Source organism: Triticum aestivum, chromosome 3B (assembly GCF_018294505.1).
Source record: "Triticum aestivum cultivar Chinese Spring chromosome 3B, IWGSC CS RefSeq v2.1, whole genome shotgun sequence".
In the NCBI taxonomy this organism is placed as follows: domain Eukaryota; kingdom Viridiplantae; phylum Streptophyta; class Magnoliopsida; order Poales; family Poaceae; genus Triticum; species Triticum aestivum.
This window is the reverse complement of record NC_057801.1, coordinates 79,185,771-79,257,859: the sequence shown is the minus strand read 5'-3', so window position 1 is coordinate 79,257,859 and position 72,089 is coordinate 79,185,771. Positions and strand designations below refer to the sequence as shown.

Here is a 72,089-nt window from a genome sequence, read left to right as displayed (position 1 = left end):
ATCGTGACTAGTTCCCGCGGCCTGCAGCAACGCATCAAGAAAGTAGAGATCAGCGAGCCAGATCCTTGTCTTCCTTCTTCTTTTGCCCTTGTGTATTTCGGGCGTAGCCGCATGTGGCTTTTTTAATTATCTTTCTAATTATGTAAGACAATTAATCGTCCTTATCTTTCTGTGGAAGATCAATGTTGCGAGGCTGGAATGAAGAAAACTCTTGCTATGGCGACCCTGGCGTTGTTGTTCTTCTAGTTGCTGCTGGGCTTCCTTCAGTTTCCTGGTTTCTTTTGATGTAATAATCGGTTTAGGATGTGGATTGTGTCGTCGGTTGTGAAATGTTGGGTTCTAGCACGGATGTTTGGCCTTTGTTGGCCTCTTGGGATGTTGCGATTTCAATCTGGTAGCTTTTAGTCCTTCGTGTTAGGCTGGAGTTGTGCTGAACTTCTTGTGAATTGTGGTGGTTTTCAGTAATGAAAATCGGAAGGGGCAAGCCCTTCTTTGATCAAAAAAAATTAATCGTCCTTATATATTCATCAGTCTTGCTATAAGTCGCAGTAGATGCTATATAGGTCCGTCGGATCTTACATCAAGATCCGTGCTTTCAGATTTTCTTTTTTCTCTCTTAAATCTCAGTCGAGTGAGACATAGCCACGCCATTAAACAGAGGCTCGGGCGCCATTAATGGAGACCTTGGGAGAGAGGTGGACGGCAGATGGAGGTCAAAGGGCTCTCCTCCCGATAAGCACGCGCAGGGGTCTGATCGCACGCCTCTCGTACTCAAATAGCTACCCTGCACGGCGCCTCCTAGCTAATAAAAAATGGGGACGCGTGGCGGCACGTAAATGGTACTAGTAAGTAGAACGCCCACGGTTTCAATAATACTTGTGTTTCCGATTGTAACGTGACAGCACTTGTTCCAAAATGACTTTGTTGATTGTTAATGTGTGCGCCTTCGCAAATCGGACTGCAAATTTACCACAGCATGTTGGTGCCATGTCATGGCACCAAGCCAAGTTTCATTATTTTCATGCGTGTTTTGGATTTACAGGAATTAAAAAACTAAGTTTCTCAATGTTTCCAACCCAGCCACGACGCCCAGAATTTTGAATTTCATTCCCATTTCTTGCATGGAACCTAGAAATTTACCCGAGGACACACATGTGATTTTTCAACCAACTTTGGTGCACTGGAACATGTGCTTGTATTTCAAATTTGAATTATGCACACAAAGGTGACACGTTCCCTCCCAGAACCACGAGCCTTCTTGAGAGAAGCTCCGATTTGCAAGAAGCTTATACCAAAATTTGTTCCTATTCGGCCAATTTTTTTACCTCGGCATGGTACTACCATGACATGACACCATGCCAAGTTTCATGATTTTAAAACCAAGTTTCTCAATGTTCTCGACCGAGCCACGATGCCCAGATGTTTGAATATTATTCTCATTTTTTGCATGGGACCTACTCCCTCCTTGCATCTATATAGGGCCTAATGTGTTTTTCAAGACAGCCTTTGACTATTGACAAGATTAATAGCACATGAGATGTATACTATGAAAATTATATTATTGGAAGCTCCTTTGACATACAAATTTGAAGGTATGCTTTGTGTAAGTTGCATGTCATATATTATTGCTCTAACGTTTGGTCAAAGTTAGCCTCGAAAAACGCATTAGGACCTATATAGATGGAAGGAGGGAGTAGAAATTCACCCGAGGACACAAATGTGATTTTTCAACCAACTTTGGTGCACGGGAGCATGTGCTTGTAGTTCAAATTTGAATTATGCACATTAAATGACCAAAAACTCAATTAATGTGTAAATAAGGCCAAACGAAGCCGGAATAATTCCAAAATTTAACAGGGCACTCATGTAGTTCTATGTTGCCTTTGTAAATAAACTCAAGGGGGACAATGTATATCGTTTCGCACTCAAAGGTGGCACGTTCCCTCTCAGAACCACGAGCCTTCTTGAGAGAAGCTTCGATTTGCAAGAAGCTTATACCAAAATATGTTCTTATTCGGCCATTTTTTTACCACAACATGGTAGTACCATGACATGACATCTATGCCAAGTTTCATGATTTTTAGACGTGTTTTGGATTTACAAGAATTTTAAAACCAAAGTTTCTCAATGTTCTTGGCCGAGCCACAATGCCCAGATGTTTTAATTTTATTCTCATTTCTTGCATGGGACCTAGAAATTCACCCGAGGACACAAATGTGATTTTTCAACCAACTTTGGTGCACGAGAGCATGTGCTTGTATTTCAAATTTGACTTATGCACATTAAATGACCAGAAACTCAATTAATGTATAAAAACGACAAACGAACCCGGAATAATTCCAGAATTTAACAGGACACTAATGTAGTTCTATGTTGCCTTTGTTAAGAAACTCAAGGGGGGCAGCGTATATCGTTTCACACTCAAAGGTGGCACGTTCCCTCTTAGAACCACGAGCTTCCAAATCGGCCCAATTTTTTACCACAACATGTTAGTGCCATGACATGACACCATGCCAAGTTTCATGATTTCCAGCCGAGTTTTGGATTTACATGAATTTAAAATCTAAGTTTCTCGATGTTCTCGGCAGAGTCATGAAGCCCAGATGTTTGAATTTCATTCTCATTTCTTCCATGGGACCTAGAAATTCAACCAAGGACACACATGTGATTTTTCAACCCACTTTGGTGCACCGGAGCATGTGCATGCAATTCATATTTAGATTATTCACATTAAAAGTCCAGAAACTCAATTAATGTATAAAAAGGCCAAATGAACCCGAAATAATTCCAAAATTTAACAGGGCACTCATATAGTTCTATGTTGCCTCTGTAAATAAAATCAGGGGGAGGCAGCGTATATCGTTTCGCACACAAAGGTGACACGTTCCCTCTCGGAACCACGAGGCTTGTTGAGAGAATCTCCGGTTTTGCAAGAGGCTTATACCAAAACTTGTCCCAATTCAGCCAAAAATTATACGTATGAAAACAGGGTTTAGATTATCCCGAACATCTCGCTACCTAGACCAATAATGTACTATGATTTGAATTCAACATAAAATGGATACAAATATTTGAATTGGAGAGCGTATGGTACATGTAGTTCATAGTGAAATATGATTACTGCTATATGCATGTCTTTTTGTTATCAAGATAATATTTAAATTATTGTATAACTTGACAACAATCGTATTCAAATAAGGAAAATTGATTCAAATTTAGTCCATATGGTAGACGACAATATATATGTTCACATGGTGGAGTAAAATGTTCATATATGATGGAACATCAAAATGTACGACTACATAAATTATAAACCGCAAGGTCACCTAATGATATGTTCGAATTCAACATAACGTGGATTCAAAAATTGAAATTCGAGATCATGGCATATTTAATCATATAAAAAAGGGACATTACTCTTTCTTTGGTGGGAATTGATTTGTTTTCTGTTGTTGTTGAGGGAAGTGCGAATCGATTTGGTACTATGCAGGGTAATCTTGTTCTCCCAAAAAAATTTACATTTTTCTTGTAGTTTTTTCAATGGCATCTATAGCAATATAGTAAAAGGGGACATGACTCTCTTGTGTCTTGTATGAATTGTTTTTTACACGTTAAGTTTGTTCTGCCGAACAAGGAATCTGCACCTTGTTATCCCGAAATTTTCAAGCTCGAGTATCTTTTGTCTCACCTGCTTTGAAACTCCTGCTTCTTCAACCCGCGCCGTGCCTTGTTATCCCGAAATTTGGATGCGCGCGAGAACTCCCTCCTCATCTGAAATCGCTCCCGCAGCCCAGACACGCGAAATCCCCTTCTACCCCTCAGCCGAAAATGAAGCTCCACGTCACGGTGTCAAAACCAGTGGGGGTACGCTGGTAACTTACCATACATTTCGGACAAGCGCATCCCTAAGCTTGGCCCCCCCCTCCCCCTTCCCCCCCCCCCCCCATTCATACACCGAGGCCGCCAAAACCTGCGAAACCCCATGCTCCTCCATCGGCCTCCCAACCGCCGCCCAGCCGGAGACTCTTCCCCGACTACGTAGTCCACTGCAACAGCTCACCATCCCTCATCCACCGCACCGGATGAGGATCCATTGTTGATCTCGTCGTCCCACCGGATCAGCCGCCCCGTCCTCCACCTCCAAGGAGTTGCCCCGATGTTCGCCTCGTCTATCGCGCCACCTCAATCCCCACAGCGCCGTCTTGACCTACCCCACCGGAACCGCAGCACCCTCACCAATTCCTCCGATGAAGCCGAGGCCAACTCAGCGCCACCAAGGAGGTTCTGCACTCACCGCTGCATTTTATCTTTTATTCGATCTCACGGGGCTGCTGGTGCTCGATACCGAGCAGATATGGTGTCTCCATCAACGGCGACGTCGCCGGCCACATCATCCACGGCGTCTCTCCCCCATGTCGTTGCTTCCTCGGCAGTGACTTCCACAACAGCACTAGCTGCAGCTGCTCCGGCTCTCGCTCGCGCTGCGGCTCTGATCTTGTTGTCGGTCGCGCTGCTGCACTGCTCCTGCTTTTGTTCGTGTTGCTGCTTTGCTCTTGCTCTCGCTTGCGCTGCTGCTGCTACTGCACGACCTCCGACAGCTATAGGAGTTGCTGCTTTAGCACTCGCTCATGGTGCTACTGCATGACTTGCTCTCTGCTAGTGTGTTCCCTACTCGAGTGTCTGCTGATTTAGATCACTGCGTCTCTACTACTAGTGTTTGAACGCCCTAAACATCTATTGCAATGCTCTGATACTAGTTCAATCAGTTTTGACAGTAAAATTCAATTTCGACTATGAAGTTCATTTTCTTCACTTAAGTTCAGAGTGAACAGTACTTACAGCATCTGTCGGAGCGGCCGTGGTGTGGCTGATCCGTTTTACATCTAGCATTTTTTGGTGATGTATTTTACATCATCTATTGCAGATGATATTAGGGTCCCACTTCAGATTAACGTTGGTTGTCTTGTCATGCTTCAGCCTCGTCGCCATACACCTTAGCGGAGCTGCTCTAACGACGGAACCGTCCATCACAGTGGAGCAGTACCCTCGGCACCATTTCCAGAGGCCTCGGATCTTCTTCCCCGCCTCCGACAGTCACACCAGCATCATCACCATCCTCCATGTCCAACCCAATGATGATGAGGTCCACAAGGCTATGCCAAAGAGGTTGTACACTCGTCGCATCACTTTGTTTCTCCATTCCTCTGTTCTTCCAATTCATGTGAGCCAAACACCCAGGTTGACTGAAATCCTATGTTTCCAAATGCTCTGTTTTGCACGTGCATTCCTATCCTATTCCTGTGTTCTTCCTGTCCCTGTGTTTATAGAATCCTCCAATTCCAAGGAGCCCTTACATATTTACTTCATTTTCAGATTGGCGTCAAAGAAAACTCTGTGTGTTATGTCCTGCTCCTGCCGTGCCGTCATCCACCCCACCTGAGGTGCACCATCGACAGAAGCGTTCACTACAGCAGAGATCCCCCATGCAGACTTTCTTTCGCCGCCTCAGATCATCTTCCCTGTTGCTGGCAGCCACGCTAACTGCATTACCATCATCAACTGAGCAGATGAACCTGAGGACTACACAGTTCCGGAAGAGAGGTCGCAGCCTTTCATGTTTGCTTACGTTATACATCGGTTATTATTACCTGCTACTTTATCATTCAATCTTAAGTTCTGAATTGCCCATGGGTCTCATATCGAGCCAGCAAAGAATAGTATATGTCTACTATCTGGTTCATCTGGGGTCTTCTATGTGGTTCATGTTGGGTGGGCAACAAATAATAGATGATCCATTGTCTATCTTTTTAAACTGAAGCTATAATCTACCTGCTATCATTAGTTTTGGATCCATCCACTCATTTGCTACCATCAGTCTTGATTTTTGCATGCACCCCTTAGGCCTTACAAAATCTAACTTCTTTTTATTATGCATGTCAGATGTTGTACACAATCGTACTGAACATGTAGAGAAAAAGAGAAGACCATTGCGTGCGAATATAATGTCATGCAGACGCCGCTCCATGGTGGGCGAAGTGCCCCCCCCCCCTCTCTCTTGCATTTCCAGATTGTATTCCAGAGGAAGATAACTGTTCAGATGGAGATTCAGAAGGAGCCGACCACGCCTGTTTACCACCTGAGGTGTTTGCTCTAACCTGACATGCTGATGTTGGTCATATCATGCATATGGCGCCTTGCATTGCTTACATTATACATCTTATATGTCATCAGCTTAGTTTAGATTTGCTTTGTGTGAATGCCACCTGTTTGGTTTCTATATCATACTCCCACCATTTCTAAATATTTGTCTTTTTAGAGATTTCAACAAGTGACTACATACGGAACAAAATGAGTGAATCTACACTCTAAAATATGTCTATATACATCCGTATGTGGTAGTCCATTTGAAATCTCTAAAAAGACAAATATTTAGGAACGGAGGGAGTATATGGGAATTATGCAATGCCATCTCCTTAAGCTAGGCATCATATACATGAATCATGCAATGCCATCCTGTTTAGCCAGTCATCGTATATGTGAATTGTATCGTGCCATATTTTTTCCATAATGTATTTCATTTGTCAACAATGTTTATACATTCATCTACTCTTCTTGTGCATCAGCCATTTGAGTTGGTCATGGGAAAATCTAGAGTGAAAACAAGGTCTTCTGAGCAGTCAGTGCTACCCGTCGATGCAGATTTCTTGATGGTTACAGATAGCTCCTCAGAGGAGGATTCAGAGAGAGATGACTAGTCGTATCCCCCCCCCCCCCGAGGTGCATGCTCTAACTTGGCTAGGTTATATTGATCATATCATGCATATGGTGTCTTGCATTGCCATGCCATCTGCTTAGATTAGACATGCTTTGTGTGAATGCCTCCTGTTTGCTTTCTATATCAGATATGTGAATTATGCAATGCCATGTTTTTCAGCCAGTTATCATATATGTGAATTATGCACCGCCATGGAGCCAGGAATCATATATGTGAATTACCTTATGCCATCTTTCTTTTTTTTCATTACGTATTCCATTTGTCGACAATCTGTGTATATTGAACTACTCTTCATGTGTATCAGCCATTTCAGCCGGTTATGGAAAAATCTGGAGTGAAAACAAGGTCTGCAGAGCAGGCAATGGTACCTGTTGAAGCATATATCTTGATGGTTACAGGGAGCTCCTCAAAGGAGGATTCAGAGACAGATGGCCAGTCCTATATCCAACCTGAGGTGTATGCTCTAAGTTGTAATGTTTATATTTCTCATATGATGCATATGGTGTCTTGCATTGCTTAGTTTAGACATCATATGCACAATATTGAATTCTATCTGCTTAGTTTAGAGATCATACATGCGAGTGCCAGCTGCTTAGTATATGAATCAATTATGTCAATTATACCATGCCATCCTGTATACTTAGACAACATGTATGTGAATTATTTCATCCCAACCTATTTTAGAAAGACATCATATAATTTTGTCATGTCATCCTGTTTAGGTACTCATCATATGTTGAATTATGCCATTATATCCTGTTAAGTTATCCATCATATATCTGAAACTGTGTCGTGCTATCCTGTTTAGTTAGGCATCATATATGTGAAATTGTGTCATGTTGTCCTGTTTGGTTAGACAACATATATGTGAATTACCACATCTGTCTATCATACAATGTATGTACCTTCAATTTCTTTTCTTGTTTATCAGCCATTTGAATTGGAGGGGGTGATGGCAGTATCTAAGGGAGCAAAAACCCATTCTTCACAAAAGACAGTGCTACCCATCGATGCAGATAGAACCATGGTTGTACTGGCCCACAAACTAGCCCACCACACATAATCGAGACTCTTCCAGATTGCACACTTACACCATTGGGCAGAGAACCAGCTACAACCCATCTAACCGCAACCCCAGCGGATAGTAACCCACTTATAGTTGACAAAGCACCATGTCCACCACAGAGTACCCCCACACAAGCAGTTTGTAAAGCTACTACAGTGCCCAAAGCACGAAGACCACCACAACTAACCCAAACTCCATGTTTAAAGCAGAAGAGCAACTGTTCACAGGTCAGATTCCGTAGCTATGGTCCATACTCCTTTGCTGTTGCATCACTGTATTTACTCATACCAACTACTTTCGAATTTGAAGGATCCAATTGAAACTCCAACGGTGCAACAGGTATGTTTTAAACCTATTTCTTTAACTGGATTGATGTTCTAACTTCTTGCTCTATGTTGATTTCAGTTTAAGTTGTATAAACAGTTATGTTCTCATGTGATGCACATTACAAGTGATGCCAATGTTGTGTAGTTTCTCACACTTATATTCTGTCTATGCTGTTGTATCTTAAAAATATATGAGTTGAACTGTGTCTCTATCTTGATTAGGGAACATAAACTAGAATGATATGGACAATACAGTGACCATAGTACATAGATATATGTTTGTTTCATGTTGTTATCCTGTCCACCTTACTACTGAACCGGTTTACCAAAATGAGTTTCATATACTACAAGCTAAACCTGTGATGTGTCTGCTTGTTTCTCTTGTAGTATGCAAACAGAATATTGAAGAAGAGCACCCCACTATGCAATGGTAGAGAAAGTAATGCAGATAAGGTTCAAGATAGTGAGATAACCCTGTTGGTCTCCAAGAAAGGTGATAAAAACGATCTTGTAGACAGTGAGAAAACCCCCACAGTCCTGCGTTGATGTAGTGTTCGAGTTACTGGCCAGTATCGCTGGCACAAGCTCTTTGAACTTGTTGCCTGAATCACTTCGGCTTCTTCAGTCTCAGCTACAAGCTGAAAGGCATCAGTCAGTTGTGTTGTTGCAAGAAGCCAAAGGACTGAGGAAGTCCCTGCAAAATTCAGATGCGTACTTTCTTGTGCAACAACAAGTGTTGGAGGATTTAAGCGCCAAACAAGAGAAAGTTAATAAGCTTTCTAAGCATCTTGCCAGCATTATGGGTACCCAGGATATTGTTTATTGAACTCTTCTGAAGTGGTTTCAGTTCTGGACTTGTTTTGTTGCGGCGTTTATATGCTGCTTTGTTCCCTATATTTGCAATGGTGGCGAACTTTGATGCCCAGTGGATGTAATATGTGTAATAGCCGTGATAGCCTAGCATAAGTTGCTTGCTTATTTATTTCCTTGTTGTCTTATTTATTTGTTTGCTTGTAGTCAGTGCAGTTCTTTTTCCGCGGTTTGCTAGTGGCTCCAATAACCTATTTTTTTTAAAACTAGGCCACAATAACCATGGGCTAATATTTACTGTAGTGACACTGGGCCTCCTATGGGCCGTATAAATAGTGGGCCTTCTACGGGCCGTAGAAACACTAGGCCTTCTACGGGCCGTAGAAACAATGGGCCTTTTACAGGTCGTATCATCAATGGGACTTATATGGGCCGTATGATCGATTTCCCAAACATGGGCCAATAACAGGCCGCATTATGGCCGTAAACGGTCTAGAAAACGGCCCAACGTATTAACGGACCACAAACGGGCCGACTGTAACCACGGGCTGAATTTGGCCCACAAGCAGAAAATGACAGTAATGGGCCGTAAGTAAACGAATGCTGGAAATGAGCCCAAGAATAAATGGGCTCTGAGAAGGCCGAAAGATAACATGGGCTGGAAACGGTCCAACTGAATAACGGGCCCTTAATGGGTATAAAGTGATACATTGTTCATTACGGGCCAGTTTCACCACGGGCCGTTAATGGGTGTAAAGTGATACACTGTTCATTGCAGGCTAGTTTCACCACGGGCCGTTAATAGGCCAAGAGTTACATAGGGCCTCATATGGGCCGAAAGACGTCATGGGCCATACATGGGCCAGAACTGAAAATGGGCTGGAATCATATTGGATGGCCCAGATGACGCTACTGGGCCTAATTCGGATAGGGCGTAACGGGCCTTGGGTTAGCGGGCTATAAATGAGCTATATGCGACCAGGCCATTAACAGGCTTTCCATGGGCCGGCCCACCACCTTTTGACCAAGTCAAACGGGCCAGCCTTTTCACAGGAATGGGCCTCTGTTGGGCTGTGCCATGTGTCGACGTATCATAGGCGCCTTCTGTCCAATGAGTGGATGACATCTGTCCCAACGATGAGCCGACTCGTGTTTCCTCCAGCCAATGATGATTTTACACGTGGAAAATCCCCATTGGTCGGGGCTGTTAACGGGTTATCGGATCCAAAACCCGACCCGATAGCTTAATGGTGTTCCGTTACGGTGGATGCCACGTGTCGGTCACCCTTGACGAAAGCACTTCTGTGACGCGCGATTTATCGTCATGGAAGTGGACACTTCCGTGATAATAATTTTGGTAATGTCATGGAACACTTCTACGACAGCACAGGTATGAATATCTTGATTCTATCATAAAATTGTCATGGATGTACATGCATGACAAAAAACGCGACCTACTGTGACAAACACGTATCATCACGGAAGTGTATTTTTTTTGTAGTGCACGCTCGTGCGTACGAGAGAAACGTGCATCGCTCAGCCCCCGACCACCCACGTAACCGAGAACTCCCCCGATATTTTCCTCGCCCTCGCTTCTACCACGGTTTTCTCCATCATGGACGGCCCAAAGAATGTCATGCAGCTGCGTCTCCGGCCCGCCCAGGACGAAAAGCCATTTTCTGTCATGATTTTTTGTCATAGAAGTAGGATCCCACCACATCTATGATGATACCGGGTTTTGTCACAATTATCATCATAGAAGTGTCATAAGCATGAGAGAGAGAAAATTCGTTCGGCCCAAAATGTCACGAATGTGTCTTTTTTTGTACTGAGAGTTGAATTTCTTTCTCGGGTTCGAAGTCAAGCAAAGAAGAGAAGGAACCTTCATCAATCAAGCCAAGTACACTCAAGACATGCTCAAGAGATTCAAGATAAGTGATGTCAAGCTGGCTTCCACTCCAATGCCCGTCAAATGCCAACTTGACATTGATCCCAATGGTAAAGCGGTGGATCAGAAGGTATATTGCTCCATGATTGGCTCCTTGCTTTACCTTTGTGCATCTAGACCGAATATCATGTTGAGTGTGGGAATTTGTGCATGGTTTCAAGCCGCACCTAAGGAAAGCCACTTTGTGGCGGTCAAGCTAGTCTTTCGATATTTGGCTCATACCCCAAACTTTGGCTTATGGTACCCCAGAGGAGCAAACTTCAACCTTGTGGGCTTTTCGGACTCGGATTGGCGGGAGACAAAGTGGATAGGAAGTCAACTTCTGGAGGGTGCCAATTTCTTGGTTGCTCTTTGTTGAGTTGGTCTTCTAAGAAGAAAAGTTGTGTGTCTCTCTCGTCCACCGAAGCGGAGTATGTGGCCACCAGTAGTTGTTGTGCACAACTCCTATGGATGAGGCAAACTTTAAAGGATTACGGTGTCATTTGTGACAAAGTGCCTCTTTGGTGTGACAATGAAAGTGCCATCAAAATTTCTCTCAACCCGATGCAACACTTCAAGACGAAGCATATTGAGATTCGGTATCATTTCATCCAGGATCACATTAGGCGAGGGGAGATCAAGCTCAACTATGTCAACAGTCATGATAACCTTGCAGATATCTTCACAAAGCCCTTGGATGAAGCAGGATTTCGCGAGTTAAGGCATGAGCTAAATATCATTGATTCGAGCAATGTGGCTTGAACCTTTGCACACCCCACCATACTCATCGTGATGTCTTGTTTAGGTGTAGGTATGGACATAAGGGGAGTGTTATTCTCTAAATGAACTCTCCCTCCCCCCATTATGCATATATTGATCACGTCTTTCACATTAGCCATTCTTGATGGTACTTGTGCTTCAAAGATGATTTTTGGTCATGGGCCCAAGGTTAAAATCTTCGTGGTGCCATACCACTTGACTCAAACATAGGCGGCCTCGACCACCCCCATCTCTTTGAGAGTTGTGTGTTTCTTGTCCTCTCGTGGGTGTTGTTCTGCTTTTTTGGTTGCTTCTTCTCCATGTCGTTGCGTCTTCTTGTTGCTCGAGCTTAGCCTTCTTTGTCTAGTCTTCGAGTCTTGGCTGGGCGGTACTACCGCTGGGGGTGCGCGGTACTACCGCTTGTGAGTAACAAGCAGTACTAACGCCCGCCTGAGCAGAACTACCACTACGGGGTGGAACTAGGGGGTTATGTTGGGGTAGGGGGAGTTTCCTTTCTCCCCCACACCCATTCGCACAACCCACTTGTCCTCCTTGTTTCGCCAGCACCGACTCACTGCGGGAGGGCTCCGGTGGGCCGCCATCTCCGGGCCGTCCCTCTCCATTTCCTTCGGTGGAATCGATCCCCACCCCGTCCTCTTGCCATGGATGTCGGTATTGCCCCTGTTCCCCTTCTCTTTTGTGCCTAGGTTTCAGATCTAGTCTTTAGGGGCAATAGTTGGTGCATCTCTCAATTTTTGGCTAAATCAAGGCTTGAGTAGGTTGGGGAAGGCATCTAGACTGTTTGGATTGATATTTGGTAGGATTATTTTTGAATTTGGCATCCCGGTAGTGCCGAATTTGGCCATGGCAGTAGGGAACCCCCGTTCCCCCACCTGGAGCGGTACTACCGCTCCCCTGGAGCAGTGCTACCGCTAGGGTGATACTGCCGCTTCCTGATCGCCGTACTACCGCCGAATGCCCACTTCCATCATACTCATACCAAATTTCGATCCGTGTTGTTTTGTTTGGTGGCTTATGCTCATTCTTTCTTGTTGTTTCTTGTGTTCGTGTGTCTGGTTCCAGGTGATGGCCCTTCTAAGCAACATGTCCGCCGTGTCAATCTCGGGCATTCAACTTCAAAGCGCTATCGCACCTTTGAGACAGCGGCTGCCTCATCGAGTGTTCCTCCTCCTCCTCAGCCGAAGAAGATGATTGCGTCCAAGCCCAAGACTAGGACCAAGTCTATGACAGAGATGTCTGCAAAGGAGTTTTGTGAAAAGCGTCGGCGGAACCCATATATGGAAGATCAAGAACCCACTTTGGTCAACCGTCCCTTCTGGAACCGCTTTCAGTGGGGCATCTACTTTGATGTGATCAAAGCAAAGAAGAATCTATATATTGATGTTCGCACCATCGACACTAACTATATGGAGAAGGATCTTGCGTACTTTGGCAAAGTCCTTCAGATGTGTTCTCAGCTGAACATTCTCAGGATCATGTAGTTCAACACGGACTTTGATGCTGATTTGGTGGCTCAGTTTTATGCCACGGTCCATCTTGGAACAGATGAGGAAAGAACTCTGACATGGATGACAAATGGCAAGCTGCTTTATGTCAAGTGGAAGGCTTTCATGGAGTTACTTGGAGTTGAAGATCACGGACTTGGGAACCCAGTTGGCTTTCGCCCTCACCGCAATACAACTTCCACTCACAAGCAATCTCTCTGGCCATACTATACTTTGAAGATTCACCCCAAGACTCAGAAGGAGACCTATGAGCTGCCTGCCTATCTAGACATATTTCATTGCATCTTCAGAGAGACCCTCTTTCCTCGCATTGGGAACTTGGATATGGTTCACTCTTTTCTCGTGGACATGTTTCTTTTCTGCCAGCATGAGAAGGAAGAGAACACTGGAGATTCCTTGGATATCTCTCATGGCATGTGGTATGAACTAGTCTCCGCTATCTCTGAGTGCAAGTGCCCTATTTATGATCTGTTTATCATGTTGCTTATTGAGAAGGCCTGGGCGCGCGTTTATCATAATGTGGTGCTGGAGAGTGGCGAGTTAATCACTCATGAGATCAAGCGTCTGAGGAAGAAGGGGAACTGGGGCACCTCGGCTCCGAGGTCTGGGATTCCATCTGGAGCTGCTAACATGGAGACAAAGGCTGATGCTGATGATGACGATGACTATGAGCCCTCTGGAGCGAAGCCCTCATGGGCAAAGAAGCTCAAGCGCAAAATGAAGAAACTCTTCTGCATGGAGTCTCATGGACAGTACATGGCTCATGTGTCTGCGAAGAAGGCCAGGAGCCGTCACAAGGAGCTCATGCGTCAGTTGGGTGCGACTGTTGCCAGTGGATCTGAGGGCAAGATCACCGATGAGGAGGAGTGGGTTCAGCAGCACTGCTCGTGGACCGATTCAGACTCCAAGCAGTTTCCTACTGATGATGGCAGTGTAGACGATCCCGCTGGGATGTGATGATGGACATCCTTAGTTTGCTATCACCTAGAGCCGTAGCAGCACTCTTTGCCTTTTTGGTGTCTCGATGCCAAGGGGGGGGGGGTAGGGATTTGCCATTGTCGAGTTGCGAGCGTGTGTTTGTGTGGCTTGTTTGCCTTGCCTTTCTTTCTCGCAAACTCTTTTCTCGTCATTTGCTTTTGTTTGGTTTGTGCTTGTGAGACCTAGTACCCTTACATATGGTGTGAGACATATGCTACCTTATCCTTTTATTATCTATGTTTGTTGAGTACTTTGGTAGTATGTGAGTTGCATGCTTATCATGTTAGATACTTTGCTCACTCCTACTCTACTACATCCAAGCTATATGTGTACCATTATTTGTTGCAAATATTGTTAGACTATAAAATATAGGGGAATGCTGATCCTAATGTGTGTGCCTTGCATTCCAAAGGCACCTCTAATTAGGTGCACACAATCAGGGTGAGCCCGTCTATAGTTTGTTGTTTTGGGATTCGTTTACTTTCATGTCTTACATTTGTGCAAATCTCGTGTTGTCATCAATCCACCAAAAGGGGGAAGATTGTTAATGCATGTCTCTCTCTAAGTAGTTTTGGTGATTGATGACAATGCTTTTGCGGACTAATCATGTGCGTTGAGTATTTCAGAGAGTCATTCTTTGGCACGAGACGATTCCTTCCCCTCGAAGTTTCAAGTGAAGACGGTGTAGCTCTTTCATTTCAGTTGTGGTGGACTTGTTTCGTAGGAGTCACCGTACTATCAAGAAGGGGTCCGCATTGGAAAGGCTAGGGTGGAATCAACACGTACACATCTTCTTTGCACCCATTGAGCCTTCCAGCTTCAATGGAGGATCTTTCATTGCTTCTTGTATGAGCTTGTTATGGTCCCAGCTGTACTACCGCAGACGCCGGCGAAAGTATCGCTCAAGAGCCACAGGCGGCAGTACCGTTGCCCAACGGTACCAGCGCCTGGGGGCTCTTAGCCGTAGTGCCGCTGTTGTGTTGTGCCACTACCGCCTCGACTCGGGAGTGTCGCCTCTCGTGTCGGATTTTGCGGCACTGCCAGCGGCAGTAGAGGCGGTAGTACCGCCCCTACCACTGCTGCTAGTACCACCCTGGTTCCAGATCTTGCTCCGCCTCTGGTCTCCCTCTGTTTACACTGTAGTACCACGTGGGGGAGCGGTAGTATCGCGACACCCAGCAGTAGTACCGCTACCCCCAGTGGTAGTACCGCTCTGTGCGGGGCTGAATGAGGGGTAACAGTTGGATTGGTTCCCCCCTTATAAAAGGAGGTCTTCTTCTCCAAGTTGACCTACCTCTTTTCTCCCAAGCTCCATTGTTGCTCCAAAGCTCATTTTCACCCGATCTCTCTCCCTAGCCAATCAAACTTGTTGATTCTTTAGGGATTGCTTGAGAAGGCCCAGATCTACACTTTCACCAAGAGAAATTTGATTCCCCCCACTAATCCCTTGTGGATCTTGTTACTCTTGGGTGTTTGAGCATCCTAGACGGTTGAGGTCACCTCGGAGCCACATTCCATTGTGGTGAAGCTCTGTGGTATCGTTGGTAGCCTCCAATTGAGTTGTGGAGAGAGCCCCAACCTTGTTTGTAAAGGTTCGGTCGCCGCCTTCAAGGGCACCAATAGTGGAATCACGGCATCTCGCATTGTGTGAGGGCGTGAGGAGAATACGGTGGCCCTAGTGGCTTCTTGGGGAGCACTGTGCCTCCACACCGCTCCAACGGAGACGTACTTCCCCTCAAAGGGAAGGAACTTCGGTAACACATCCTCGTCTCCACCGGCTCCGCTATTGGTTATCTCTCACCTTTACTTGTGCAAGCTCATATTGTGTTGTATTCTTTGCTTGCTTGTGTGCTTGTTGTTGTTGCATCATATAGGTTGCTCACCTAGTTACATATCTAGACAACATATTTTGATGCAAAGTTTAATTTAGTAAAGAAAAGTTAAAAAGTGTTAGTTGCCTATTCACCCCCCCCCCCCTCTAGTCAACTATATCGATCCTTTCATATGCTATAGTGTAATTAGTGTGTGATCTACAACATTTATTACATAATTTACATCCTAGTACATATATTAGTACTTCTTTTGTGAAGTGAAACCATTGTTGTAATACATATAAGGCACATCAAATGCATTAACATTGCTAATACACCGCCCAAAATAATCATGGACATCATGAGCATAGAAACCATTGTTGTAATACATATAAGTATGAGAAATATTCAGATCTCTACAGACTGTTCTATTTTTTGACAGATTCTGTTTTCGTTGCATTGTGTGCTTATTTTGATCTCTACAGACTGTTCTGTTTTTGACAGACTGTATCTCCCAACCTCAGGTACATCACCGGGCCGTGCTTCTTGGCCAGGTCATGGAGGGCGACATGCGGCAGTGGCATGAGGAGGTGCTGTAGGCTTCCGATGAACAGGAGACTCCATGGACCAGGAGGCCTTGCTGCTTTGGATTTATTACGACCAAGTAATAAGGACGACAAAAGGATCAAAGGCAACGAGATGAGCAGGAGGGTGGCTATGGTTAGCTCCATCAGCGTGGATTTCACAAAGCTCGATGTTTTACTTGGGAAGAAGAGCGAGAGAGCCCATCTTATAAGCCTTGTGATGGAGGCTGCAGCAGAGACATTGCCTGTTTGAAATTGGACTGAAAAGTGGAGGAAGTCCACGGACATGCAGTGCAACGCAGCCTTGTTGGTGGCAGCTAGTCTTACATAGCTGAGAAAACCAGAGTCTCCAAACTGCAACAATATTCTTAGTTAGCTGAGAAAAGCAGAGGAGTATTTTCACTGCCATGTTTTTCAGTAGTTAGTGTGCATTATGATCACAACTGATCAATTGACGCAAGGGATTTGTTTCATGTAAACTCACTGGATCTGATGTATGCCACCAGATCTCTTTCTGTGTTTTCATCTCTTGTATGTTCCCTCCTAATAACATTTACTTTCTTTCATGAATGTTAACTTCCGTGCTTGAACAACTATTCCAGAAGGCCGCTATTCTCGTGGAGAAGAAGAGATGTGTGTGCTCCATCTAGAAAAGCAGGGTTGTAAGCAGGCACTGACAAACGGTGACGCACTGGTGTGTCTTGCATTTTGTTTCGGAATAAGGACACATTTTTTGCAGCCACCACCCTACGCTAAAGTTTTTGTTTTCTTACAAATAAGGACAAAATTTTGACAAGTCGGGTGAATTTTCGTTAGAAATTTCGGCAGCATAATGCATGAGAAATAATTGCAAGCGCCTAATGCAGCTCTACGCCCATCACTCCCTTACAACCACTCATTTCTCATCACCCAAACAGCTCAGTGCCAGATAAAACTACTACCATCTTCCCAAGTTATGAATTTTGGATCGACAAGCTTGGGAAAGCGCTTTGCTTCCGTCGTGCCACCGTTAGGATGGATGTACCTCGTGTTCAGCATCCATTGTCCACTGTCGTGCGCATACCCATCACCAATGTCCCTCGCTCAGATTCACCAAACATGATACCTTCTGTCTTCCTTCGTGTGCTATCTTATCTATATGAATGAAAATCACAGCCACCACCACGTACGGGAATGAGAGCTTGTGTTGAGCAGTGCAATAACATTAGAGATTCTGGAAAGGAACAGAAACAAAATGTAGGGTCAAACTTACTTGAAGGAAAACGGATAGCGGCAATGCGACTATCCATATTGTCCACACCATCCAGGTTCATGTTCAAGTTCAAAGCATAAGGGCTCACAGATCTACATGTTGCCCACGGGTTTGGCGATGAAATGCAGCTCCAGATATCTTTCCTCAGCTGGATCAAACTTGGATGCCCGCATCTGCATCTCAAAGGACAAACAGAAGACCATTATATCGAGGTAGAATTTGATTAGCCACCAGTGACTATGATCTAGCATAGTGCTTGATGTACATTATTTTTGTTGTCAGCTACAACAGTGGGTAAGGAGTTACAGAGTTGTTGAACTCGGTGTCTCCTGATTTTAGGTAACTTTTCAATCATTATCATTTTGTGAGACTAGCTTGAGCTACTGGTTTGTGATGCAGCATGTAAAAGTAACTAAGAGATAACAGCTTCCAGAGCAGTTGTTCAGTAAGCTGGAGGCGTTGATTATCTAGTTTCAGACCAATTATGTTTAGGTCCCCAAGAAGGTAGCCACAACAGGTTCTAGGATTATCTACTAATTTACTGTACTCTTAATATTATCTGATACTCAATAAAAACAAGCTCCCATTCAAAATCCACTCAATAGAGAATCTACCAACTCTTAATTTTTGATGGAGAAGCCTTACATCCTTGTATGCCATGCTCTCCTTCAATAATTTGAAGTCATCAACTACAGGAGACAAGCAAAAGTTGTAGTAGTCAGCCCTGGTGATTAGTGAATATCTCCATCATCTATCTTTGCTCTACATCTAGATGGTTTAGGGATTTTGAAAAGGAACAAAAACAAAATGTAGGGGAAAACTTACTTGGTGGAAAACGGATAATTGGCAGCGTGACTAAAACATTGTCCACACAGTACAGACAACAACCTGATTTGAAATATAACATTAGGATTGATTCTTTCAGAACTACAAGGAGGATTCCACATGTCAATGCATATACAATTTTTTCCACTAACCTTTGCTTGAATTGATGCAGATGTCACATCGTCCCCGACGGGAACATATAATACTTCCTAGTGCCCAGGTTTTTGTTGTGCTTTTGTTAGTCCGCACCTCACTCTTCCTTGTCAATAGATGCATCACCAGGTCGAAAAATAAATAATAAATAAAGGGCATCAGGCTGAGTGCCAAGATTAACTGGTTTCCTTCAAGATGGAGATTAGATGGAGAAAGCATGGCGCGGTCTAGCTTACATAGAACAGAGAGGGCGGAACAAACAGGCAAGCCGGACGGAGATGCATCATGGTAGGGGCAGGTCGATGATGTTATACATGAGCGCGCAAAGTGTTGGCCTGAGGAGAAAAGAGGAGAAGCAATTATGGGCGGGGCGGAGACGATTAGTAAATAGAGAGAGGAAACAGGGGGTGCCAGCCACCATATCATGGAGAGGAGAGGAGATTGAGCGGGCGAGCAATACAGGGAGGCGTACGATGAGGGGGTCGATCCGTGTGATGTGATGGATCGAAGCATGTGGAAACGAGAGGGAGGCGGCGTGGGTTTGCGTTGGTTTGGGAGACGATTCAAGGGGCGCCTGGTTTCGAGAGAGAATTAAAGGGAGGGATTCCATCCACCGGGAGAATGATTGGTATCTGGAATTAGACTGATATATGACGCACAAGTTGTTAGCGCTCCTGCGAACCAACCTCCTGGTTTCGAGAGAGAATTAAAGGGAGGGACCCCTTCCACCGGGAGAATGATTGGTATCTGGAATTAGACTGATATATGACACACAAGTTGTTAGCGCTCGCATTTACTCTTGGATTTATTTCAGAATTTCCGGCGATTACAAAGCTTGTGTCTGAACTGATGTTCAAAAAAAAAGTTGTTAACACTCCCTCAAATAAAGCATGTAGGAAATCAATTACAACGTGCAGGAGAATTGAAGGGTCCATCCATTCATCCATCGGGAGTACCTGGGATGGTATTTTCACCCCAATTATATTTTATTTCCTAATTACTTTACTGTTTATGGTCAGCATCCAACTTATATTTACCCACAAAAAAAGAATCCAACTTATGTTCTTTTTTTGTTTTTGCAAAGAACCTGTTAATTTTATTAGAACACACAGAACCATGAAGAACAAGTACAGATGTCCTACAAAAGGCAAACGTTCCCACGCAAAGAAGAGACAACTAAATTCATTGCGGGCAACGCCGCCAAGAGCTCGCACGATTCTCAGTAACTACTCCCCTGATAAAAAAATCAAAACTGAATGTAGATAGCAGTAAGTTTGTTTGTTTGTTTCTACTCACATTTCCGGACGGAGGGAGTGGTTATTATTTCACAAGTGACGAATAATGAGTATGATTAACAATCAGACATACACAAATCTAAATAAGTGAGATATGAAATAATATAATGTATTTATATATAACCAACTTGACTTATTCCCCCCACTGAATGAGAGTGATGAACAATAATGAGCATGTTTAACCAATATATAACAGGAAGAATTTTCTCTCTTTTCTTTCTAAAATCAAGCCACTGCTCTATCTCATTTAAATACATACATACATACACGGTACTGTTGGTCATTGATACATGTATGATCCATCTCATCAGGCTAAAACAATAAGTATTCTCTCGATCCACGAGGCAAGAAATTTGAGAAGAATAGCAATTTATATAAACTTGATATCACATATGAGAGCAGAAATACAATAAGTAATTTGCAAACCTGTGTGCTTTGCCTCCTCATACGCCTGCACTACCATACCAGGATGATTTCTAAGAGCATCCACAGTGTGTGATATTTCCGCCTCTAAGCCCGCCTCCAAGCATGTAGCAGCTGCCTCTATGCACTGCACGTTGCTGCCTCTAAGCTAAAAACACTAGCATCGACGCTAGCGTAAGAGGCTGCCTCCAAGCTCAAAAGCAATGGTCCAGACCCACCGGTCAGCTGGTGCTGCATGTGCTGCTCATCAGCCAAACAAGTAAAAACTATTGTTTTTAATTGAAAAGGTGGGCTCCATGTTAGAGGCAACAGACGCTAAGATTAGAGGCTCATATGTGGGACCCAGCTTAGAGGCTGGGCTGCCTCTACACACTGCTGATGCCCTAAGAGCAGCTGCTACAATGCATCCTACCAAACAGTATTGTGAGCAACATGTTCCACTAAAAAAATCAACACAGCAAGCAAGCGATCATCCGTTTGTTATTCCCAACTCTGAAAAAAATAAGACAAACTAACTAATCTCGACGAGAATGGCTTCATCCCTCGCGATGGCTTCGGGCTTCACCATGACGAGGTCCGTCCTTCTTCAGTCACACAAGCTAAGAGCCAGCAGCACTTGTGAATGCAAAACGAGCTAAGGCGGCAACACTAGAACCCATCAATCAAGCCCGGGCTGGAACTGATGATCCACACCACACCACACCATCCATCGGTCTTCTCGCCCTCCTGTGGCTGTAGGTCCATGCCACTGCCTGAGCAGAGAGAGAGAGAGAGAGAGAGAGAGAGAGCAAGATTAATTAGTGGCCAAGTTACAGGTTCCCATGACAATAAAGAATGTACAAACTGTGCACAGACACTCATTAGGATTACTCCTACACACTAGTGATCACATGTTTCCAAATACGGCACATATGTCAATTACAGTGAATAAGGCATGCATCGTATCCATGTAGTTTGCACAAAACAGATCTACATGCATGCTAGCTTCATCAACATGGAAAGCACTACACGGGGTAGCTACTTTGCTACAACTAGCACGTGTTAATGACATGAAAAAGGAGTTAATATTGTTAGACCTTTCAGCCTGAGCATTGATAGATGTGGATGACACTAGGAGAGTTGGGACAATTTTCGTTGGTTTATTTCTCACACAATGCCATGCCAACCTGAGGGGTTGGGGATACATATTTATAGGCTGCTAGCCAGCCAAGGCATATGCTAAGATGCTGCTAAGATGCCAGTCTAAGATGCTACTCTAAGATGCTAGTCTAAGATGCTAACTGACAGTCCTTGATGGTCAAGAACAGAACTCTATCCTAACAGCCAGTCCTTGATGGTCCAGGACTTTATCTTCCTAACTGCCACAAGGACCATGTGCTGCAGCCCCACAAGGACCCTAGTACACAGACTTATCCATCATTCTCCCCCTAAGTCTTGTACGTCGTCTTGTGGGAGAGTTGAATCATCCCAATCCTGAAGCAAAGTTCGAGGAACTTGACCCTCCCAAGGGGCTTGGTGAGCAGGTCTGCGAGCTGATCCTTGGTGTTGATGTAGCTCGCCTCGATGCTCCCTTCTTCCACACAGCTGCGGATGAAGTGATACCTCAGTCGGATGTGCTTGCTCCGTTCGTGGAACACGGGGTTCTTTGCCAGGGCCAGGGCGGACTTGCTGTCCACCAGGAGCTGCACCGTTCTGGTGTCTTGAACGAGAAGATCACCAAGCAGTCGAGCAAGCCAGAGCGCCTGAGTACAGGCGGTGGAGGCCGCTATGTACTCAGCCTCACAGCTGGACAGGGCCACCACCTGCTGCTTGACTGATTGCCAGCTCACGAGACACTTGCCGAGGAAGAGGAGGATCCCGCTCGTGCTCTTGCTGGTGTCGATGTCGCCGGCGTGGTCGCTGTCGCTGTACCCGACGAAGTGTGCCGCCCCAGGGCACCTAGGGTAATGGAGGCCGTGGTCGAGGGTCCCTGCTATGTAGCGGACGATCCTCTTCACTGCCTGCTGGTGTTCCGACGTTGGTCGCTCCATGAACCGACTGACATAGCCGACGGAGAATGCCAAGTCCGGCCGTGTGTGAGTGAGGTAGCGAAGGCTCCCCACAAGGCGTCGGTACTGCGTAGCATCCACTTCCTCCGTCGCGCTGTCGCGACTTAGTTTCAGCCTCTCCTCCATCGGAGTGAGAGCTGGATGGCAGTCGGTGAGCCCAGCTAGCTCAACGATGCGCTTGGCGTAGGCGGACTGTCGAAGCGCGATCCCGGAGTGGTCCTGGTGCACCTCAATCCCTAGATAGAAGGAGAGGAGCCCCAGGTCACTCATCTGGAACGTGGCCTTCATGTCTTCCTTGAACGCCGCCACCTCTGCATCTTTGGTGCCGGTGATCACCAGGTCGTCAACGTAGACGCCCACCAGCAGGGCATTTCCTCCACTCCCCCGTCGGTAGACGGCAGCCTCATGCGGGCTCTGCTTGAAACCCATCTTCTTCAGCGTGGAGTCCAGCTTGGCGTTCCACGCCCTGGGTGCCTGCCGCAGGCCATAGAGAGCCTTGCGCAGGCGGAGCACCTTGCCCTCCTGGCCGGGAATCGTAAACCCCGGTGGCTGATGCACGTAGACTTCCTCCTTCAAGTCGCCGTTGAGGAATGCCGACTTAACGTCCATGTGGTGGACACGCCAGCCCTCCTGGGCAGCCAGCGCAAGGAGAAGTCGCACGGACTCCATCCGTGACACGGGAGCGAAAGCGTCGTCGAAGTCGACTCCTTCCTGCTGCAAGAAGCCTCGGGCCACCAAACGAGCCTTGTGCTTGATGATGGCGCCCGCTCCATCCCTCTTCAGCTTGAACACCCACTTAAGGGTGATTGCGCGGTGACCTCGAGGGAGATCAGCAAGCTCCCAGGTGCGGTTTTGCTCGACCGCATCCATCTCCAACTTCATCGCGGCGCGCCATGCCGCGTCTCTCTCGGCCTCTGCAAAGGACCGTGGTTCGCCGTCTTCACACACGAGCTGTAGCTGCGCCTCCAGGTCACGTGGCACCGGTCCTGGCACCGGCTGGTCGCCGAGCACATTATCCATCGTACGGTACCGCAGCGGTTCGCCTCCATACCATGCGTCGACCCGCTCCTCGTCGTGAGTGAGCGGGGAAGCGAACTTCATCGGGTTGTGCTCTGCGTGAGCTGGTGCTGATGAAGACGAGCCCGGAGTGGCGACCGCCGGGGCTGGAGTATGCGGCGTCGCCGGTTGTGGTGTCGTCGATGTAGCAGGCGCCGGAGTCGATGTAGTTTTGGGGGCCGGGGTAGACGTGCCCGGTGAAGAGGAGCTGCTTGCTCCCCCAGCTTCCTTGAAGTGAGCGTACTCGACAATGAAGTCGTCATACGTCGGCGTCGAGCCGTCGTCCACCGCCTTGTCCCATTGCCACCCTCGCCCTTCGTTGAACACGACGTCTCGCGCTGTGCGCACACGTTGTGTCTTTGGGTCGAGGATGCGGTAGGCCTTTGAGCCCTCCGCGTAGCCGATGAAGACTCCCGGAGTGCTCCTGTCGTCGAGCTTGCCGATGTGGCCGAGCTCCTTGGCGAACGCAAGGCAGCCAAAGACCCGCAAATGAGAGACCGCCGGCTTCCGCCCATGCCAGGCCTCGTACGGAGTTCTGCCGTCGAGTGCCTTAGTAGGAGAGCGGTTGAGGATGTAGACGGCCGTTAGCACCGCCTCTCCCCAGAAGACAGCCGGCATCCCTCTCTGCTTGAGGAGAGCCCGAGCCATCCCCACAACCGTCTGGTTGCGCCGCTCGACGACGCCGTTTTGTTGCGGGTTGTACGGCACGGAGTAGTGGCGCTGGATGCCCTCATCGGCGCAGTACGACGCGAATTCAGCCGCCGTGAACTCGCCGCCGTTGTCAGTGCGCAACACGCGCAATTTGCGGCCGCTCTCCGCCTCCACACCAACCTGCGCGCGCCTGATGGCGTCCGCCGCTTCTCCCTTACTGCCGAGGATCATCACCCACATGTAGCGGGAGAGATCGTCGACGAGCAGCAGGAAGTAGCGTCGACCTCCTGGTGTGGCTGGCGTCACCGGGCCGCACAGGTCTCCGTGCACGAGCTCTAGCTTCTCCTTAGCCCGAAAACTCGCCTGTTGGGGAAAGGGGAGTCGTCTCTGCTTTGTCAGTACGCAGATGTCGCAGAACTGCTCCACATGGTCGAGGCATGGCAGGCCTCGCACCATCTCCTTGGCACTTAGACGCTTCAGGGCCTCAAAGTGAAGGTGCCCAAAGCGCTCATGCCACTGCCACGCCTCGTCGTCTCGACGGACAGCGAGACAGACCGGTTGTGCCACCTGCACATCAAGGACGTAGAGTCGATTTTCACCTCTGGGCACCTTGGCGAGAAGGCGACGCTGGCGATCCCAGATGCGTAGGACCCCATGCTCAATCAGCACGCGTGAGCCGTTCTCATCCAGCTGTCCCAAGCTGATGATGGAATTCCTTAGCGCGGGGATGTAGTAGACACCGGTGAGCAGCCGGTGCTCTCCCATCTTGGTGGTGAAGATGACGGAGCCGACGCCCTTTATCTCCACAGCGGAGGCATCCCCGAACTTGACGGAGCCTCGCGCATCGGAGTCGAGTTCGGTGAAGAATTCCCTTTGACCGGTCATGTGGTGGGTGGCGCCGGTGTCGAGGCACCACCCCGTAGCCTTGTCCCTCCCGGAGCCATCGCCGAGAAGAGCGTGTGCTTTTGGCTCATCGAGGTGGATGAAAGCCTTTGCGACTGGAGTCGCCGAGGGTAGCTCAATGCTTGCATGCGCCATGAACAGAGCCGTCTCCTCCTCCTTCGCCTGTGCGACGTGAGCCTGGCCTTGTCGTGGTTGCCGACACTCATTGGCCCAATGGCCAAACCGGCCACAGTTGTGGCAACTGTTGTCTTGTGCCGGCCTGGGCTTGCCAGCGGCGCCGTCCTTGGCGCCTCCGCGGGCGTCACCTTCGGCACCTTTGGCTCATCGAGGTGGATGAAAGCCTTTGCGACTGGAGTCGCCGAGGGTAGCTCAATGCTTGCATGCGCCATGAACAGAGCCGTCTCCTCCTCCTTCGCCTGTGCGACGTGAGCCTGGCCTTGTCGTGGTTGCCGACACTCATTGGCCCAATGGCCAAACCGGCCACAGTTGTGGCAACTGTTGTCTTGTGCCGGCCTGGGCTTGCCAGCGGCGCCGTCCTTGGCGCCTCCGCGGGCGTCACCTTCGGCACGTCCTTGTGCCCTGCCCGGGGGGCCTCTTCGCGCCTTACGCTGCTTGCCACGCTTGCGGCCGCCCGTCGAGGAGGAAGGCTCCCCCTTCTTCTTGTCACCAAGGCTGGGATCCCACTGCTCCCGAGTTAGGAGCAGCTTCCCGCCGGTGGTGACGGGCCCCGAGGGGGGCTATGGCTCGTCGGTGTCGACGACCTTGAGTCGACCTATCGCCTCCTCGATCATCATCGTGGAGAGGTCCAGCAACGACTCGATCGAGCGAGCCATCTGCTTGTACTTCTCGGGAATGCACCGAAAAAGCTTCTCGACAGTTCTCTCCTCGGTGTAGGTGGCATCGCCAAACTTCACCATCTTCTGCAGCAGAGTGTTGAGACGGAGAGCAAAGTCATCAACGTCCTCACCTGGCTTGAAGCCCAGGTTCTCCCACTCCTTACGAAGTGCCTGCAGGGTGGACTTGCGAGCACGGTCGCTGCCGATGCGTGCTGCGGCGATGGCGTCCCAAGCCTCCTTGGCAGTCCGCTTGTTGGAAAGCGAGAACTGCATCTCGGGCGGGACTGCGGCGATGAGGGCGTCCAGCGCCCGTCGATCCTCTAGGTGGTCGACGTTGCTGTCCTGGACTGCCTCCCACATGCGCCGCACCTGGAGCCTGACCTTCATGATCCCGGCCCACTCGACGTAGTTGGTTTTAGTGAGGGTAGGCCACCCAACACTGGAACCAACATCCCTGACCACAGTCCGGACCTCGTAGAGGCCGCGGTCCTGGTCGTTGCAGCCGCCGTCGCGGTGCGCGCCTCCACCTGGAGCGCGGGCGTGCTCGGCTGCCCACTGCGCCGTCCGCTCCTGCGCCACTTTGGCGCGATCTGCGTCGGCACCGTCGTCCGCAGGCACGGAGCTGCTGGAGCTGCCGGGGCTGCCGCGGAGTGCCTTGGCATCCGCCGTAGCCTCACGGGCTGCTTCTGCTGCTGCTGCTGCTTCTACCTCCGCCCTGGCTGCTTCTACCTCCGCTCTGGCTGCTGCCAGCTCCGCTGCAGCCAGCCTCGACACTCTTGCCGCCGCAGCAGCCGCTGCTACAGCCGCTCGCTCACGCTCCTCTGCCACGGCGCGCTCGGCCTCTTGCCGGCGCCGCATGCTCGAGGTAGCCGTGTGCTGAGAGCGACCTGCAGACATGGCTCGCTGCAGGGGGGCTGTTGCGTGAAGAGGCTGATGAAGACGAGCTGCTGCTCGACAGTCCGGAGGGAGGAAGGTAACCAGAGGCAGACGGAGCAGCTGCTGCTACCGACTTGGGCTGCTCACAGGAAATGCTCAGGGTGCAGGTTAACGAGGCTCTGATACCACTTGTTAGACCTTTCAGCCTGAGCATTGATAGATGTGGATGACACTAGGAGAGTTGGGACAATTTTCGTTGGTTTATTTCTCACACAATGCCATGCCAACCTGAGGGGTTGGGGATACATATTTATAGGCTGCTAGCCAGCCAAGGCATATGCTAAGATGCTGCTAAGATGCCAGTCTAAGATGCTAGTCTAAGATGCTAACTGACAGTCCTTGATGGTCAAGAACAGAACTCTATCCTAACAGCCAGTCCTTGATGGTCCAGGACTTTATCCTCCTAACTGCCACAAGGACCATGTGCTGCAGCCCCACAAGGACCCTAGTACACAGACTTATCCATCAAATATGCTCTTTGGCAAGTTACAATCAGATGACAGACTGCGAACATCTAATATTCAAGCAGACATATTGATGTTATTGCCCATTACTTCTCTGGACTCTATTATTTAGCTGTAGGTATCTCGAACCCAGATCCTGATATTGTAATGGTTTGTTGTCGACCCCATGTAACATATCCACCATTAGCGATATCCCGTCGGAAATCATGATGTTCCAGAGTTGTTAAGCTTTGATGAAGGCATGCGATCATGGTATGATATTCCATCTACTGCAGAATCACATCTAGCTGATGAAGAATTGAAAATTACAGTTGGCTGAACATTCAATCGTTTATCACTTCTGGCTAGGGTAGGTTCTGTTGGAAGTTTATGGTCAAGCTAAAGATGAGTACTACTGCTGGACACTGTACTTGACATGGAAGATGGGTAGATTCTACTGGGTGGAAAGAGAAAATGGATGTTATATTTGATATGGAAGCCGGGAGCATATTCTGAACTTCTGCAGATGTTCGTGTTAGTTTCGCAAGCATGCTTGACAAATTTCATGCTAAACGGAGCAGCAGTGTTTCGTTGGTGGAAAAAACAAATTTCGGGTGACATTTGGTCTTCAATTTGATTTTTTTTTTTTTTTGCACAGGCCAAAATGTCAAGTGTCATGGGTAGTACTGCTGGTGGGACATTAGGAAAAGGAGAAACAAACATTCGAACTGCTCCTATGCAGGAGCAGATTTTGGCAGATGCTCTCAGGATCGTCTCACGGGACTTTTTGCTTTTTGGCCTACAAGGCTACTGCACAGACACTGCAGACATGGAACTTAATACTCTAAAATGCAGAGCTTTGTTGGAAACCATCTTTCCAAGGGATAGGGAACTTACAGAATGGTTGTATGCAATCGTCGCGGTCACCAAGGCTGCTGGAACAGTCAAGTGCTGCTCGTAGCAGCAAATGTAGTTGGGCCCCATGAGCAGGTCGCAGAACACAACCTCCGTCCTCTTCCGGACAACAAAGTAGAGCATCTGCAGCAACAGCAAATTGCCGTTCAAACAATCTGCTGCTGCTCGAAGCTCCTCTCAGCCTGCCACCGCATCATTTTGTACGGGCCTGTCATTGCACGCCTCCGAACCCACCAGGTGCAAGTTCCCTGGCCTACAACAACCACGACTTCCAGTTTCCCCCCCTTTAGCAATGATCTCCTGTAATATTCAAAGAAGCAGGTCAGGTGTTTCTCTAATGAGCACAACACAAGACAGAAAAAAGACGATGATAGAATAAGTAAGAAGAGATTCATGGATCTTCGTATTGTACATCAGTCTAGAAAGGACCAAAAAACTTCTACAACGACCTACAAAAATCAAGTTCAGTTGAAACATTGACAATTTTCTCTCAACTAAATGAGACCTATGCACAAACTTCGCTAAAATAGTAGATTGCTCAAAGATAGATCTCACTTCATACAAGCAAACCAACATAAAATTCATCAAACAACGCCGATACAGGGCGACCGTCTAGCATGCACAGAGAAACTAAATAAACACTGCCTCAGAAAAAGGCATGACTCTATGCACCATACAAAGTTAGCACCTCGTTTAAAACAGCAGCACATACACAAAACACAAGGTTTTCACTACATCTAAAGTACCAAAGCACAAACACCTGAAAAGATCATATACATTCAATGGACTCAAATACTCCCTCTGTCCCATAATATAAGACGTTCAACTATAATTTTTTTACTTTTTTCTAAGCCTTTGGCGATCATGAATTCATCCTATTTGTGACAGAAACAACAAAGATTCAGAAATGTGTGACCTCTTTCATGGAGGCAGAAAGGAATAACATATTTCATCTAATATGTAGGTCTCAGAACACAAATAGCAAAGGAATTCGATATGTAGGGTTGTGGACCATCTTAGGGGCACAGCGGGAGAGAGAGGAGACCGCTGACTAACCTAAACCGATGCACCTCTCCTGCAGAGGAGTAGCCAACACTTGTGTTGAACACAAAACGAGCTAAGACAACCAGGCACTTGCTGGATCAGCTTGACAACCAACTAAAAGTGGCGTGAACCAATTTCCCACCTTAGCCACCATCTCCAGTATCCCACCAGCAATGCCAGCAGCAGGCTTCTTTCGCTTTGATAAACACAGATGCTGCGGAGAACAAAAGGATTCGACAACTCAGCATGACCTTTCAAAATAAAGTCCTACCATAAATTATTTAAGCATCTTTTCCTCTCATTTTTACTCATCGTGCAAAGGAAAGATCTTCAATGGTTTTTATTGTATAACCGTTCAGCACCTTATGTGTGTATGCATCACTTACAGTATTTTGGTACTTCGTTTCCCAAGGCACTTTTAGATGGTAAATGACATTGTGTGTTCTCCTTGGAAGCAACACTAACTGTTGATTTGTTCCTATCGTGGTACTAGTGCAATTGACACAACTATGTCATGTTTGAAAAATAGCTTGCCTATGCAGCAGTTTTCGGCTATAACTTTGCAATATTTATACGAAAGGTTAATTCAGCACTATTAGCAGTTGATAAAATAAACACAGTAGAAACAGAAAGACAATGTGTGCATGTAAATCAAACTAGAGCATGGTGTACAATAAAAATCGTGCCATTTTAAAGAAGAAAAAGAGGTACTTAATTAATAAACCCCCAAACTCCATCAGCTCCTCGAGAAGGTCGGCATTTAGCTTAAAGAGATACTTAGTTAAAAATCTCTACTTGATATGGAAGCCCATGTCATGGTAGTACTGCTCGTGGGAAATTAGGAAAAATAGACCCCAAACAATTCCAACTGCTCCTATGCAGGAACAGATTTTGGCAGATTCTCAGGATCATCTCACGGATCTATTTGCATTTTTGTCAACCAAGCTGCTGCACCGACACGGTTGATGCAGACATGGAACTTAATACTCTAAAATGCAGAGCTTTGCTAGAAACCATCTTTCAAAGGGACAGGTAACTTACAGAACGGTTGTAACACAATCGCCATGGTCGCCAAGGCTGCTGGAACAGTCGAGTGCTGCTCGTAGCGGCAGCGGTAGTTGAGCCCCATGAGCAGCTCATAGACCACCACCTCCGTCCTCTCCCGGTCGGTAAAATAGCAGCACCTTGCCATTCAAACAACCTGCTATTCCTCGAAGCTCCTCTCAACCTGCCACCGCATCATGTTGTAAGAGCCTGTCGTTGCACGCCTCCGAGCCAACCAGCTGTGAGTTCCCTCGGCCTGCAATAACCACAACTTCCAGGTTTTTCCCCTTTAGCAATGATCTCCTGTAATATTCAAAGAAGCAGGTCAGGTGTTTCTCTAATGAGCGCAACACAAGACAACAAAAACATGATGACAAAATAAGTAAGAAAAGGTTTATGGATCTTCATATTGTATCAGTCTAAAAAGGGCCCATGAGTTGCAAATAACCAAAAAACTTCTACAACAATCAAACAAGGAGCAAGCTTCAGTTCAAACATTAACAATTTGCTCTAAACTAAAAGAGACGTATAAATCATTGCCATTTCGCAAATATATACAACTTCCTTAAAATAGCAGATTGCTCAAAGATAGATCTCACTTAATACAAGCAAACCAAGTAAAACATAAAATTCATCAAACAACGGCTATACAGGGCAGTCGTCATAGCATGCACGCAGAGAAACTAAATAAACACTGCCTAATAACTAGACATGACTCTATGCACCATACAAAGTTACCACCTCATTTAAAACAGCGACACATACAAAAAACACAAGGTTTTCACTTCATCTAAAGTACCAAAGCACAAACACCTGAAAAGATCATATACATTCCATGGACACAAATATATCTTAAAACACAAGGGCAGCAACATTATTAGAAGTTTGATATAATTTTTATTTATTCTAGGCCTTTGGCGATCATGAATTCATCCTTCCTGGAGGAAGAAAGGAAAAATGTATTTCATCTGATATGTAGGTCTCAGAACACAAACAGCAAAGGAATTCGATATGTAGGATTGTGGGCCATCTCCGGGGCATAGGGGGAGAGAGAGGAGACCACGGACTCACCTGAACCGATGCGCCTCTCCTGCAGAGTTGCAGACAACACTTGTGTTGAATAGAAAACGAGTCAAGACCACCAGGCACTTGTTCGATCAGCTTGACAACCGACTAAAAGGGGCGTGAACCAACTTCCCACCCCCAGCTTGTTACTTCCAGGTTTTCCCCCCTTTCGCTGTCATCTCCTGTGATATTCAGAATGAACCGCAGAGTCATATCTCTCTCTAATTAACACAACACAAAAGAGACAAAATATATAAGCGAGAAATGTTCAGGGTCGATAAACATTATGCACCACTCACACTTCACCAAACTAGAATTTAAAAACGAAATCTATGTTCTCGAACCCATCATTGACTAAGAAATAACAAATTCCACAGCACCAACACTGCTCATGCGTTGGTAAAAGGATCAAATATCTTCATCTAGTCCAATTAGACAGTAGGAAGGATTATTTAGCAAGGCTAAGTAACAGTCCCAATTACCAAATTCAGGCATCAACATAGATGAACATAACCATCACATCCAGTTAAACATAGCAGAGGAACAGTAACCCTACAAATTGGGATTTTTTTTTAGAAAATTGACTTAGCACAGAAAAACGGCCAATTGCAGTATCCAGAGGCCGTAGCAAGCAGCAACTAACACTTGGCACAAGCCAATTAACCTTGAACAGTAGATCTCAAACAGTACCAAAACCCTAACCCTGGAACACCAATGGCTCGATGGCCATGAATCAGAGCATGGTATAGCAGTGGGACGATTGCCACGAGCTCAGAGGCCAGAGGAGGAACAAGGAGAGGATGACCTCACTGGTTCCATGTTTTGCTCACACCTGCAGTTTTCTCGTCTGGGATTGCTCCACCCTGTGGAAGATCAAAATTCCAGCAAAGTCGGCTGATTGCCGACCATCTCCAGTATCCCTCCAGCAATGCCAGCAGCAAGCTTCTTTCGCTTTGATAAACACAGATGCTGCAGAGAACAAAAGGATTCGACAACTCAGCATGACCTTTCAAAATAAGGTCCTACCATAAATTATTTAAGCATCTTTTCCTCTCATTTTTACTCATCATGCAATGGAAAGATCTCTGTAACTGTTATATTTGTATATCCGCTCATCACCTTGTGTGTGTACGCATCACTTACGGTATTTTGGTACTTCGTTTCCCAAGGCACTTTCAGATGGTAAATGACTTTGTGTGTTCTCCGAAGCAACACTTAACTGTTGATTTGTTCCTATCGTGGAAGTAGTGTAATTGGCACAACTATGTAGCAATTTAATGCTATAACTTTGCAATATTTATACGAAAGGTTAAATCAGCATTATTAGCAGTTGATAAACGAAAACACAGTAGCAACAGAAAGACAAGTGTGCAGTGTACAATCAAACTAGAGCACGGTGTATAATAAAAATCATGCCATTTTAAAGAAGAAAAAAGAGGTCCTTAGTTAATAAACCCTCAAACTTCATCAGGTCCATAAGAAGGTTGGTATTTAGCTTAAAGATGTCCACATAAAGTGCGGATTAATTATCTTTGGACTTTTAGTAATGCAATGGCAATGGCATTGGCACAGATATACAGTCCAGTTCATATTAGATGGACATATGCAGAGCAATTCCAACTACTTCATGGAGCAACCAAAAGTGCGGATTCAAAAACAGCATGATGTATGTGCAGATCGACCAAAATTATCTATAGAAGAAAACGACATTAATAATTATCTAGCCATCTAGGGAACCCTTTGCCATAGAAAGTTGCCACATTTTCAGCAAAATATTATATTAGCAAGGTAGCAGCAAACTTTTGGCAAATGTAGTCGACACATTTTGTGCATCCGGTTAATTCCAACAACGGGAACACTAAGCAAACAATGAATGTCTATCCAGTAGAAGTTTTATGTAGTAATAACAGTGAGCTAGATGAGGTACAAACTCAAACACCATCCCATCAGTGGAAAAACAACCACCTTAGCTAGTCCGTGAGCAACAACCACACACGCATCATACAGGACCGAATATGACATGTATCAGAAGCAAAGCCTCATACAGGACCTCATCAGGCCAGCCTAGCTAGTTTGGTTTCACGACTAGAATAGACACTAGGCTAGAGCATAGAGCAGAGCACCGATAAAAAACCTCACAGTCGATTCAGGCAGAGAGGAACAGTAACCCTAGAAATTGGGAATTTCTTAGAGAATTGACCTGGAACAGAAGAATGGACAAGTGTAGTATCCAGAGGCCCTAGCACGCAACAACTAACACTTAGCACAAGCCAATTAATCTTGAACAGTAGATCTCAAACAGTAACAAACCCTAACCCTGGAACACCAATGGCTCGATGGCCATGAATCAAAGCATGGCATAGCTGTGGCACGATGGCCACGAGCTCAGAGCAGAGAGGAGGTCAGAGGAGGAACAAGGAGGGGATGACCTCACCAGTTCCATGTTTTGCTCACGCCAGCAGTTTTCTCGTTCGGGATTGCTCCGCCCTCTGGAAGATCAAACTTCCAGCAATGTCAGCTGCAGGCCCACCATCTCCAGTATTCCTCCAGCGATATCAGCAGCAGGCTTCCTTCGCTTTGATAAACACAGATGCTGCAGAGAACAAAAGGATTCGACAACTCAGCATGACCTTTCAAAATAGAGTCCAACCATGACTTATTTAAGCATCTTTTCCTCTCATTTTTACTCATCGTGCAATGGAAAGATCTCTGTAACTGTTATATTTGTATATCCGTTCATCACCTTATGTGTGTACGCATCACTTGCAGATTTTGGTACTTCGTTTCCCAAGGCACTTTTAGATGGTAAATGACTGTGTGTGTTCTCCTGGGAAGCAACACTAACTGTTGAATTGTTCCTATCCAGGTACTAGTGTAATTGACACAACTATGTCATGTTTGAAAAATAGCTCTTCTATGCAGCAGTTTTAGGCTATAACTTTGCAACAAAACGTTAAATCAGCATTATTAGCAGTTGAGAAACGAAAACACGGTAGGATGTTAGAGTACGTAATGGGCCTAATGGGCCCGTTAGTCTTAGGGTTAATTAGAGATAAGGGTCGCTTACTTAGGGGTCAAGTAAGCCTTGCTTGGGAGTCAAGTAAACCTCTCTATATAAAGAGAGGAGATGTATCAATCTAATCAAGCAAGAATTAAGAAGGAAATCCCTTCCCTCTTGCCCGGCCGTGGGCAGAAAGGCCCCCGGCCGGCCCTCTCGCGCCCTCCTTCTAGCAACACCATAACAATTTGGTATCAGGTAGCTCAGTTCCGATCATGTCTTCGCCGCCGCCCACCCCGTCGCTTCCGCTGCCGACCGTCACCACCGCGCCGCTGGCCATCTACACCGTGCCGCTGCCCTCCCCGTCCGCGTCGCTTGTCGCATCCTCCGGCGCCGCCACCGCCCAGATGCCGGCGCCCTCCACCGCACCCCGTCGCTTCCGCTGCCGACCGTCACCACCGCGCCGCTGCCCTCCCCGTCCGCGTCGCTTGTCGCATCCTCCGGCGCCGCCACCGCCCAGATGCCGGCGCCCTCCACCGCACCACCGGCCGCCGCCTACACCCCGGAGGAGATAACCGGGGTCCTCAACAACCTCGTCACAGCCGTCCCTGTACCTGGCCAGCCCCTACGGGCCGCCGCCGGCCCTGCCGTGGTACTCGCTGCATCCAGGGGCCTCCATGGCGTTCGCTGGGACGCTGCAGCCCCAGCCGCCGCCGCCGCCGCCCGCCGCCGTCCCGCAGTGGCCGGCGCCGGCTGCCGCCGCGCCTCCAGCGCCCATCGCCGCCCCCTGCCACCGTGGCTGCCATGGCAGCCACCGCACCAGGCGGCCTTCGCCGCGCTCGCCGGGCCACTGCAGCAACCGCTGGAACTGCCATCCATCGCCACCACCGCCCAGCCCTGGCTGCAGAGGAAGCCTCCGCTCCTGGCGACCTCCTCCGCGCCCGGCGCTCCGCCGCAGCAGCCGCTGCCGCTGCCCGATGCGCCACCACAGCAGCCGCTGCAACTGCAGCAACCACCGCCGGTCAGCTCCGGCCCCGCATCAACCGCGCCGGCGGGAGTCCCGCTCCACCAAGTCCAGTTCCCGCCGTCCCCGTCACCGCTTCCGTCTTGGATCGCTACCCGCCACGTGTCGGCGGCGGTGAGGCTCCAGGCTGCTGCGCGCGGCCTCCTAGCGCGCCGACGTGTGCGGGAGATGCGCGGTCTGCAGCTGCCGCTCCTCCAAGTTGCCCTTCGCTGCGCAAAGGACCTCGATCTCATCCGCTGCGTCGGGGATCTTGGGCATGCGGTTTTCCCCACGGGCGGCGGGCATGCTGTTTTCCCTACGGGCAGCAACCTCAAAGTCTGCGACATCGGCGGTTGGAGGGGCGCACCCCTCCTCTTCATTCTCCATCGCAAGCCCTCCACTCTTCCCTATGCGGTGCAGACCAACAGCCGTCCGGCAAGGAGAAGGCATGGTGTCACCGACAGCAACACACCACGTAGCACCACTGCCTTCCGCCACCGGTCGCCGCGAGGGCGCCTCTGCTGGTCACTCTTGCGACCACTTCCAGGTGGTCATACACATGCAGTCCTTTTGTCCAGGTGGTGTCCATGGGATCAAGGTGGCTGTACACGTGCACGTCCGACGTGCGGATGATGTCCACTTTTTGTTAAGGGGTCCAAAATAAAGCGTCCCAGTCCATTTCAGGTTTAGAATAATAAAACAAGCCGAGATGTAAAAGGCTTGTTTTTAGGTGTTAGGTTTGTGTTGCGTCGAGTCATGGTTATAAGTTGGTTAGGCTGCAGCTCGAGGACAAGCTGCATGTCCAGGTGAGGTGTAGTGTTAGAGTACGTAATGGGCCTAATGGGCCCGTTAGTCTTAGGGTTAATTAGAGATAAGGGTCGCTTACTTAGGGTCAAGTAAGCCTTGCTTGGGAGTCAAGTAAACCTCTCTATATAAAGAGAGGAGATGTATCAATCTAATCAAGCAAGAATTAAGAAGGAAATCCCTTCCCTCTTGCCCGGCCGTGGGCAGAAAGGCCCCCGACCGGCCCTCTCGCGCCCTCCTTCTAGCAACACCATAACATAGGAACAGAAAGTCAAGTGTGCTGTGTACAATCAAACTAGAGCACGGTGTACAATAAAAATCATGCCATTTTAAAGAAGAAAAAAGAGGTCCTTAGTTAATAAACCCCACACTCCTTCGACAGGTCGTCAAGAAGGTTGTCATTTAGCTTAAAGATGTGCACACAAATTTATGCAATAGAATTAAATGCAAAGTGAATGAAGCCTTCTTCTCAGAGGAAAATGTACTTGACCACGTTGCAGTCTGTGTAATGGGCGATCTGCCCAACATGTCATCGTAATAAAGCATCACTTTAGTCTAAAAAATATATTATATGCTAACATCACAGGGTACGCAACAGAAAGCAACATATGTCTGACAATAAGAACACAAAAGGGTAAAACTGAACACCATGGTACATCTCTAGCATTTAACATGAGAAGAGCATGCCAGGCTCCCAGCCTTCTTCTCTGTGTGCTACCACAAAAGATAATTAATAGAAATATGTTACGAACCATCTCACCTCTCTCGCATGGGAACACACGGCAGTTCCTGAACTCTTGGGCCGCCTCGGCGTTCTTGCCATCGTAATTCCTAGTTTAAAGAAATTCCAAATAATCAATTTGAGGCATAAGCAATAAATTCTGCTAGAAATGGACAGCATCGATGTATTTCTTAGGAACTCATGAGATGATTAATTACCTGCAAGGTCAGAGAGGAGCTCCAAGTTGATCCTTGTGATCAGCAAGCCCCTAAAATAGTTTTCTTGTAGTTAACAACCCATCATCGAGGAGATGCGTCATCAGTTTGGCCAGCAAGTAACCCTTGATTTATACTACCATCATGAGTACTATTTGACCTTAATTTAAATCAATCAACAAGGAGACACATAAAATCAGTACAGCATGTGTGTGTGTTTGTGCCCCCTTCGTTAATATATATCATGGTTCGCATTCGCAGCAGCTGGTAGCTAAAGAAGATTAGAGGGTGGTTATGATTTATTTGGTTTAAATAAGTAAAACCAACATGGTTGTGTTAGGACTTGGGAGAATTGATTTGACCTTTTGCGGTGCTGGTGGCTATGTCTGTAGCCTGATTCCAGCAACTTAAAACGAGGCAGAATGTATGCAACCATTTGAAGAGCATCGTATCAGTGCTATAATGGCAATCAAAATCCCAGCACGATCCGACCATATGCACCATACATAGGCATGGTACCCATAGGCAAGCTCCAACACTTTTTTTTACCACCAAAGCATGATGTCTAAACGACAGGTCGGTATCATCTCAATTTATCCAAGAAATTTGCAAACTAACTGTCTTAATCCGTTGTGAAGCAACAGAAAATGTTTGTATAACTCAAGTTTCACCAGTACTGAATGTCTCTTCAGAACCCTCCAAAAACTAAGAATCATTAATCAACAAAACCAGGCACATCCTTCCATCTACAAACCCAGAGCATAGAAACAAAATAAGACACGAAAAACATTTCAATCTGACAGTACATTTATAGGATCATGGAAACTCTTAACAGCCCACAAGAACGACCAAGTGTATCAAGAGCATATTAAGCATGAGCAAGTAAATAGGGACGAGACTTATGTTTTGCTGTACCTGATCGTCATTGAGGTAAGGGTGATCTTAGTACCCCTCCAAGGGGCTCTTTTGTCAATTAGATAATGATGGACCTCATCCATCCCTGTGAAGAGCAACAAATATCAAATGCAATTTAAAGTGGTAACATGCTAATGCAAACTCCTAACAGAGTAGAACATTGGATTCAAGGAAGAGCTCTTTTAGAGTAACCATTTATAATTATAATAGATTGTCCATCCTAATAAAGAAAGCAGATTAGTTAGGATTTGATTTACTCCACTGTCAAGTATTGGACATGACATTATACTAAACATCTATCTATGTTTATAATTACTTTAGGCCTACAATAAAATATCAAGCGTGTCAAAATAAACTAAGAAGTCCATAATCACAAATTTTAACAATATAGAGTTAGATTTCACTTGTACATCATCAACAATCCACACATAAAGGGGAACTGTGTTCTGTGTCCAAATACTCGGAGTTCATGAAATTTTTCATGTATTTATCAACGAGCTTCTTCGGAAACAAATTGGTCATGAATTATAAAGAGAATCTCTTACAACTTGAAAGCTGATCTGGAACAAGTAACTAAACAACAGTCCTATAGTAAGAATGTAAGCAGATAAAAGAGGGCTTTGTTTTCTTTCTGAAGATTTTTATATGTAAGAGATCAAACAGAATGTAACAAGTTAGAAGACTCTGTCCAACTTGAGTCTTTGTCAATAATATGACCTCTTTCAATCTTTGTCTAACTTCACTGCTAGGGTTTCCACCCTCAGAACCTTTGCTTCCTTGAATGTAGAGGATAATGAGAAGAGAAGAGAAGAGGGAGGTGTTACCTTGGGACTTGGAGGAGCTGCCGATTATGGGGGATTTCTCCATTGCCGGTGGCCTCTTCCTCCTTCCTTCCTTCCTTCCTTCCGTAGGGTAAATCTTAGTCCTTCCTCCTTCCTGATAGGCTAAGAAGCTCCATGGCCGAGCAGCACCAAACGGAGGAAGCATCTCCAACCAGGCCCTTGACGACCGTCTCCTCACGCACGGCCACTCGTGATTTTGAGTGGCAATGGAGCTCCAATCCAGAATACCATTCTGATCCCTCTAGTAGTGGTTGCTGACCTGGCAAGAATCGCTTCACCTTCACCTGTTCACAATGACGAAAAACAAGCATAAGCCAAAGAGGCAACACTTTAAGCCTCACCAGACCAGAGGTCAACTATCACAATATGTTCAAGCAAGTAATAGTAAAAGCGTCAAGATTTTGAGTTTGTGAACTGGGACACTGTAATCAGGATGGCTCTTCTAGTGTAACAATACTGACAGTAGAACTGAATATCTTTGCTTAAATGAACCTTGGTGTTTCTGAAAGTCATAATCATAAGATGTATGTTTTCTCTAAAACTTGTGTAGAAATGCATCAGGTTCCATCTCCTTGAATGAGGAAAAATACAAGCAAACAGATACATTATCTATTACTTGTAACCTTAAGAGCAGTTTTGAGGAATCGCAGGACACTCAATAACATGGGAATAAAAAGATCCAAATATTTCACATCTTAATGGAAGGATAGAAGGTTATGAATTGAAAATCATAATGCTGCCATGATAGAAAAAGTATAATGCTTCCAGAAACCAAGGTTAACATGGTGTCCTAGACATGATTTCCTCAAATCATTCATGTAGCAGCATACAGGAAGTGTAGCATTTTCACAAGTGTAATATTTTCACACGGATAAGGAGGTATAATGCCTGCTAGTAAAAACTAACATCCGAGCCGCACCCCAAAACCTGTAGCACCATAACCAATCCCAATCGTGCTTTAATTTAATTATTTAATAGGTGGGCAGTGGGTTTTTTCGCAAGTCTGATAGAAAAGCGTAAATGCAGGTTTAGAATGAACACTCCAGATCCAAACAATGACGAGTTCTGAATCATGCAACAGCAAAAAGGAATTCATTTAGTCAGAGAAGAATAACTATAAACCACAGAAAACAACAGCGCGCCCATCATTCAAGGAGTTATGACATACCCAGACTAGAAAATTTCAGTTCAAGAAATCGCTCTTTTTATCTTTAGTGAAGAAACATTTTTCCCAGTTAATAAATGCAAATTGACAGGTACAACCGTCCTCAGCAGAGAGAAGCTACTGTGGATAAGCTCTCAGATTGTCACATAAACAAAACAACATCATCAAATAAGCAATCAAATTCTCAAAAGTTAACATGCGACAATTGCACAACATCAAAAAGGTCTTCAATTTTCAGTTGAAGCGAACCAAGGCACATAATGTCTAAACTGTGTACAAATGCAAAAAAATGTGATTCCTAAACTGCAGTCTTTCAAATTAGGTGAGGTCAATGGTAAACATCGATGACTTTGCTCTTGAGTTTTCTATCTTTCTTGTATTGAGGAACAATAAGGTGAATCTTAATCATTGACAGCCCTCTTGACTGAAATTCGAAAATGACTTTTTTCAACTTATTTGGTAAAACAAAATTACTAATTCACATGCATATATCTACAGGTCATGCCATTTGTCTAAACGATGAAGAAAGGCCCGTTCTTTTTTTACTGGCACCAACTAACCAACCAAATTAGCCTATACAGCAAGAGAAGATGCACCTATACAACAAGTAAGGCGAGAGCTTTGGTGAGAAGTAATAAATGAAAGGTGACACCATAATTTTCTTAAATGCCTGATCCAACACCGAACATTGTTTTGATCAACTGAGAGGGGAAATGTTCTCACCTGTACAGCAAATTGCCCGACTTGGGTGGGGGTGATGTGAACACAGTGGAGGAAGCAATAGCCATTCCTCCTCTCCCGACGCACGGTTGTGGAGGTGGGCTTGGTCTTAGGCGACGGTGTCCACCTCGATCTGTGTGTGTGGCCCTTGGTGCTGGCGGGATGACGATGAGGTCAAACTCGCCCAGGAACTTGCTGTCTGTTGCCATCTCAGGTTCACCTTGCAACACACGGGTACCCACTTGCATCTGGTTGTCAGCAGCATTTGGGAACACCTGCAGCTGAGAAGCATGCATAGCTTGGTATGCTGCCAAAATAATAAGGACATAGCAAGCAAGCTAATACAGATCAGTTGAACAAAGAATCCCAAGTTCAATTGCAGAATAACAAACAATCATGACTATAACAAAGGAGTCATCACCATCTACCAATGACTTGACACAAAGCCATCAAATGAACATCTCAAGTAAGAGGATGATAGCAAACAGAGGAAGATCACTGATGGCAAAGGCACTATATATAACAGCATGTATAACTGGTGGAGCAACCAACATCATAGTACTTCAGAACCATTATTATATTAGTTCGGGATTAAATAGCACAAATACATTATTCAGGCATAGTACTTCAGAACCATTATTATATTAGTTCAGGATTAGATAGCACAAATACATTATTCAGGCATGCAACAGAAAAGACATTTACAACTTTGCTGCCAACAGAATTTAAGGCTGCTACTAGTAGTTCCTTGGATCAGCTTTGGCCATCTAGTTATACATCCCACCTCTACGAAAGATAAGATACCTACAGCGGACCTGACCCACTCATTGTGAAGAACAGTAAAGGGCGCAGCACATATATCTATCACAACCATAACTATTCAATTCTAATGCCGTCGAAATAATGAAATGACTATATAGAGAGAGTTTCAATTTGAAGCTTGCTGTGTTAGGCATGAACCACTTGCAGTAGATATAGTCTGATACTATTAATTAGCAAGGTATAGTTTCTGTCGAGCTTCTTTTGCAACTATTCTGAACACTTGTTTATTTTCAAGCTGGATAACATCACAAAAGCACACCACAATCCAGACTGAGATCAAAGTACCAAACAAAAAACATGGACGGAACCGAGCTATAGAGGTGGATGATTCACTTCATTATCACACGCTCACTAGTGACTAGGACATGCAAAGTATGTATCATGTCAGACAATGATAAGAAGCCAAGAGGAAAACTGAACACTCTGCTACATCTCCAGTCCTTAAACGTGCTACTGTAAATGATAATAAAATACAAGATTTTACAAACAATGACCCACCTTTCTTGCATGAGAACACACAGACAGTTCCAAAACCTTTGCGCTGCCTCGGCGGCCTCGTCATCGTAATGCCTAGTTTAAAGAAAATCCAAATTAGCAAGTTCAGGCATGAGTAAAAATGTATGTCAGAAACAAGCAGACCATAGATCCTTCTGACAACCCATGAGACCATTACCCACCTGCGAGGGCAGAGAGGAGCTCCAAGTCGGTCCTTGTGGTCCGCAAGCCCCTGAAAAAAGTTTTCTCCTAGTTACAATCAATTAATCATGAAGGAGGCACTTCACATCAGTACAACAGGTACATAAACTCTTGAATTATCATACTAGCGCCATGAACAATGTTTGACCTTAACTTAAATCAACCATATAGGAGATGCATCACGTCAGTATAGCTAGTAGCGAAAGAAGATTAGAGGGTCTCTGATTGATTTTGGTTTAACTAATGCACTATTGACTACTACTGCTACCAAGGCAAAAAGTAACGTCCACTGAACAAATGCACTCGTGTCCTTGATGACAAGGCGGTGACGGACTACATAAGGGAGCAAAAGGTGCTGGAGTGGCAAGCGTACTGCTTTAAATATAAGCCTTTACCATAACATAGCAAATCATAATTTGCCTCAGTAGTTAATGTGAAATGGGTATGCAACAGACAAGAACATATGTCCGACAATGATAAGAACCAAAGAGGGGAAAAATTGAACACTATGGTACATCTCTAGCATTTAAACATGAGAAGAGCATGCCAGGCTCCCAAACTTCTTCTCTATGTGCCACCGTAGAAGATAATGAACAGCAATATGTTAAGACCATCTCACCTCTCCAGAACCCTTGTGCCGCCTCAGTGTACTTGTCATCATAATTCCTAGTTTAATGAAATTCCAAATCATAGATTCGAGGCATAAGAAATACATTCTGCTAGAAACGGACAGCAGCGATGTATTTCTTAGAAACTCATGAGATGATTAATTACCTGCAAGGTTAGAGAGGAGCTCCAAGTTGACCTTTTGTGATCAGCAAGCCCCTGAAAAAGTTTTCTTGTAGTTAACAATCAGTCATCGAGGAGACGCGTTATCAATTTGGCCAGCAAGTAACCCTTGATTTATACTACCGTCATGAGTACTATTTGACCTTAATTTAAATCAATCACCAAGAAGACACATCAAATCAGTAGAGCATGTGTGTGTGTGTGTGTGTGTGTGTGTGTGCCACCTTGGTTAATATATACCATAGTTCGCATTTGCAGCAGTTGGCAGCTAAAGAAGATTAGAGGGTGGTTCTGATTTATTTGGTTTAACCAAGTAAAACCAACATGGTTGTGTTGGGACTTGGGAGAATTGATTGACCATTTGCAGTGTTGGTGGCTATGACTGTGGCCTGATTACGGCGACTTAAAAACGTGGCAGAATGTATGCAACAAATTCAAGAGCATCATATCAGTGCTACAAAGGCGATTGAAATCCCTACGTGATCCGACCATATGCACCATAAATAGGCATGGTCCACATAGGCAAGCTCCACCACTTTCTTTTTACCACCAGAGCATGATGTCTAAATAACAGGTCGATATCATCTGAATACAACAACAACAACAAGAACAAACCAGGCACATCCTTCCACCTACAACCCAAGCATAGAAACAAAATAAGACATGAACAACATTCCAATATAACAGAATTTATAGAATCATGGAAATAATGAACAACCCACAAAAACGACCAAGTGTATTGAGAGCATATTAAGCATGAGCAAGAAAATAGGGACGAGACTTATGTTTTGCTTGTACCTGATCATTGTTGTGGTAGATAATGATGGACCTCCTCCATCCCTATGAAGAGGAACAGATATCAAATGCAATTTAAAGTGGTAATATGATAATACAAACTCCTAACAGAGTAGAACATTGGATTCAAGGAAGAGCTCTTTTACTCCACTGTAAAGTATTGGGCATATCATTATACTAAACCTCCATCTATGCTTATAATTATTTTAGGGCTGCAATAAAATATCAAGGCTTTCAAAATAAACTAAGAAGCCCATAATGACAAACTTTAACAGTATAAAGTTAGATTCCGCTCGTACACCATCGCCAATGTCCACACATAAAGGGGAATTGTGTTCTGTGTCTGAATACTCAGAGGACATAAAAAGTTTTCATGTATCTATCAACGTGCTTCTTCAGAGACAAATTTGGCCGTGACTTATAAAAAGAATCTCTTAGAAATTGAAAGCTGATCTGGAACAAGTAACTAAACCAGCAGTCTTGTAGTAAGAGCGTAAGCAAATTAAAGAGGACTTTGTTTTCTTTCTGAAGATTTTTATATCTAACAGATCGAGCAGAATGTAACAAGTTAGAAGGAACTGTCCAACTTGAGTCTTTGTGAATAATATGACCTCTTTCAGTCTTTGTCTAACTTCACTGCTATGGTTTCCACCCTCAGAACCTTGCTTCCTTGGATGTAGAGGATAATGAGAAGAGAAGAGAAGAGGGGAGGGGTTACCTTGGGACTTGGAGGAGCAGCCGATGACGGGGATTTCTCCGTCGCCAATGGCCTCTTCCTCCTTCCTTCCTCCCGTAGGGTAGATCTTAGCCCTTCCTCCTTCCTGATAGGCTCGGAAGCTCCATGGCCTACCAGCAGCAGACGGAGGAAGCATCTCCGTCCAGGCCCTTGACGACCGTCTCCTCATGCACGGCCTAGCGATTTTCAGTGGCAAAATGGAGGTCAGTACAGAACACCATTCTGATCCTTCTAGCAGTGGTTGCTAACCTGGCGAGAAACGCTTCACCTTCACCTGCTGTTTGCAATGAAAAACAACAAGCATAAGCCAAAAAGGTAGCACTTTAAGCTTCAACAGACCAGAGGTCAACTATCAAAATATGTTCAAGCAAGTAATAGTAGAAATGACAAGATTTCGAGTTTGTGAACTGGGACACTGTAATCGGAATAGCTCTTCAAGTATAGTCTAACAATAGTACAATACTGACATTAGAACTGAATATATGCGCTAAAATGCAACATGGTATTTCTGAAATTCATAATCATAAGATGTATGTTTTCTCTAAAACTTGTGTAGAAATGCATCAGGTTCCATCTCCTTAAATGAGGAAAAATACAAGCAAACAGATACATTATCCATTACTTCTAACCCTACGAGCAGTTTTGAGAAATCGCGTGACACGCAATAACATGGGAACAAAAAATTCCAAATATTTGACATTTTAATGGAACGATATCATGTTTTGAGTTGAAAATCATGATGCGGTCACAATAAGAAAAGTATAATGCTTCCAGAAACCAAGGATTAGAATGCTGGGTAGCAGAAGGCAGAGGAACATGATTTTCTCAAATCATGCATGTAGCAGCATACAGGAAGTGTAGCACTTTCACAAGAAGTGTAATACTTCCACACAGATAAGAAAGGTATAATGCCCATCCGAGCTGCACTCCAACAACTGTAGCACCACAACCAATCCCAGCCATGCTTTAATTTAAATTATTATTTAATAGGTGAGCAGTGAATTTTTTCGCAGGTCCAATAGAAAAGCGCAGATGCAAGTATTGAATGAACACTCCAGATCCAAACAAATGAAGAGTTCTGAATCATGGCACAACAAAAGGGAATTCATTTACTCAGAGAAGAATAACTATCAGCCACAGGAAAAGAGCAGCGTGTCCATCATTCATGAATTTATGACATACCCAGACTAGAAAGTTTCAGTTCAAGAAATTTCTTCTTGGTCTGCAGAGAAGAACATTTTTTACAGTTAATAAATGCAAATTGACAAGTCCAACTTAATCACAGCGGTCTTTCAAATTAGGCACTGCCAATCTAAGTTTTCTATCTTTCTTATATTGGGGAATAATAAGGTGAATCTTAATCACTGACAGCCCTCGACTGAAATTCGAAAATGACTTAGTTAGACTTATTTGGTAAAACTAAATTACTAACTAAGATGCATATATCTACAGGTCATTTCATTTGTCTGAACTATGTAGAAAGCTCCATTCTTTTTTTACTGCCACCAACTAACCAGACAAACTACCAATCTCTGCTCCAGTTAATTACTACTGCTCCTCTAGGAAATACAGTATGTGGTTGGCAGGAAGGCACGAACAGGCACATGCTGCACATCCACCGTTCCACCTACAGGAGGAACAATCCTACTCACGTACATGATGGAACTGGAACGAGAATGTTACCCTGGACACCGGCTGTCGCCTCCTGTACCCTCGTGGCGTCGTGGTCCTGCTGATGTGCGCTGCATCGGCGTGCTCGGCCTCGCGGGTCGCAGCCATCAAATTCTCAGAAGCTAACATGGGACAAGTGCACAACATCAAAAAGGCCTTCAATTCTCAGTTGAAGTGAACCAAGGTACATAATGTGAAAACAGTGTGCAAATGCAAAAAAAAAGGGAGTGACTCCTAAACTGCAGTCTTTCAAATTAGGCGAGGTCAATGGTAAACATCGACGACTTTGCTCAATCTAGTTCACTGTCAATCTTACTAACTTGAGGTCTCTTATCTTTCTTGTATCGGCGAATAATAAGGTGAATCTTAATAATTGACAGCCCTCTTGACTGAAATTCGAAAATGAGTTTGTTCAACTTATTTGGTAAAACTAAATTACTAATTCACATGCATATATCTACAGGTCATGTCATTTCTCTAAATGATGAAGAAAGGTCCATTATTTTTTTACTGCCACCAACTAACCTACCAAATTACCAATCGCTGCAAATCTCTACATGCTCCGGTTGGTTACTGCTGCAACTCTCGGAAATATGTACAGCACTTGGCAGGGAGGCACGAACGGGCACATTCTGCACATCCACCATTCCGCCTACATGCTGCAACTCACGTACATGATGGAACTGTAACGAGAATATTACCCTGAAGGCCGGCTGTTTGGCGTGGTCACCTCCTGCACCCTCATGGCGTCGTGGTCCTGCTGATGTGCGCTGCATCGATCGGCGTGCTCGGCCTTGCGCCGCACCTGCTGGTCTGCTGCGTGGTTGGGGAAGATGAGAGGTCAGAGAGAGAGAGAGCAGGGTAGAGCAGAGAAGCAGAAGAAGAAGAGAATAGAGGAGGGATTCTTACCTTGTCGGAGAAGGATAGTGAGCTCGGGCGCCATGGCCACGGGCTAGGGTTTCGGGACAGCCATGGAGGTTGGACGGGGCGGGCGGCCATGGGGTTGGAAGGCGGAGGACGCGGTGGCGGTGGGAGTAGTCGTCCTCTGCCGGCGCGTGGTTGCCGCGGCCCGAGCTGCTGCGGAGGTGGATCTGGGGCATCCCTCCCTCTCCCTGGGAAGGGAAGGGAAGGGGAGAGAAGAGAAGGAGTCGGGAGGAGGAGAGGGCGGTGTGGTGTGGTGGAGGGCTGGAGGAGACGAGGTCGCCGGTAGGGTTGGGGGAGAGGAGATCGGCGGCGGCGGCGGCGGCCGGCCGGTTTGGGTTGGGGCACTCGAATCGAATCGAATCGAGCGAGAGAGGAGAAGCGGATGCTCAGCTGCTTGGTTGGGTCGGGTCGGGTATGCTCCAGTTGACCCGTTGCGCCAAATGGCGTAGAGGCCCTTGATCCCATGTGTGCTTTGAAAATAAAACCATGTATTAATTGTTTTACTTTTAGACAAATAGTATGTAACAAATGAAAAATAAAATCATGTATTAGTTGCATCAATATTTTTTAGTAAATTAGCTTCACAATTACCATAACCGCGGGGAAATGAGTTATTTATATGAATGATTATGTCTACATCGTTCATATAGGAATATATTAAACGGCAGATGTTAAGCACGTGTCCATAGAAGCATGAATTGCATACGTAATAAATACTTATAACATAAAAAACATTACTTCTTACACACATAGCTTGGCAAGTCTTGGTTTAAAGAGGAACCTAATTATAAAATTGCATCTAGCTTCTGCAGCCACGGCAAGCAAAAGGAGCAGAATACAAGATAGATTGAAAGGCCCAGGTTCTAAAAACCCATCCTGATGGCTCTTAGTTTGGCAAGTCTTGGTTTAAAGGGGAAGCTAATTATACAATTGCACCTAGCTTCTGCAGCCACGGCAAGCAAAAGGAGCAGAATACAACATAGATTGAAAGGTACCTTGTTAAGACGAACCAGCCCATAGCATTTTGCTTCTTCTCATATGTAGCAATCATTAGCTTGTTCTTGATGGATCTGATTTTTGTCTTCATTTTCTTCTTGTTGTACCTAGCTATATTAAGCTCATGTTTTAGAGACCGATTTTCCTCCTCGAGTTTCTTCATGGTGCTGTAATTATAGTCTCTTATCTCTGTCTTCACTGTGCATTTAATGTACCCAATTGCTTCCATAGCAGCACTGTCTTCTGACATAGAATGATCAACAAATTGTACCTCGGGAATAGCCATTCGATTCCTATCATTCCCAACATATGATGTGGGTGTATGGAACAATATTGTCACACACACCCTGCTGCCATCATATACTCTGGTTCGGTACTCAGCTGGTGGAAGGCCCAGAGTCTCTAAAAGAACATCCAACATCATCCTGTAAGGTATTTTGACCATCGCTGGTACTGCCTGTGGTTTTAAATAGATGCCACTGTTTAGAAGGGCAGCATGACAATAATACAGAGGCGGTATAAATTTGCGAAATAAGATAATTGGTTCTCTCCAGCAATGAAATAAAAAAAATCACAACCAGCGCAAACACCATCTCTTTCTACAGATTAAATGCTGATATACTGGAAACAATGTGAGGTAGCCTGACCCCACATTTTTTGGTTGTACATAGCTTTAGCTTCATTTTCAGGAGTTTTATCAAGGTTCCGATAGTAACGAGAGATCAGTTACATGATATAATAGCGCAAAAAAATTATGCAACGTAGGGAAGATGTGAGTTACTATTTTGAGGTCCAAAGGAATAAAATGGCTAAAATAAACTGTAAATGGAGTTAGTTGAATGCCGTGATAATATATAGGCCAATGCTAATATTAGGTTGTCTCTGAAATAACTGGGACTGGCTGTTTTTAATTGTAATCACTAACCTCAGAACCGTGCCGTGAATTCTCATATTGTTTGTACCATGCCACATATGAAGAAAACTGGCTGTGGGTTACTTCCATGCTTGCCACCTCATCCTGCAGTGTGCAGATATTAATTAGTAGGTTATGCAAGCTGTTGACATTTAAGAGAAGCACATAGCAAGCTAAGGAGAGGAATACTACAATGGTGAAAACTCGTTTTTTCCAGTTATTAATTAATTGTTTAGTTTGGTTATAAAAGAGATTTCTTAGGAATTCTGCACTTGTACATGTTCTGTTTGTTTGCATCTGTCGTTCTGTATTTTATAATGCCTAGGTTGAACCTAATTGCAGTATATCATTAACAACAGAGAATTTTGTCAATCAACAGCAGAATATAGTATGAGCTGGGACCAGAAGTCAAACAATATGAGCAGTGGCGTATGGGCATGACAGAAATTATAGGCCATTTACAGGAAATTGGTAAAGAAATCACTTTAAACATCGGGTTTGTTGGGGAGAGGAAGTAACCTCATCCGTCTGTTCTTTAGGCTGGTCATTGACGGAATGTTCTTCGGCTGGAGAAAATATGCCACGTATCTCTTCTGTGTCCGTTGGTAGCTGCTGTAAAGTACGGGTCTAGCTCTAGTTAGAAAGAAAGGCACAGATCTCTAATCTAATTATCAAGTGAGAGGTGTACTCACCTGTGATTCTCCTGGGAGCTGCTCCGGATCACCGGGTGCTGAAACACGAAGGAGGGGAACAACAAATAGATGAGTACACCTCCCACTTGATAATTAGATTAGAACAAAAAGACACATGGCCTTCAAACATCACTATCTCACAAAAGCATCAGCATCAGCATATCCTCATACAAGCCACGGAAACTGACACGCGAACCATGCACAACCAACGCAAGATGAAAACACACGGCAGCATTCATCGAGTAACCCTCACGCATTTCATCAAACACCTAATAGGCATGCACCCATAGAGAAGCAGAGGCTCAAACTAACCTGGACAGCAAGAACGGAACGGCCCACGTTCCTATGAAGGAGCCAACGCGAAATCCAAGGAAGCTGCGCACGAAGGGAGCAAATGGAAACAGACCAGATCAGTAAATCGTAGAAACAACGGCAGGAAAGAACCGGTGGAGCAGAATAGAAAGAACCTCAACCAACAGCACCAATGGAGGAACGGATGGCCATGGTGCAGAGCTGTAGGACAGGGCGTTCGAACGGGACGAAGCAAGGTGACAAAGAGAGCGCGCACGAGTGAGCGAAGCGAGCGTGCACAGAATGAGAAGCAGGAGAAGAAGAAAAGGGGGAAACCGAAGAGAAAAGGAGGCTCTTGCCCACCACAACGGCACGCCCAACTCGCACAGAGCGACATCGGAACCCACGAAGCAGACACCGACACACGGCCTACGTGGGGTCGGAGCCCAATGTCAGTGAGAGCGGCGAACACGCGTAGGGCATTCAGCAGCCTGGGCATGGCATACGCACGCTACGCCGCAGCGGCCGTACGGTGTGACACACGCGCGTCGGGCACAACAGTATGGCACCCAGTAGTCAGCAGCACGGCCGCAACGGACGAGCAAACCCAATCTAGCCACCAGCCCAAACAAAGAACCACCCACCCGAACAGAGGGCGCAGAGATGGACGACGGGTCAAAGTGAACACATGCCAACAGTTGATTCCCAATGACGAGCGGGGTCAAGGGAAGTGGGACCGAAGAGGCAGCGGCTAACTGACCCACCAGACGAAGAAGAACACGCCCGCGAACGGTAACAAACGACTCAAAGGAAAAGCAATCTGACCAGTACCAGGACGCGATGCGGCATGGCGATGGTGCCCGCTGAATAAGTGAGCCTCTCGGTCAGCAGAATCCCACCCGCCAGCCACCGTCAGCAGAATCCCATCCGCCCGCCCGTGATCCATGACGCCCGCCCGCCCGTGATGTTTTGACCGAGTAATGTTTCGTGGACTCCGATGACCAGTGGGCTCGCCGATGTCTTCCATTGGCTGGGTTCGATTTTCTCGGGTGACTCGCTCCTGGTGTGTCGCGTGGCTCGTTGCGCGCTGACCGCGTCGTGCGAGCGTGGTGCGCGCGGATGGATTGGCATGGAGCAGTGCTACATGTACGACAACTTTTTATCCGATGTTGTACGACATTAGTCAGTCACCCTAGGATTGAGACACTCCTTTAAAAACAGACGTAGGATCACCATACCGTATGCAAATCGGATGTAATTAGTCGTACGCAGAGCAATTTCGATTGGCATGGGCGCCCTGGAGGGGTCTGCTGGCGCATATGCACTCAAATCTGTACGTCCTCGTTTGCGCTCTCATGATGACAGGTGGGTCGGTGCCACTCCTGGTCCCATACGTCGGCTGCTCTGGTTGCACGCCTCACGGGATGGGGTGGTCGCGTGCGAGTGGCGGGGTGGCGGGCGGGATTGGCGACCGTAAAACGCGCAGCGCCCATGATGCATGCCCGCCTATGACGCTCGTGCAAGTGGCGCGGCAGGATCGGCTGCCAGCACCCGGAAAAGGCTCACCCAGCCAATCTGACGAGAGGCCGAGCCCACATATCATGGCCTGCAAGAACTCACCCCGTGGTCAAAACTAAAACAACAAAAGATCCAACGTGAACGACCGAAGGAAGCTGCTGTTTGACCAACCACTACTAGTAAAAGGGCTATAGATAGGATTGATTCTAATGGCGCACCGTGGAAGCAGTGCGCCACTACTATATACTAATGGCGCACCTGCTTGTGATACGCTATTAGTGTGGAAGACACTAATGGCGCACCGTAAACAGGGTGCGCCACTAGTATGAATTTTTTTTTTTTCATTTTCCCATACATACTAATGGCGCATCTGGTCCATCATGCGCCATTACTATCTATAACTACTAATGGCGCACCAAGCAGGCAGTGCGCCATTACTGTAAATTTTGTTTTATTCTTTTTTTTTGCAAAACTACTAATGGCGCATCGCCGCGCAGTGCGCCATTACTAGTTTAAACTAGTAATGGCGCACTCTTAGGAGATGCGCCATTAGTATATATACTTATTATTTTTACTTTTTTGCAAAACTACTAATGGGCACTTTAAATCGTAGTCTTCATTTCTCGATTGTATTTCATGGGCACTTTTTGATATCATGAATATTTTTAAATTTCATGGGCACTTTTTGAATTCATGAGGACACTTGATCTCGATTCCCCCTCCATCTCGATCTCGATCCCCCTCCATCTCGATCGCACCCGCACCCTCCCCCGCTAGCTCCACCCATCGCAACCCTCCCCCGCTCCACCGCCGGAGCACCCGGCCCCCCGCACCCGCACTTTTTGAACATATTTTTTAAATTTTTTTTACTATTTTTATAAAAAATATTACTGTTATAATTTAAACAAGTTTGAACATATTTAAACACAAATAAATATAAAAAACAGCATTTAAAATGCATAAAAAATATTACTGTTATGATTTAAACAAGTTTGAACATATTTAAACACAAATAAATATAAAAAACACCATTCCCACTCCACCGCCGACCCCCTGCCCGCACCCTCCCCACTCCACCGCCGCCGCCGACCCCCCGCACCCTTCCCCACTCCACCGCCGCCGACGTCCCATCGCACCCTCTCCCCCGCACCCTCCCCGGCCCGCTCCACCGTCACAAATGGATGCAACTAAAATTGCAAAAAAAAAACAAATTTGATTATATTTCCAAATAAGAAATTTGATGATATTTTTTCATATTCATAAATATTTTCAAATAACAAATTTGATGATATTTTTTAAAAAATTATTTCTATTTTGATAAATTCTAATGGCGCACCGTGGCGGGGTGCGCCATTAGAGTGGTTGTACTTATGGCGCACTAGGGTTGCGTGCGCCATTAGATCCCTCTCCCCAGTTCACCTGTTCCCCTCTCACTGTTGCCTCCCTCCCTCCCTCGCCAGATCCACTCGACCCAACCGTACGCCGCCGCTCCCTTGCTCCGCCCCCTCCGTCCGTCGCGCCTGCACGACGTCGGTGCCGCCGCCGCCGCTGTGGTCTTGCGCTGCCCCGACGCCGCCGCCCCGACCCCCGCAGGAGTCCACCCCGCCGCCCCCGCGCCCCCGAACGGGATCGGCCGAGCGCGCGCCGCCCGCTCCTCTCCTCTCCTCCTCCCTCCGACGAGCGAGGGCCTCCTCCGTCCCCTGCAGCAGACGGCGAGCGCGGCCCCGACGTGCCCACCCGGCCTGCCCCTGCCATCCTCCGCCACCGGCCCCTGCTCTCCTTCGACCGCGGTGAGCGAGGACCCGGACGAGCTCGGACCCCGACCCCGACCCCTTCGCCGACCCTGACTCCGACCCCTCCGGCGACCAGGTACCTCTCCTCCTTCCTCCTTCCTCCCTCTCTCCACCATTCCCCATTCCTTCCAACCGATGCTCCAAAAGGAATTTCAAGACAGAAAGCACATGCTCCAAAAGTTAGGGTTCACGATTCAAATTGCACTGCATTTTTGTACTGCATTTTTTGTAACTATATAGGAGAATCAGAGTTCCTGCTACTTTTGTTTGTTTTCTTTTTGAAACTGTGCTATCTTTTCATTAGAGATGGGATGTTTCTACTTTCTAGCGGTGAACATGAGAAGGTTGTGTTAGTTGCTCAGCCTGGGATAGGAAAATAGACCGTGAACTTTCTGAGATGGTAAAATAGATGAGGGCATTGTTCTCCAGGGAAGGTGCAATGGATGTGATTGAAGATTCAGTTCGGTTGTTCCATTAATGATGTCTAGGCAGAATGCTTAATAAGTTTCATCTTGCGGCAAACAACAAGAACTGCAGGACTGCCCTGTTGCTAGGTAGTAGTAGAGTACATGCGCTTGCAAGTTCCAACTAGTTGCTTCAGGGATTGAGTTAATTCATAGATGTTGACCTTCATCCAGTGGCATATAGATTGGAACAACTGAGTTCTGTTTCTTGTTATTTTAGATTGTACTGTGGATTTGATTTATTATCTGCAAAGTGATAAATTTTGAATTTGAACTAATTCAGATTCTCCTATGAAGAAGGCCAGGCCTCGGAAATTGGTTAGTTTGAAGGCCAGGCCCCTTATAATGATGCTTTTCTCTAGAAAAAATGATCCTGGATTTTTTTATGTAATTCTTTGTGGTATTAAGATGGAAACCTGGGATACTATTTCTGTTAGGAGATGGTGTTATATTAAGATGCATATATTGTTATGTTACGCAAATTGTATCATCTTGCCACTTAAGTCAGCCTTCCCTTTAAGCAGAAAATTCAGTTAGGAGCTACTGTTAGGAGATACTGTCAAAAACTTGAGCTACTGTCAAAAAATTCAGTTATGGCATCTAGAATTATGTCAGTTTTGTTTTGTAACTAGAAGACCAAAGTGTTAGGAATTCTGTCCAAACTGTAGTTTTCAGTATTCTGTCCAAACTGAAAACTGTTAAAAAGCATGATGTTTCTTGGATTTCTGTAATGATGATGATGATGGAACACATGGTCTTGGATTTCTGTAATGATGATGGAACATTATAAAGCATTGTACTCCAGTGTGTATGAAGGATACAAAAAATTTAGCAACTTCTTTGATTTTATAAAGTTGTTCTTATATGGGTGAAACTTCACTTGTTTTTAGGCTAGTGCAGGGTGTTGCTTTATTGTGATGCCTCTGAATTACTTGTGATCACATTGAGAAAGACTTGCTAGTTTGTTGGGTTTTGTCTCCGACCATTGTGTCGTGATGAATTTGCAGGTACCCCGAGAGGCCCTTGAGTTTGCCGGAATGTCGATTAACTTCCGTTCCGGCAAATTCGGGCACTCCATATGTCCTATTTTCAGCAAAGGTCATGCTGAAATTTTCCGTGAATTTTAGCATGACTTTGCTAAAAATAGGACATATGGGGTACTTGCGACTAATGCCTGTTATCATGCATGGGTACTAATTGGTCTCTTCTGCTGCTTATCAGAGATGGCGGGAAGCAGCCACCGCCGATCTGCGACACCGCAGTACGAGTTGGATGCTTCCGAGTTCTTCACTATCATACTTGAGGCTTCAGTATCATCCATGACGCTGGTATATAAAACGAGAGATCTCCCCTTCACCCATCTCATTATGATATCTGTTATTTGCTACATCACTCATTTTCCCAAACTGCAGAGGCTGCCTGACAGTTTTATGAACATGCTGATGGGTGAAGATCCGCCAAATAATGTGAAGCTGCGACAGGCCGACAGCGGGTTTCGCAGGCAGTGGGATGTGCAGTTGGCGATCAAGAAGGGCCACATGTACTTGTCTCGTGGGTGGGAGAAGTTCTACTGTGCCTACGACCTGCAGCTGGGGTACTTCCTTGTCTTCAGGTACGACGACGACGCCAACATGCTCATCGTGAAGGTGTACAACAAGACTATGTGTCGCATGCGCTACGCTGCCGATGATGATGTCGGTATGTACGTTCTGCCTCTTCTTATTCTTCTACATTTGGCTTTGTCTCACATCGATTGTTAACGGTCATTGTTGCATTTTGGACAGGTAGGAGCAGCAGCAGCGACACTGGCTATAGCCAAAGCAGCAGCGACTATGGCTGTAGCGAAAGCAGCAGCGATTCTGGCACCAGCATAGACAACAAGAAGGATGATCTGGACTGGAGTGCGGGAGAAGAGGAGCAGAGTGAGGATGAGGAGCTGCATGATGACGATGGGCATCAGGCTGAGGATGACCTAGCGCTGGTGGTGGCTGACCAAGGGCAAGAGATGGTGGTGGCTGACCATGGGCAAGAGATGGAGGTGGCTGAGGATGACCTAGCGATGGTCGTGCCTGAAAGTGGCCTCGCGATGGTGGTGGTGCCTGACAATGACCACGCACCGGTGGTGGCGCCGGCGATCCCACAGCTGGGCGACATGACCACGCCAATTGTGGTAGAAGACTACATCCCACTACCTCCACTGCCTCCACCGCCTCGCCGCTCTAGGCGCATCAGGGAGATGAAGGAGAAGAAGGAGAAGAACTTCCTACTTTGTCAGGTATGTCAGATCTCCTATAGGTTAGCTATCCAAAATGATATATATATATATATATATATATATATATATACTTAGTTACCTATGTTATCTCTAATATGCTTAGTTTCCTATAGGTTAGCTTCATTTTACCTAAGTTGGCTCTAATATACTAACTTAGAGCTTATATGCTTAGTTTCCTATAGGTTAGCTCCAAAATAACTTATGTTAGCACAAAATGATCAAGTTTACATAATAAGCTTATAGTCTTTTTCTTATTCTTCTTCTTTTCCAAAATGACATAGGTTAGCTTCATTTTACCTAAGTTGGCTCTAATATACTAACTTAGACCTTATATGCTTAGTTTCCTATAGGTTAGCTCCAAAATAACTTATGTTAGCACAAAATGATCAAGTTTACATAATAAGCTTATAGTCTTCTTCTTATTCTTCTTCTTTTCCAAAACTCTTCTTATTCTTCTTCTAGTGTTCTTCCTCTTCTAGTATTCTTCTAGTCTTCTTCTTTTTCTTCTTCTAACTTCTTGTTTATCATTTTGCAGATTTGATTTAATTGACGGAAGCTTGCGTGGATGGAGTGCTTCTTTTCCATTTGTGTTTTTATTTTGTATCAATGTGAAACTTTTGTGAATTGATGGATAACGGTGTTGGATGAACAATGTGAAACTTTTGTAACGACGGAACTATGTGTTGGCTATGTATGTATATATGATGAAACTTGTGTGTTGGATATGATTGCTATATGGATGCTTGTTGTATATATATATATATATGTGTTGAATATCTCATATGTGAAATAGTGACCTGAGATTAAGAAGAAAAGAATTAAAAAAGTTGTTACTAATGGCGCACTACCATGTGCTGCGCTATAAGTATAGCAGATAATAGTGGCGCACTGTGGGCTATACTAATGGCGCACTACGTGGTGCGCCATTAGAACACCAGATACTAATGACGCACATGTGGTGCGCCATTAGAATTTAATTCTAATGGCGTGATGCCAGTGGCGCACCAGTAGTGCGCCATTAGAAGGCAAATTCGGTGCGCCACTAGCATGCCTTTTCCTAGTAGTTCCAACAGCTGAAATTGAAGCAAATCAGGGGACAACCGTGGAGACGAGTTGGCTAGGTTCATTATATGTTAAAATTTCCTTCCATTCAATGCAATTCAATTTTGTTTGCTTCGAGACGAGAGAGCGCGATGGCCGAAATATCGAGCCACACAACCAACGATGCCGCCAAGTGTCCTCATCACATTGCTCCTCCTCGACCTCCCACGGATTGCTAGTTCTATATTAACTTTTCTATCAAACCCAACGGCGGATACCTAATGTCACGCGGATCACCCTCCTTGCTCCATGTGTTAGTGAAACCAAGCAGCTTAAGTTTCTTCATTCATTTCTTATATATATATATATATATATATATATATATATATATATATATATATATATATATATATAACAGTGACTTTTCTCTATGCCAACCAAGGCGGTAGTCCCGCGTATTTATGATGTGAAAAAAAAACTACAGAACAATATCGGTATAAATTTATGGAACTACGTACCAAAGTTGAAATGATTCGCCATTTTTTTCCTCCACGTAGGACCCATTCATCAAATGGGCCAGCAATGACCATCATGCATATCATCTTGAGTCAACAATGTCCCGACACCGGCAAACTTGCCCACAAGTACACCCCGCCAATCCCACTACTACATCATGCTCTCCAAGCTTTGTGTCACCTAGTGAACTATCCATGTCCCGGTGCCCTTCGTCTATGATGGACCTCCCGTCGTCGCCCTCCTGAAGCTCTCGTCCGCCACGTGGTCTCCCCGTGGCCCGTCCTCCTCCGACTCGCCATCGTCTCCCACATGAACCATCCGACGGCCTCGTGGGCATATCAATGTTGTCCGTGTGACATTGGATTACCGCTTCTTCAGTGAATCGGGTAAACCCAACTAAAGGCCAATCTTGATCTCGGAAATGAAGCGTGACTTGTGTTCCATAGACGAGAAGATGTCATTCTCGTCGACAACTTGAATTTGGATCGTGTGGGTAGCCCGTACAATCATATGAAGTTCAGGGGGCCAGGTTTTACCTACGCCACGCCATGTAATCGGCCGTCCTCCTTACGAGGTAAAGAGTGGGAACCCGATGGTTTTGTGTTATTGCATGCATATAGTTGAAAATGACATCGAGTATAAGCCTGTCGTGTATGACTAGTTGGGGGTAGCAGAGAAGGGGGCCCATGGATGAGTTGGAATATCGCCTTTTTCAAGCATAAGAGTTCTCTCATCGATCAACTAGCAAGGATGCTGACCCAATGGTTGTGCATGCATCAACATGCACGAGTTTAGATTAGTTCCATAGGTTGTCACACTCCTTGAAACAATTGTGTGAGACATTCATCGGTTCTATATATAAGTCTGCTCACTCCCCCACAACCCTAACCATTATAACTCTTGATAATCTCTCTCCCCCCCCTCTCTCTCTCACACACACACACTAGATTTGTTTATCTCTCTCTAGATCTAAACGGCCCATCAACTCTCTCCCTCTTCCTCTCTCTCTCCCCCCGACCGACACTCTTGTTGGGCCTTGGTTGCCGCTGTACTCCGCGTTCGTTCACCGTTCTATCCGACCTCCACCACACCATGATGCATCCATGGATCTCGTACCGAGATGGTGTAGAGACCGAAGATATGCAGAATGTCGACTAGGGGGATGTTCCTGCTTCATCGCGAAGAGCAAGCACCAGAGTCGACCACCAGGAATGAGGTTTCTTCCGTTGTGCTTTTTTCGGAAGGAAAGGTTCTCCTACTTTCTGGACACGACAAAGCACATGCGACCACCACCGCATGTCCAATGACAACAAGCAAACAAGCCGTAAAATAAAATCACCAAACAGTACATGCTAACATCATGAAGCTGGTACAATATCTTGTTTTTCAAAAGAAGAAGAGAAGTAAAACATTCGAGAAGGTTGGTATGAAGAAGATACAAATGGGCATCTAGCTAGAAGTCTATTCATAGATAGAAAAAAGAAAACATTCAAGAAGCCTATAGTCGTGTTGAAGGCCAGAGCATGGACAACGGAGAGCATCGACTTGGCTTTAGGATTTCTTAGTTCATCTCCGGTGAATTTTTTTGTGAGGGAAAGCATAGCTTTCTAACTTAACGGTGTACGTGCATATCACCCGCAACAGAAAGCGCCACTTGGGGCGGTACATCACAGTTCCAAGTTGCAGACTCATTGGGAGGACGGACACTCCCAATCTGGGCTAATTCATGTGCTATAGTATTAGCTTGACGATGGCATAACCCTACATCTATATGCGAAAACCACAGTTTAAGCTGGAGCTTGGAATCCTCGATGATCGCCGCGTAGGGTGTTTAGTACACTTTCCTGAAGTCGAGAGCTTCTTGCAGCAGCTTGGAGTCTGTCTCAATGACCAATCGGAGTGCCCCCAAGTCTGTCGCCATGTTGATTGCCTCTGTCATAGCCGTGACCTCAGCGCCAAACGAATCGGCCACATGCTTTTTTTTTGAGAAATTATACAGTGGGAGAGGCTCCCACTGTGTTTGTATTACTCAAGAAGTAAGGTACAATGTACAATCCATATTTACAGACATCTCATCCTCCACTTTGGGAGGGAGTGTGGATAAATAGAGACCTGGGCTAACTAGTTGGGATGGAGGTTGTTTACAAAGGAGAGAATAAAGTCTCTCAAATCAACTTTGGTTCTGTATTGAAGTAGGACAAAGTCTTTTTTGAACCTATCAAGCCAATTATGATATGTTGGAGTGATGCCTCTAAAGAGTTTGTTATTCCTTTCTTTCCATATGCTCCAGGCTGCTTGCAAGAAGATTTCCATGAACATGGGCTTATCCCAATTATTAGAGGCTTTGCTTATCCATTGCAATCTGGATCCAGATACATCCCACGTGATTCCAATTTTGGACCAGCTGTATTTGCTAAATGGGCATTGAAAGATCATGTGCTCCACATCCTCTTCAACTAGTTGGTCACACAAGAGACAGCTGAGGTCATCTCCGATGTTATAGTGTCTTCTCTTGAGCATATTACGAGTATTTAGTCGATCAGAGAGGAGGAACCATCCGAACATCTTGATTTTTAGTGTTACCTTGCTCTTCCAAAGCCAATGATAGGATTGGTGTGCCTTCACATCCCGAAAATAGAACTTGTAGTATCTGTTTGCTTTGAATTCCCTCGAGCCCCAACAATATTCCCATGTGTCATGTGTGTATGGAGTTTCCTGATTGCCAATGTGTAGCACTTTTTGTTGCAGGTCACGAACTTCATCAAGTGCTTGTATGGAGAGGGGGAGGTGGAACGTTTCATGGAGGGAAGTGGATCCCAAGAAATCCTTGACAGAGATGTCCTTGTTCAATGCAAAAGAGAAGGCTCGAGGGTGCGATTCTTCCAGCACAGACTCCAACCAAATATCTTTCCACATAAGGATCGTGTCTCCCTTATTTACATTTGCCTTTGAAATGCCTCTAAATATTAGTGTAAGTTTCAGCACGTCTTTCCACCAGAACAATCCACATGGCTCCGATGCATGTGGGATGTTGTGCGTGTAATATGTTGTCCATATCAGCTCCACCTAGGGCAGGTCATGATGATTGTAAAATTTGTGCAGATATTTGAGGAGGAGGGCTTCGCTTTGGATACGGAGATTGATGATCCCGAGGCTGCCACATTCTTTTGGTTGGCAAACCATGTCCCAAGCCGCTAATGAATTGCATTTATCCCCTTGCTCCGTTTTTTTTGTCCAAAGGCATTTCCTTCTAAGTTTATCTAGCAGTTCTAGGATCTTCGGTGGAAATTTGAGGGAACAGAGAGCAAAAATTGCGAGTGATGTGACCATTGAGTTGAGGAGAGATAGTTTTGCACCATAAGACATTAGATTAAGAGTGCTAGTCATTCTTCTTTCCATCGAGCAAACTAGAGGCATCAGATCTTGGACTGTGGGTTTGGTAATTCCAAGAGGCAGTCCCAAGTAAGTGAAAGGCATAGATCCTACCGTATAGCCAAAGATTGAGGCGATGGCGTTGTAGCAGTCGGGGTCACAGTTGATCGGGATTAATGTGGATTTGTGAAAATTTATGTTTAAACCAATGGAAGCAGCATAATCAGAGAGAATGCCTTTGATCGTCGTAGCTTGTTCAACTGAGGCTGGAAGTAGAATAATCGTGTGTCAGCATACTGGATCACCGTATAATCTTTCTGGTTTGGTCTCTGAAATGGAAGTTGAATTTGTCCTTGTCGGAACGCGTCGTTAATAGCAGCCTGAAGAAGATCTGCAGCCAGAACAAAGATGAGTGGTGATAGGGGATCACCTTGACGAACCCCACACTTGCAAAGAAACTGTCGGCCTGGCACACTATTGAGGAGGACAGAGGATTTCCCGATGAGAAGATGCATTTAATCCAATCCAGCCATTTGGTATCAAATCCCATATGCTCCATAATTTTAATCATGGCGTCATGTTCAATCGTGTCGAAAGCTTTGGCAAAGTCTAGCTTGAGCAAGACAATTTTTTGTTTTGAAGTTTGGCATTGGTGTAGGTACTCGAATGCCCAGGCCAAGCAATCTTGTATGGATCTGCCTTTGATGAATCCGTATTGATTGCAATGGACAATTTTAAGAATGAGCTTTTGTAGTCGGTTTGCGAGGAGTTTCGTTATGACCTTAAGGCAGCAGTTGAGTAAAGTGATTGGCCGAAAATCCGAAACAGACTCTGGAGAACGAACCTTGGGTATGAGTGTAATAAAGCCCTCATTAACGCTTTCAAGGTTGAGACCACCTTCGTAAAATTGATTGCATAGGCCATAAAAGTCATGTTTGATCAAATGCCAGCATTTTTTCAGAAATAGGCCATTGAAGCCGTCCCGTCCAGGAGCTCGGTCAGCCGGCATCTCCTTGATAACAGCATCAATTTCATCTATGGTGAACGGGACTGTTAACTGATCCAACCCCTCTACTCTATTGATAATGTTTTGTAGGTTAAACTTCATTTGAAACTCCCCAGATTTACCCAGTCTCTCTTTGAATGCTTGATATATGATCGCCTCTTTGCTTATGTGGTCTTCCACCATTGTACCGTCCGGAAGCTTTAGAGTTGGGATCGTGTTACGTCTGAATCTTTCCGAGGCCATGGCCTTCAAAAACTTGGGGTCTTCATCCCCCATTTTTACCCATCGGATGGTGCACCGCTTCTGCCAATATTGTCTTTGGTAGTTCAGTAGACGTAGAATGTGTTTCTTTAAAATCCTCCTGAAATTTTGTTCTGGTGTCGTAAGCATTCGGAGGTTTTCAAGGGCATCAATGTTAGCCAGAGCAAGATTGGAGTTTTCAATAGCCACCTTGTGTTTGGAGATTTGGTTGCTCCACTTCTTCAACTCATATCTTAAGGCTTTGAGCTTTTTGCAAATGATAGTGGCTGCATTTGCATTTGTATCTTTTATCGGTCTTGTCCAGACAGCCTGAACTAGGTCCAAAAAGCCCGGATGTTCCACCCAATAAGACTCAAATCTAAAAATGTTGCTTCGAGGAATAGAGGTTTCAATTTTGACAACACAAGGGATATGATCAGAGACTGGCTTCCCTAGTGGCATAACAAGTGTATTAGGGTAAGTTGCAGTCCAGTTGATGGAAGTGAGGAACCAGTCAAGCTGCTCCAAGAGGGGGTCGGTTTGCATATTGCTCCAGGTGTAAGCACGGCCCTTGATTGGTAGTTCAATTAGCTGTTGGGAGCGGATGAAGTCATTAAATGCTATCATATCATTATGGTTACCTCCAGGTTTATTTCTGTTGTCAGGGCTACGAATATAGTTAAAGTCTCCAAGTAGCAACCAGTCCTCATTGGAGGGAATGTGCAAGTTGTGAAGCCATTGAGTATATATCACACGAGGGTCGCCCTGACACGGACCGTACACATTAACTAATGTCCATTCTTGAGCAGATTGTGTGGAGCGAAATTTGATTACAAGGGCAAAATCTTCTTGGAAGATCACTGTCCCAAAAATGGCACTGTTCCAAATTGTTGCAATGCCACCAGAGGCACCTTGAGAAGGTATAAACGTGAATTTATCAAATCGTCGTGGGCAACAGGACTTGAGGAACATATTATCAATGTGGGCTTTTTTTGTTTCTTGCAGACAAATTACTGCGCAACCACTGGAGGAGATCGCATTCGATAAGGCCAAAAGCTTAGGTTCGGAGTTTAATCCCCTTACATTCCAACATAAAATGTTCCAATTTGCTAAGAGTGCCATGATAAACTGAAGGAAAATAAAGCAACAACTGAAATAAAGAAGGCAGGTAAGTTAGGCGTTGGAAGGGCCCTCCTCAGGCGCAGCCAGCAGAACTTCGGCTGTTATTTCTTCTGGTGGGATGGCACACTTAGAGATTCCAATTTGCTACAACACAGGAACTGGAGTGGGTGGGGGATCATGTCATTCTTGGAGGAATCCGGCACACCATGGCTTGATGGGGCAGCAGCAGAGGGGATGCACCTTGGTTTAACATGAGAGGCTCTAGCCCTGCTGTCAGAGACTGAGTGTGTTTTAAATCCATCATACTTGTTGGAACGGTTGCTGCGACGTACCTCCATCACAGATTCTGGAGCTTTGGCTTTGCTTCGTCTACTAGTTGCTGCCTCATGTTCGGTCCCGCCTGCCCGTGCTTGGACAACATCCCCCGCCTCATATCGTATGACCACTCCCCAGGTGACAAAATCATCTCCAGGTCTATAAGCCCCATCAATGTTTGCTTTGAGCATGTCAACACGCGGTGGTTGCCACTTGGCCTCCTCCTGCCCTCTCTTCTTGGCCTTGAATATCTGCCTGTACTCCATGGAGTTGCATATCACCCGTCTTGTCACCTCATCAGTGGTCATTGGCAGCTCTCCTTCCCTCAGTTTATTTCTGTTGTTCCACCAATGCCACCACATTGTAAGGATCTTCACTCGCACATTTTCATCGAGGCCCCAAAGGATATCAAGCATTGCATGCATGCCCAGATGCTTTCAAGCTCGATCCTCACCTTCTCTAAACCCAGTGGACGCCACACCTCCTTCACAGATTTGCACTTAATGAACAAGTGTGCACCATCCTCATCCGCACAACTACAAAACAAGCACTTTGTGCTCTCCAGCTTGATCCCTCTTCTCTCCAGGTTTGTCCGGAAGGCCAGCGACTCGTGCTTCATACACCATGTGAACATTTGTATCTTCCGCGGGCAGGGTAACTTCCATAGTCGTTTCCAGGATTGGTCGTCATATTGTTCCATATTACCAAAGTTTGTACCGTTGTTCCCTACATACCCTTGTTTCCTTTCTTTGTTCAGCTGAACCCGCAGCTTATATGCACTCCAGACTGAGTGGTGGCCTTTGCTATCATAATGCCAGGACAGGAAATTGTAGGGGAACGTAGCAATAATTCAAAATTTTCCTACGTGTCACCAAGATCAATCTAGGAGATGCTAGCAACGAGAGAGAGAAGGGAGTGCATCTTCTGAACCCGCAGCTTATATGCACTCCGGACTGAGTGGTGGCCTTTGCTATCATAATGCCAGGACAGGAAATTGTAGGGGAACGTAGCAATAATTCAAAATTTTCCTACGTGTCACCAAGATCAATCTAGGAGATGCTAGCAACGAGAGAGAGAAGGGAGTGCATCTTCATACCCTTGAAGATTACTAAGCGGAAGCGTTACTAGAATGCGGTTGATGAAGTCGTACTCACGAAGATTCAAATCACGGAAGATCCGATTTAGCGCCAAACGGACGGCGCCTCCGCGTTCAACACACGTACAGCCCGGGGACGTCTCCTCCATCTTGATCCAGCAAGGGGAGAGGAGAAGTTGAGGGAGAGCTCCGGCAGCACGACGGCGTGGTGGTGGAGCTTATGGTTCTCCTGCAGGGCTTCGCCAAGCACTACGGAGGAGGAGGAGGTGTTGGAGGAGGGAAAGGGCTGCGCCAGGGGAAGGGGTGCTGCAGCCCTCCCACCCTCCCACCCTCCCTCCATTTATAGGGTGAAGGGGAGAGGGGGCCGGCCCCTCTAGATCCCATCTAGAGGGGGCGGCGTCCAGGAGGGGAGGCTTGCCCCCCAAGCAAGGTGGAGGCGCCCCCTCCCCTAGGGTTTCCAACCCTAGGTGCCTTGGGCCCTTGGGGAGGGCTGCACCAGCCCACTAGGGGCTGGTTCCCTCCCATATTCAGCCCATTGAGTCCCCCGGGGCAGGTGGCCCCAACCGGTGGACCTCCGGACACCTTTCGGTGGTCTTGGTACAATACCGATAACCCCCAAAACCATTCCGGCAACTGAAACTGGACTTCCCATATATAAATCTTCACCTCCGGACCATTCCAGAACTCCTCGTGACGTTTGGGGTCTCATCCAGGGCTCCGAACAACCTTTCGGTAACCACATACAATTTCCCATAACAACTCTAGCGTCACTGAACCTTAAGTGTGTAGATCCTACGGGTTCGGGAACCATGCAAACATGACCGAGATGTTCTCCGGCCAATAACCAACAGCGGGATCTGGATACCCATGTTGGCTCCCACATATTACACGATGATCTCATCGGATGAACCACAATGTCAGGGATTCAATCAATCCCGTATTCAATTCCCTTTGTCTACCGGTATGTTACTTGCCCGAGATTCGATCGTCGGCATCCCTATACCTTGTTCAATCTCGTTACCGGCAAGTCTCTTTACTCGTTCCGTAATGCATGATCCCATGACTAACTACTTAATCACATTGAGCTCATTATGATGATGCATTACCGAGTGGGCCCAGAGATACCTCTCCGTCATACGGAGTGACAAATCCCAGTCTTGATTCATGCCAACCCAACAGACACTTTCGGAGATACCTGCAGTGCACCTTTATAGCCACCCAGTTACGTTGTGACGTTTGGTACACCCAAAGCATTCCTATGGTATCCGGGAGTTGCACAATCTCATGGTCTAAGGAAATGATACTTGACATTTAGAAAAGCTCTTAGCAAACGAACTACACGATCTTGTGCTATGCTTAAGATTGGGTCTTATCCATCACATTATTCTCCTAATGATGTGATCCCGTTATCAATGACATCCAATGTCCAAGGTCAAGAAACCATAACCATCTATTGATCAACGAGCTAGTCAACTAGAAGCTCACTAGGGACATGTTGTGGTCTATGTATTCACACATGTATTACGGTTTCCAGTTAATACAATTATAGCATGAACAATAGACAATTATCATGAACAAGGAAATATAATAATAACCATTTTATTATTGCCTCTAGGGCATATTTCCAACAGTCTCCCACTTGCACTAGAGTCAATAATATAGTTCACATCACTATGTGATTGCAATGAATCCAACACCCATGGGGTTTGATCATATCTCGCTTGTGAGAGAGGTTATTAGTCAACTGGTCTGAACCTTTCAGATCCGTGTGTGCTTTACAAATCTCTATGTCATCTTCTAGATGCAGCTACCACGTGCTACTTGGAGCTATTCCAAATAACTACTCTACTATATGAATCCGGTTTACTACTCAGAGTCATCCGGATTAGTGTCAAAGTTTGCATCGACGTAACCCTTTACGACGAACTCTTTTACCACCTCCATAATCGAGCAAATTCCTTAGTCCACCAGTTACTAAGGATAAGTTTGACCGCTATCATGTGATCCATTCATGGACCACTCTTGTACCCCTTGACTAACTCATGGCAAGGCACACTTCAGGTGCGGTACAAAACATAACATACTATAGAGCTTACGTCTAAAGCATAGGGGACGACCTTCGACCTTTCTCTCTCTTCTGCCGTGGTCAGGTCTTGAGTCTTACTCAATACTCACACCTTATAACACAGCCAAGAACTCCTTCTTTGCCTATCTGTTTTGAACTCCTTCAAAATCTTGTCACGGTGTGTATTCATTTGAAAGTACTATTAAACGTTTTTGATCTATCCTTATAGATCTTGATGCTCAATGTTTGATACGTCTCCAACGTATCTATAATTTTTTATTGTTCCGTGCTATTATATTACCCCTTTTGGATGTTTATGGGCTTTATTTTACACACTTATATCATTTTTGGGACTAACCTACTAACCGGAGGCCCAGCCCGTATTGCTGTTTTTTTGCCTATTTCAGTATTTCGAAGAAAAGGAATATCAAACGGAGTCCAAACGGAATGAAACCTTCGGGAGCGTGATTTTTGGAACGAACGTGATCCAGAGGACTTGGAGTGCAAGCCAAGAAGCAGCCGAGGCGTCCACGAGGGTGGAGGGCACGCCCACCCCTACAGGGCGCGCCCCCTATCTCGTGGGCCCCTCGGGCGGCCACCGACCTACTTCTTCCTCCTATATATACCCACGTACCCCGAAAACATCCAGGGATCCAACGAAAAACAATTTCCACCGCCGTAACCTTTTGTATCCGCGAGATCCCATCTTAGAGCCTTCACCGGCACTCCGCTAGAGGGGGGATCGACCATGGAGGGCTTCTACATCAACACCATAGCCCCTCCGATGAGTTGTGAGTAGTTTACCACAGACCTTCGGGTCCATAGTTATTAGCTAGATGGCTTCTTCTCTCTTTTTGGATCTCAATACCATGTTCTCCCCCTCTCTTGTGGAGATCTATTTGATGTAACTCTTTTTGCGGTGTGTTTGTCGAGATCCGATGAATTGTGGGTTTATGATCAAGTTTATCTATGAGAAATATTTGAATCTCCTCTGAATTCTTTTATGTATGATTGAGTTATCTTTGCAAGTCTCTTCGAATTATCAGTTTGGTTTGGCCTACTAGATTGATCTTTCTTGCCATGGGAGAAGTGCTTAGCTTTGGGTTCAATCTTGCGGTGCCCTTACCCAGTGACAATAGGGGTAGCAAGGCACGTATTGTATTGTTGCCATCGAGGATAAAAAGATGGGGTTTATATCAGATTGCATGAGTTTATCCCTCTACATCATGTCATCTTTCTTAATGCGTTACTCCGTTCTTATGAACTTAATACTCTAGATGCATGTTGGATAGCGGTCGATGTGTGGAGTAATATGCAGGACCAGATTTCGGGATATTAATTTCCCAGAAAATGGCCCTTATGCTCACCAGCCCCAGGATTACTGTTAGCTGGCAAGACACAAACTTGATACAATAATTCCAAGCAAAGTACATAATATGTAGTGCAAGACCATTCTGGCCTATGAGTACAACACAAGGTTTCTAGTGGTTGATGGCGGAAGCGGTTTGTGGATCATCAGCGTCTATGGGACTCCATTTCCCACAGGAACAGCTGACGAGGCTAACTCCTATCTTCGCGAGGCTGCTATCACCATTGCTTAGGTTTTGGGGCTGTCATCTCGTTGCTCCTCTCCGTGTAAGAAATTTGGCCAAGACAATAGCCAGGGACAAGCCAGTGAGTACTTTGAATGTACTCGCAAACATTATGAACACGGGTATAATATAACAAATGATAATCATGCTCTGAAATATTCTATGATCGCAACGTCAGTCATAAAAATGAAATCCTTGATGTACATAAGCAAGTTATTCACATAAAATACGAATAATGCAATTAGCGAGTAGAGATAGAATGCCTCAGTCGGGCGTTTGAGCGACACCACATAAAGGGCTTATAAAGTAAATAAACAACAAGCATGCCACAGTCGGGCGTCTCAGTGACACCGCATAAAGGGCTTATAAAGTAAACATATAACAAGCATGCCACAGTCGGGCGTCTATGCGACACCACATAAAGGGCTTATAACAGAATAATCACAGTGAATATCCAGGAGGTAGAACCGTCCCAGGGATACTCAATAAATCAAATAATGAACATAGTTAGTCCACAATAATAATAATCATAATCATCATATGTCACCGATCATAGTCAATGTTCTGACTTAGTAGTTTTTCCTCCGAAGATCGACACTAAGACCGACACTTGACCCAACCCAGACTATAGTCCTTAACCATGGACACGGCTATTCGAATAGATATAATCTCTGCAGAGGGTGTACTCTTTACCCACGAGTAACGGATTCCGTTAGTCCATCCGGACTAATTCCACCTACGGTCTTTTAATTGAAAACACACCTAACCGCACACACCAGCCTGACTTATCGGTGCCTGGAATCACCCATGACACCTGTTTAAGTAAAACTCTAAGTGGGGAGGCTACAACCTCGATTAGCATGGGATCACAAAATTTATACCGCGTGCAAACTGGGGGAGCTACCCCCTTCGGCTACAACCGAAAACACACATGCCCCCGGACCAGGTGGCATGCCTACCGGATGCAGCCGGTATCTTCCACCATGGCCTCTCTGTACGGTGTGTGCTAGAAAGGGGTTGACAACTTACTGAACCGTACCCTACCTATGGCAGGGACAAGTGGTAGCACGAAACAAGTATGGGGGTTACTGGGACAAGACTTGATCTATGGTCGACTCAGGAGGTTTAGGTGTTACCTGCACGATTAGCATAACAAATATGTTTCAACCAACAACCACAATCGCCACTCATCATGTCTCACTATGCCGTACCGGACACAATCGTATCGACAAAAACCGGAGACAAGCTCACGCCTACCCAAGGCAGAGGCTCTCTCGGATTTCTTTCCAGCATGCATGCAAGGCATACGAGGACGATTACCATCACAAGTATATCCACTTCCAACAGCAAGGAAGTCTCCAATATGCATTCATGCAAATGATCGTATCACCACATAAAATAACGAGTTCTTCGTATTAAGGTGGTGTTATAATTGTGTTAACCAACACACAAAAATATTATGCCAGGGTTCAGAATGCTTGCCTTCAAGTTGTGGTGAGGCAGGGTGCATTCCAAAACTTTTGAAAGTTTCCTTCTCTCTCCAAAAATCCTATTTAAATTTTTTGAATTAATACATAGATTCAAAAACAGTACAAAAAAGTTGTCTCAAAATTTTCCAAATAAATCTGAAAATAAACTAGACAATATTTGAGAGAGGTAGGAAAAAGAATCAACTCATTTGGAGTTATATTTAAAAAGTTATAGCCAGTCAAAGTTTAGTCAAATTTCTGTTTTTAAAATAAATCAGAAAAAGTAAAAACGTTTCGAAACTAACCACGTCGAATGCGTATTCTAGGTTTACGTCTCCACTTATTCAAGCGGGGACGACGCGTGGGTCACTGACAGTGGGTCCAGGGGGCCCACCCGTCAGGTTTGACCGGTCTCCCCCGCCTCCTTCCTCCTCTGGCCGTGTGGAGGCGGGGCTCCGGCGATCGTCGCCGGCGGTTGGCGGCTCCCCGCGGGCTTCGGAGGGCAGGGATGGATCCGTGGTTCCAGGGCGGTCCTCCCGGTGGTCGTTAGGTAGGTGGGGACGAAGGGAGTCGTCGGCGGTGAGCTTCGCGGCGGAGATAGCTTCGGGCCGTTTTGGGGGTTCTGGCCAGGGTGGTGCTCCGTCGTAGCTGGGGGTCTGGGCAGCTCCGCAAGACGAAGAGGAGTCGGGTGGTGGTGCTGAAAGGGTGGGGGAGGCTCTGTTCGCGATGGTTGGGACCGGAGGGCGGCGGCGGCCGAATCAGTCGGAGGCGAGGAAGAAGGCCTCCCGCCGTTGCTTGCTGGTCGTGGGGCACGCTAGAGGGGTGGTACGAGGCTGCCTGAGGGGGCTCGAGCGAGGCCTGGGGCTATATATAGCCGGGGAAGGTCGGTTCCGCCATCGCTGGGGATAAGATCACCGACCGACCACTTTTGTTGCGGCAGAGCGACGTGGCGATGGCCGGAGCAGGGTCGGTGCTAGCGGACGGGCTTGGAGATAAGGACGACCTGCTCATGAGGGCAGCTAGTGAGGAGTTGTGGCTCGGGCGGCACCGTCTGTGGCAGAGGCGCACTGCGGACGCCGGCGTGCCGCCAAGAGGGCTCTAACGGCGGCGCTGTAGGGCACCAGGGCAGATTGGAGCGTTCTGGCGAGTGGTCGAGGGCGGGGCGCGACTCTGCAGGCAAGCAAGGGCCAGGGCGCGGGGTAGCGAACGCGGCGGCTCGGTTGCACGCGCGCGTGCAAGACGTGCGCTCTGGGCGCGCCCAGAGCACGCGCGCGACATGCTCGACAGAATGCCAGGGTGGCCTAGAGTGCTTGAGTGAGGCTGGCAATTAACAATACTAGGTTAGGGTTAGCAAGAAGGTTAAAGGACATGGGGGTTAGGTCAGGGAACCAAGCTTACCATGCTAACTAAAAACCATGCCAAAACTGGCCATGCACACAAGGTGTTTGACATAATTCTAGAGGCATCTAGGCAGTACTTGGAGTGGCCAAAATCTCCAGATTGGGGTCTCTTTAGGTGTAGGCGATGGTGGACAGGTTAGTTTGTCAAACATAGAAACTTGTTAGTGCAAAAATTTGAGAAAACCAATTCTGGACAGAACCTAAAGGCTATCATTTCATGGACCAAAAATATTCCAATGGGTTCATGCTCCTGGACTTAAGGGTTTTGTAGGAAGGACTACAAGCAGGAAAAAGAATCATGGGTAAAGGAGCAAGTTAAAATATGGTTGCAGTACAAATTATCAAGTTGGATCAGAATGAAAATGAGGTTGATTCACTCAAATTTTTCAAAGGACATAACTGGTTTTTTTTGCATAAAGATAAATAATATAATCCTACTGACCTCCCCTAATTTTGGTGGAAGTTTTAAAGAAGTATTTAAATAGGTTGTAGTGCAAAGTGCAACTGGACCAGATTTAAAAACTTGTGGTAAAACTCAAAATCTCCAAATGACCAAGGAATATTTTTTCGTAAAAGTGATTTAGAAATATCACATGACATCCCCAAATTTTGGTGAAAATTTTAGATGTATTTATCAAATGGTTGC

At 45.9% G+C, this 72,089-nt stretch overlaps 2 protein-coding genes across 3 annotated transcripts; both read right to left on the bottom strand.

Moving 5' to 3' along the window:
* Positions 1–24,609: 24,609 nt before the first annotated feature.
* Positions 24,610–27,233, bottom strand: LOC123068732 (uncharacterized). 2 transcript variants are annotated; one of them, XM_044491357.1, is made up of 3 exons: positions 27,015–27,174; positions 25,737–26,891; positions 24,610–25,482 (listed from the first exon to the last, which is right to left on the bottom strand). In XM_044491357.1, the coding sequence occupies exon 2, from the start codon at positions 26,860–26,862 to the stop codon at positions 25,906–25,908; it is 957 nt and encodes a 318-aa protein (XP_044347292.1). In that variant the 5' UTR covers positions 26,863–26,891; positions 27,015–27,174; the 3' UTR covers positions 24,610–25,482; positions 25,737–25,905. The 2 variants fall into 2 exon arrangements, with proteins under 2 accessions (XP_044347292.1, XP_044347291.1); XM_044491356.1 differs by having other exon boundaries at positions 25,737–27,233.
* Positions 27,234–41,954: 14,721 nt separating this feature from the next.
* Positions 41,955–49,785, bottom strand: LOC123068733 (formin-like protein). Its single transcript, XM_044491358.1, has 11 exons — positions 49,696–49,785; positions 49,189–49,281; positions 48,263–48,720; positions 47,253–47,737; positions 47,045–47,159; positions 46,356–46,465; positions 44,655–44,949; positions 43,940–43,981; positions 43,127–43,177; positions 42,334–42,383; positions 41,955–42,226 (listed from the first exon to the last, which is right to left on the bottom strand). Exons 2-4 carry the CDS (start codon positions 49,264–49,266, stop codon positions 47,296–47,298), a joined length of 978 nt encoding a protein of 325 aa, XP_044347293.1. The 5' UTR covers positions 49,267–49,281; positions 49,696–49,785; the 3' UTR covers positions 41,955–42,226; positions 42,334–42,383; positions 43,127–43,177; positions 43,940–43,981; positions 44,655–44,949; positions 46,356–46,465; positions 47,045–47,159; positions 47,253–47,295.
* Positions 49,786–72,089: the final 22,304 nt, after the last annotated feature.

Coding starts and splice junctions, on each gene's coding strand:
- LOC123068733 (XM_044491358.1), bottom strand. CDS start 49,266: ATGGAAGTAACCCACAGCCAGTTTTCTTCATATGTGGCATGGTACAAA. Junction 48,721..49,188: donor ATTCACGGCACGGTTCTGAG/GTTAGTGATTAC, acceptor TTAAAACCACAG/GCAGTACCAGCGATGGTCAA. Junction 47,738..48,262: donor GGCTGGTTCGTCTTAACAAG/GTACCTTTCAAT, acceptor TTATTTTCAAAG/CACACATGGGATCAAGGGCC.
- LOC123068732 (XM_044491356.1), bottom strand. CDS start 26,901: ATGTCTGCAGGTCGCTCTCAGCACACGGCTACCTCGAGCATGCGGCGC.